The 66,335-nt window shown below is 32.6% G+C and overlaps 3 protein-coding genes and 1 pseudogene across 7 annotated transcripts; all 4 read right to left on the bottom strand.

The window, feature by feature from the left end:
* Window positions 1-6,027: 6,027 nt before the first annotated feature.
* Window positions 6,028-12,030, bottom strand: LOC106769016 (homeobox-leucine zipper protein ATHB-14). Its single transcript, XM_014654455.2, has 18 exons — window positions 11,390-12,030; window positions 10,138-10,297; window positions 9,879-9,991; window positions 9,700-9,790; window positions 9,519-9,614; window positions 9,302-9,415; window positions 9,114-9,197; window positions 8,848-9,003; window positions 8,682-8,756; window positions 8,492-8,598; window positions 8,190-8,379; window positions 7,865-8,053; window positions 7,697-7,777; window positions 7,473-7,607; window positions 6,994-7,319; window positions 6,694-6,805; window positions 6,463-6,612; window positions 6,028-6,358 (listed from the first exon to the last, which is right to left on the bottom strand). Exons 1-18 carry the CDS (start codon window positions 11,602-11,604, stop codon window positions 6,212-6,214), a joined length of 2,541 nt encoding a protein of 846 aa, XP_014509941.1. The 5' UTR covers window positions 11,605-12,030; the 3' UTR covers window positions 6,028-6,211.
* A 5,295-nt stretch (window positions 12,031-17,325) lies between these two features.
* On the bottom strand, window positions 17,326-18,399 carry LOC111241974 (annotated as a pseudogene).
* Window positions 18,400-25,905: 7,506 nt separating this feature from the next.
* Window positions 25,906-30,125, bottom strand: LOC106768337 (translocase of chloroplast 159, chloroplastic). The gene has a single exon (XM_014653430.2). The coding sequence runs from the start codon at window positions 29,958-29,960 to the stop codon at window positions 26,169-26,171; it is 3,792 nt and encodes a 1,263-aa protein (XP_014508916.1). The 5' UTR covers window positions 29,961-30,125; the 3' UTR covers window positions 25,906-26,168.
* Window positions 30,126-49,418: 19,293 nt separating this feature from the next.
* On the bottom strand, window positions 49,419-54,650 carry LOC106769072 (nuclear transcription factor Y subunit A-7). 5 transcript variants are annotated; one of them, XM_022783728.1, is made up of 8 exons: window positions 54,434-54,650; window positions 53,642-53,696; window positions 51,776-51,831; window positions 51,556-51,646; window positions 51,248-51,390; window positions 50,397-50,498; window positions 50,135-50,299; window positions 49,419-50,011 (listed from the first exon to the last, which is right to left on the bottom strand). In XM_022783728.1, the coding sequence occupies exons 2-8, from the start codon at window positions 53,664-53,666 to the stop codon at window positions 49,826-49,828; spliced, it is 768 nt and encodes a 255-aa protein (XP_022639449.1). In that variant the 5' UTR covers window positions 53,667-53,696; window positions 54,434-54,650; the 3' UTR covers window positions 49,419-49,825. The 5 variants fall into 5 exon arrangements, with proteins under 5 accessions (XP_022639449.1, XP_022639451.1, XP_022639450.1 ...); XM_022783730.1 differs by having other exon boundaries at window positions 51,776-51,838; XM_022783729.1 differs by lacking the exon at window positions 54,434-54,650 and adding an exon at window positions 53,839-54,411.
* Window positions 54,651-66,335: the final 11,685 nt, after the last annotated feature.

Raw genomic sequence — 66,335 nt, forward strand, 5'->3', positions numbered from 1 at the left:
CTACTTATGATAGTTTCGTTGATGACGTACATCCCTCTTTTGTTAATCCATGGCTTAACCCTAATTCGGAGCCTTTGCCTAACCCACAATCTGCAAGATTACTCTCTTTTACATCCAACACATCAACCTCCACTACTGACCTATCTACCTCTCTTGCTTCAGATTAGTCTGCCCTGGCTCCGAACCTTACCCCTCCATCATGACCCGCCACTACTACTAAGACCATGGCCACTCGTAACATGAGCGCTACCTACAAATCCAAAAATCACTCTGACCTTTCTATTTCCATTTTCGACCCAACAATATCACCTCTTCCAAAAAATCACACCCTTATTTTATCAGATCCTAATTGAAAATCTGCCATGAAGTATGAATTTGATGTTCCAACTAAAAATAATATATGGGATTTGGTTCCACAATCTTGAGACTGTATGTGGATTTTCAAAAATAAAAAGAAATGTAACAATTGTTTTGAGGATTACAAACTTTGTCTTGTAAGTGATGACATGTCTCAAATCGCAGGTGTGGATTGTGATGAGACATTTAGTCTCGTGGTGAAACCCCTCAACCATTGCATTGTTCTCACCCTTCAAATCTTGACTCGTTGATCAGTTGGATGTTCAAAATGTTTTTCTCCGTGGTGATCTACATGAGACATATATACACCAATCATTTGGTTTTTGTGATCTTCTTCACCGTGATCATATTTGTCATTTGAGGAAATATCTTTATGGTTTGAAGCAAGCATCTCGTGCCTGGTATTAGTACTTTGCTGACTATGTTTCTACCATTAGGTTCCACCATAGTACTTCAGATCATTATCTCTTCATCTACAAGCAATGTCCTGACATGGCATACATACTTCTTTATGTTGATGACATCATTTTCATCACCTCATCCCATGATCTTCGCAAATCTATTACAACACTCACTGCCTCTGAATTTGGAATGAAGGATCTTAATCCTTTGAGTTATTTTCTCAAGATCACAATGACCAGACATGCACATAGCTTGTTTCTTAACCAGAGCACCCATGCTTGTAACATCATTGCACGTGCCGACACGACCTCATGCAAAACCTTATGTTATTCCAGTTGATAACAAGTGAAAACTTAGTACATCATCTTACATACCATTTGAGCATCCTATTAAAGTCTTGTCAACATCCTTCAGTATCTCAAATTCACTTGCCTTGACATTTTATATGATATTCAACATGTTTGTCTTAAATGCATGCCCCTTGTATTGAACACATGCTAGCATTAAAAATCATCCTATGTTATGTTTTGGGTACCCTACAACGTGATTTACACTCATATTCAACATCATTGAGAAACTTCTTGCTTATACTAATGTTGATTGGGTGGATGTCCTGACACTAGACACTCCCATTTGGTTATTGTGTTTTCCTTGATTTCAATCTCATTTCCTAGTCTTCAAAGCGTCAACACACTCTTTCTCGTTTTAGTGTAGAGGCTAAATACTAAATTGTTGCAAATGTTTTTGTTGAATCTTGTTGGATTTGCAATCTCCTATTGGAGCTTCATTTTTCTCTCCCTCGGTATACTTTAGTATATTGTGATATGTTAATTCCTTTTATCTATCTAGTAATTATGTGCAACATCCACAACAAAACATATTGAGATGGATATTTTATTCAAGACAAGACAACATGTGATCAAACACATGTTCTTCATGTCCCTTCCCGCCACCAGATTGTTGACATCTTCACCAAAGACATATCTTGAATTCTTTTTTATGATTTCTAGACCAGTTTAAGCATCCATGAACCTCTTGCTTAAATTGCAAGGGTGTGATATAATCAAATTATTGTTTTCATATTAAAAATAATTAGTAATCAATTTCATGTAATTAAGTTAATCAAATATTTTTAAGTAGATTATAAAAAATCTTGTAACTATGTTGTGTATATATATACTTATCTCTAATGCATAACCAAACGTTGTAGAATTCCAACTTTTGAAATTTCTACAATCACCAATAGAAGTGAAAAATTATCAATCTAGCAAGAGAAAATAACAAGGAAACATAAAAAGAAAAATATTAAAAATATACACATTACCACCCGATGGTAGGAGAGGGACGACCAACACTAAAAACCATTGGAACTCTCTGATCTTGATTTTTATAATGGGTGTTCAGCGCTTACTGTCACCTGTTAAGTACAAACAAAGTTCTACCGCAGATAAAATAAGAGATGAACATGAGTTTATATACACACAAGATACTTTTATTGGTAAAAGACCTTTTGAAGTGGTACCAAAAACAAATTTGTTGATGAGCTTAGCCAAAACAGACAATATCTTACTATTAGCAACTAAAGGAAGAGAGGTAAGAAAAATAATGTGCTTGAACTTATATTGATCAATAAAAAGAAATAAAAGATAAGTTCTATCTTAAAAAAAAAATCTTCTAAAAACTAAATTAATATTTTCGTCTTAAATTCAGATAATAGAAGAAGGATTTATGTCATCTACAATATTATCCACTATAAAATCTAAAATTTTTATTGCAATTTTATTCTTAAAAAAGCGTTTTCAAAATTTTAAAAATATATATTTAAATTACTCTTAGGTTGAATTTATAAACAAATATAAAATTATTTTAAAAATAAATATCAGTAGATATTGGAGCAATAGAATTGACTTCACAAAAGTCTTCAAAACAGTGAAAAGTTGAGAAATGATGAGACAGCACAAGAGAAGCATCCTACTTTCAAAGGAAGATTTTGAAAGTCTCTTTTAAGTTTTTGAAGTTATGTGCTCTTCCATTTCTATAAAAATCATATATTTAAAAGGCAATAGACAAAGCTAAGTAACAAATTTAAGGTAAACTATTTTCTTAAGTAAACAACATTTTCTTAAAATATCATGCTTCTTTTAAATGCGTAGTTAAGAGGAGATTTTAATGTCAATGTATACTCTTTTCATTATGATGAGTACATGCATTAACAAGTTTTAAAACAAATAAAAACTTTCGTAACTTTTTTACTTAGGCTATATTCGATGGTAAGACGATTTTGGGGAGATGATTGGGGAGAGATGATTTGAATGGATTTGAGGATAATTTTTTTGTTGTTGTTTTGGGTGGATTTAAGGGTAAAGTTTGTGAGAATGAGTGTGATATTTGATTGATGTGACAAATTTAAAAAATTAATTTAATTGATAGAAATTAAATATTACCAAAATGCCCCTAGTTATTAAAGTAATATAAAATGATATTTGTTAATGTTATATTTAATTGTAAAAATGTTTATAAAAAATTAAAAATTAAAAATAATTATTAAAATTAATTTTTAAAAAGTAAAAAAATTATAATTTAATAAAATGAATTTATTTTTAAATATAATATTTGTTTGTAATGTAATTTAGCATGAATATGAATTTATTTATTATGAAAGTGAGATTGATTAATTTTGAATTAACAAATAAAAAATGTAAGTACTGAAAATTATTATTATTATTATTATTATTATTATTATTATTATTATTATTAACTAAGTTGTACATCAATAATTTCTACCTCTAAATATTAAAAAAAAAAGCATAAACCCTCTGTTTTTCTTTCATTAAATCCTATTTTTTTTTCTCCTATTTTTGCGGGGTCAGCTCTACCTAAATCACACATCACACAACATTTGTAACACAAAGTAAATGAGTGAAAAACCATTAAAATAGAAAATCGCATACGTCTAAGAAAAGGTTAAAATAAGTTTTTCACAATAAATTATCACAAATCTCTTCTTATCAGCGAAGATGAAATTAGCTTATCATCCCTCAAATCCCTTCTCTTCTTCTCAAATCTCTTCAAACAAACATGAAAAATAACTTCAATCCATCCTCGCAAATCACTTCAAACAGTACCATCGAACATAACATTAATGTTAAGTATCTAAAACTCTACAAACTAACCATGCATATGTTACTACCATTTATCACAAAGTAACATGCTAAACGATGCATTTTTTTTGTTAATGTTTAACTATATATATATATATATATATATATATATATATATATATATATGTGTGTGTATATATATATATATATATATATATATATATATATATATATATATATATNTATATATATATATATATATATATATATATATATATATATATATATATATTCAAGTATATATAAAAAAAATAAATAGTTAAGAAAAAGAGAAGAAAAGCATGAGCATGATGAGTGAGAAATTGGAGTTACCTAAATGTCTATACTCTCTGTATGTAGTGTTGTGTAAAGTTTAGTGCGAAAATGGTAATGCCCATACTGTGTGTAATTATTGAAATAAAGGTAAAATCATGAATTTTGGCGTGAATTGGATATCATATGCTCAGAATTTCACAGTCTTGATTTGACTACATAGATAAGAGTAATAATGATATCTATACACCTTAAATTTCTCCTCCTTTTGTCCATATCAATTAATTAGGTTATGCTGTAATTTTTGTTATCTCATTTAGTTTTTAATTTTAATTTTCAAAATTTTAAGAAAAATATGGTAATTTACAAGATTATGGCAGGATTCTATTGCCTCCACAATTTCATAAGTCAAATTCATCCCAAAGACTATGAAAAGCTATACGAACAATGTGTTATATAAATTGTAGAAATAATACGAGAAAGAAAAAGTGCATGTACATTTTGTAATAAGTTAACCAAAGTGATGAGTTGATTTCTAACTTTTAGATATATAACAAAATTAAACTAAAGATAGATTCTCAAAATATATATGAGGAGTGAAATATATAAAATATATTAAAATAGAAAATTTATTTTATTTATATACTAACTTATATATTAAAAAAAATGGAGAGTCAAGCTCTTCTTAACCACAAAGAAAGAAAAGATGTTTTCTTATTAAGTGTTTATTGTATCTTGAATTAGAAATTCTTTTATAAATTAAAATTAATAAAATGTAATAATATTCTTGATGAATACTCCAAAAACACCCATTAGCTTGATCTTATAAATTTGGTTGAAATAAAAGCGAATTGAATTCAATAGGAACTTTTAATTGGTATTGATTTTAATTGCTTTTTTAAAATCTACCATTACTAGATTACACATATTAATAAGGAGTTGAGGAAAAAGAAAATCCTTAATAATACGATAAATGAAGATTTAATTTCTTTTATTGAGAAATTCATTTATACTTGGTATTTTATTACGTTTCGAACATAACTAATCTTATGCAAAGAGAACAATATTAACGTTTAAAATGATATACAAGAGAATTCAGAAGATTGGTTAACAGATAATAACTTCACAAAAAACAATATTTTGTATTTATTTATTTTAACTGAAACAAATGGATAAATCGCATAAAAAATAAATTGTTTAAAAAATTGAATTGAATTTATTTTAATTTAGTTTTAAAAGTTAAATAAAACTAATTTTAAGAGCAATTGAAATATATGCTTTAAAATAAGATGTCTAGTAATAATAGTTATAAGCAAATCACTTTTACTGTGTAGTTGTGGTGGCTACTTTTATCAAGTTACATTTAGATTTTAATTTAGTTTTACACATTGTTAATTCTAGGGGAAAATATCATAGAAAGAAAAATAATTTAATTTTAATAAATATAGTTGTAGGTCTCTAAAGAATCTTATTCAAGTGGGTTCACATCAATTGTTTAGAGAAAGAATAGTGATAGAGAAAAGTGGATTTAGTGGGATACTACTTATTATAGAAATACAAACCATAAAATGAAGGAAAGTTAGTCATAAAACATTCCTTATAAGACCTCACTCATAACATTGATTTGTGTTGAGTTGAGGCAAAGGCACACTTCACAAACAAGTAAAACACAATCATAACAATGCAATACCTCCCTTTTGGATCTCTTGTCAAACTTTTACTTAAACTACATTAAATTTAGGAAAATTACTAAACATGTATCTTATTACTTTTAAAATCTGTTTAAAAATAAAATATTACCCCACATGTGTGTGTTTGAGAGAGAGATTGTATGAAATGATTCATAGAAGTTGTGTACATAAATCATAATGCCATTGAGTTGAATTAATAACCAAATGCAGACATCAATGGCAGACAAAACCAAGTGTTTGATGAAATCCAGACATTAGATACTACGTTGTTGTGACTATATCTGAGTACAGTAGTTGACATAAATTAGATGTAATAATATAAATATCTGAAATGATAGTTTGTTCACGTTAGACAAAAGACCAGTTCATGAACACAAAGGCAAGGCAGTGATTGGAATCATTATCATCCAAAACTTTGCATGCAATGGCCTGCTCATAGGACACTGGTCGATTCATACTTGATACACATATTCCAGCTGGAAGATATGCAAACCCCTGAAGTGAAAAAATAAAAAAATAAAACAGCATAAGATAAGCAGAAATTATAAGACTAAAAAGGAATATGCATACAAGTAGTATGTATACTAGGGGATTACAACCTGTTGCATTATCTTGGAGAACTCGATGCAGAGAAGCTTCCTGCCAGATTCATCAAGAACTTTATCCAGCATTATGTCTTGAAGAGCAACAAGAGTGGTTTCAAGCATATCAAGTCCAGCTTGGTTGGCAAAGGTGAAAACTGGAGATGCCTGCATGGTTAATGGAGTTTGTTGAGTTCAAGACAAGTACTTGCTGAAGAAAGATATTATATAAAGAGGCAGAGTGATTACATTAGTTTTTACAGAACAGCATAATATTGCATCTGAATGGTGCCAAAGTTGCTTCAAGATTGCATCACCAGATGTGGACTCAACTCTGAAAAGGTCTGTGCAGGTGTGAAGCCTGAAAGAAACAATCTTTATTGCATCAGACCAGTCAAATGAGTTTAATTTATCTCAAAATAAAGCCTTTTTCTGACAATAACAGAACACAGTTAATTCATAAATTTTATCACATTTTTAGATGTACTTTTACTGACCCTGAAGACTAATCAAGACAAGAAAATCAAATGAAGTATAGGAAAATTAGACCTGTAGCTTCTGCAGATCCATCTTGCCAAGGTAAGAGCCTCTGGTGGACCAGTAAGTGACTTTGGCCCTAACTCTGTACTGAGCCGAGAGGGTGCAATTGCCATGGCAACCCTCTGAACTGATCTCACAACATTGCGCACATATTGGCGAGCCATAACAGCCACATTGTCCCGCAAATGGTTCTCAAAAGTAAACTGGAATGCAATTGTGAGGACTGACCTAAGGTTGTAGTTATTCAGATCAGTTTCACCAGCAGGACGAGCATTACCAGATCCTATGTCTAGTGCTGATGCCAAATCCAGTGTCCTAGTTGAAGCTGGACCATCCTGAAATCAACAAATATTCAGAAACTCGTAATCATGTTAGAGAAAACATGTTCGTGTGTAAGACAAAACATGTCCATGTTCATGAGTCCCTTCAAGAATCTACTAAGAAAATAACAAGACCAAGTCATGTAAAAAACAAATGCATCATCATACAGTTTTAGGATCCAATGGTATGATGCGGAAACCAGAAGGCAGTAGCAGAGCATCATCTGCAAAAGACTCATCGATAGGTGCAAACACAAGCTGTGCGCATGCTCCAATTGCATTTTCATCAACTCCACTGCACAGCTGTCACATCAAATTGCATAATAAGTAAAAAACATGGACAGAAACAGTAGCAATTCCTGCTTAAATAAGATAAAAAAAAATGGCTTTACCTGCAATAGATACATATCACACGCCAGAGCTACATCATCAGGGGGAAATGCATTACCCTCAATTCGAACTACCTCCAAGAACTGCATCATTGCAGTGGGTGGCATGAGAATATAAATGGAAAATATAGAAACAAGTTTATCAATCACAGATTCAAAAAAGATCAATACCTCTTCATGCTCAATTGTATGAGCAAGAGGCAAAATGACCTGGCTGCTTGGGAAGCCACTAGGTCTTGCACAAGGAACTGCATAAGGACTAGCTTTGAGACATGCAGCAGAGTATGCATCAACCCCATAATCAGCCCATTCAGAACGATGTTCCCTCAAAAATCGAACAAGCAAAGCAGGAGGAACATTCTGCAAACCATTAATGTAGATTTAGTATAAAGGAGATACATACTCCAAATTCCATAAGAGTTCTTGGAATTGATACAAGGTTTAGTTTAGACAAAAATGATAATTTCGCATGAGTTTATATGGGATTATCATATACCTGCAGGAGCATTGATGCCTTGGCACACAGAACCCCACTTCCAAATGTTGGAAGCATGGATGCATTGTAATGGGAACCAAAAGACTTGTTGGGAGATGAGTTTATGGCTATGGTCACATCTTCCACCCCATCATTACCAATCAGCGACCAACCATCATCCACAAACCCATTGACAGCATCATTAAACCCTCTGAATCAAATTACAAACAGATAATTGGTCAATAAGAATTGATGAAGACGGAGTGACTAATCAAATACCCAACAACACAACGACCTCACACTCCAAATACACGGTGCCTTACTTGCAAAGCCTTTGACTAAATGTTCTCAAGACAGCAGGTTGACGACCTCCACCATAATGAACTTCTCCACTTGATTCTTGTGCAATTTGTCTTACATGTCGCAAGGCCTGTACAATAAATTTAAAATTTTAATTCATAAATGTTTACAGAGTCAAACATATAAATCATTGTTAATTATAAGAAATCTCACAGCAGTAGTCAATTTCTGAGCTAAGAATTTTGAAGATTCATAGAGGGGCCTCAGTACTTCAGGAACACTCCAAACCTACATCAACAAACAAGTTAACATACTAGAAAGATGGAGTTCAAAGATATGGAACATTCAAAACTGATTTGAACCGCATCATTGTCCTTACATCCAGATCAATGTGATCAACAATGTGAATAATAGATCCACCACCTTCACAGGGTCTAATTAGATAACCACTAGGAAGCACTTCAGCTCTTACAAAGTTTGAAGCAGGAGGCCCTGTTGGGCCACCCGTTGAAGAAGTCAAAGACCTCTCACAAATCTGCAAGGCAAATAACAAATAAACAGTTTTGTCAAGACAAGTTTTCCCTATGAAAGAAGTCACGTCCTAAATCAAGAAAAACAAAACCAAGATTCAACTCAGTTTAGTACCACAAGACTTCCATCTTCCAATGTTGAAGTATATCTTAGAGTCCAGAAGTCTCTTGCAGCTGCCAAGGTTGTAGGTGCATATGTCTGATAAAAATCAAATTCAAAATATCAACAGAACAATAGAGGAAGTGATTCAAAAGTACATTAAAATGCAATTCCACTTTTTTTGCATAAAACAACCACTAGACCTGCATGTACATGAGCTCTATTGTGCCCCCATTCCCTGTGGGGACTACGCTTAATACATTGAGGCATCGACAGTCACGATACCATGATGGACGATCTTTGAGAATCTCCGCAACCTGAGATTATTCGGAATGCAATTAGGCCAATGAAGCAATGTTTCATTGTTCAGCAAAGAAAATAAATCTTGAGTAGAAATGGATTATGATTAAAGCTAAATACCTTAGTGGGCTCTAGGCTCACAAGGCCACAGGCTCTTGCTGCTACCCCACTACAGTTGGGGGAAACAGCAACGATTCCAATAGAATCCGGACCAGGCTACAAATGAAAAGCAAAAACATAAGTGTACAAACATACAATTTATGAAAGCTATGGCCATGAAGAGTCATTGAGTAGGTCACACCTTCATCCCAATCATTTGAACCCAGTTGACAGCAGTTCCAGTAGCTTTTGAAAGAAATGCTGCCAGGGTCTCTTGAGCAATTGCAAAAAGACTGGCAGAACACAGAATTAGGAAGTATTCATGAAACAAATGAATGAATGTAAGTTGAACAAATTTGCTTGCATGCATGGAGAACTTACCCAGCTGGGTTGTTGGCATCCCACTGGGGATGCTGAGTTTTTGGGTTTTGCTGTTGGTTCTGACCACTCACTACCACAGACTCACAGCTATTGTCAGTAGTAGTAGCAGATGCCTGTTAAGAAACCACAAAATGAGACTCTCCAGCAACAACGAAACAGTACACTACAAAACACACACTAGTGTGCATAGAATGACACACCAATGAACATTCAGAATGAGAATTTACAAGGGCAATCACCCAAAGGTAAAGTTACTAACAGTGTGTATTTGTTGTTTCATGTATCCATTATCATAAACCAACTGTGAGACCTGCTTCTGCAGACGGTCATTTTCTTCCATTAACAACTTGTTCATCGCCGACAGCTTTCTATTCACTGTCTGAAGACGAGAGGCCTCCTTCCTCTGCTTTTCGCGACATCTAAAGAAGAACATCGACAAGTGTAAGCAAGTAGAGTGGGTCATTTTTCCCATAAAACAACAACATTGCATGATGGTCATTCATCGTATACTCATTCACTCTTTAAAGTTTCCTAATATATATTCCGACAGGTCCCTTACTAAGCTATCATGTCCTCAAATCACAGACATGTAAAATGAGAATAACGAGAAGTGCATCTAAATTAGGATACCAACCAACCATCGGATCAAAACATTTTGCTTAACTTTGTCATAGCACATGACAAGTTGGAAACATGATACATACACTCACATGTGTGTGCATGCGTTTTAATTTTAAAGAATTAATGCAGGGACAAAAAGTAGTTCGAACAAAATTTAGAATGTACAGCAAGACATAAATTTCTCTCTGCCATAAAAACTATTACCTAAATGTAAACAAACAGGAAAATGAAACAAAAAGAAAGTTAATGGTGAAAAATAATTAATCTAGAGGGAAAAGTCATAAGAATCTGCTGTCACTTTCCTTCGCCTTATCCATAACCAATACCAAAACTAAAGCCAAATGATCATTTGAACATTCTGTTAAAGCACCCTCTACAGAAACATCATGAGATGGTCTAAAACAAAAACAATAGAGGTCAGAAGAGAGCGGTTGAGAAAAAATCACCTACAAAAACGAACAAGTAGATGTCGTTATCTCCCATTAACCAGCTCAAAAAAAAAAATAAAGAAACCATTTTTATGAACAAAAGAATGAAAAAAGATCGATCTTCACAACTGGGATATCTACAAGTAGAACGGCAACTTCAAAAGGGATGCTCAAAGCTTTTCGAAACGGCAAGAACGAATATTTCTCTAAAATTGAACCCACGTAGCACATTTGGAAAAACAAAAAGAAAATATGCAAATAACAAAATACCTCTTATCACACCCAAGTTTGCAGAAAGGGCAAAACAAACTCACTGAACAGCAAGTATACCAAGAAAGAAGCTCAAAATCCACCTTTGAGCATTCCCAACAAAAGAAAAAAAAATGAAAAAAAAAAGGGAAGAAGGGAGAATGCCAATCAGAGAAAAAAAAAACACAAACAACGACTGTTTATCTCCTCTACCTTCGATTCTGGAACCATACTTTGATCTGCTTTTGTTCAATGTTGGAAAGGATAGGGCAGTCCCTAATGAGTTGTTGCCTTCTGGAAGAGCTAGGCTTGGGACACTCCGCATACACCCTCTCCAAAGCCTCTACCTGTTCAGGAGTGTACCTCACATACTTGCCACAATCCATGAGCCTGTTCAATACTGAATCTCTCTGCATACAAAGTGCCATAACAACAAAGCCAAAACGTCCTTCGATTCAAAAAGACACCTTTTTGAAGTCCTCTTCTTCTTTGCCCTCTTCCCCCAGAGAGCCTCCACACTCCTTCATCAGATGTTGCTCCCTGAACTCCCCTCAAAATCCAATCTTTGAACAGGGTTTCAAGAGTTTAAAGAAGAGAAGTGATGCTACTGAGAGAGAGAGAGAGAGAGAGAGAGAGAGAAAGCTTTATCTCGCTGCACACACCAATCTCGAGACAGAAAGAGATGGAACGAAAGAGCTTTTTTTCGTGTGGAACAGTGAATGCAAAGACGAAAAACCAAACAGGCACTAGAAAAATGAAAGGGCTGGTTGGAACAGTGGTGGCTCCTTAAATGAATATTAATGTTAAGGGAGGCACTGTTCAACCCCCATACACTTCCCTAACAAACCTGACACCACCAATGATGCTACTCTTATTATTTCATATCAAAAACTACAATTCCTATGTATAAATAATATCTAAAAATATAATATATTTAAACTTATTTCTATTTTTCTCAGCAATTTCTCAATATTTTCTTAGATACTTATTGTTTGCGTTTAACCTAAATCCTCACATCCCCATCTCTTATATCATCTATCAACATCTACCATACATGCATTACATCACATGCATCATAAAACAACATCACCATTCACTTTCTAACCATTTCTTCCATTTTCTTAAAAGTAACAATCATTTATCAAATTGGTTCATAACTAATATTCATCCAAAAATTTGGCATTTACTTTCACTAAAGTCTTTTCCTTTCTAACCAATTTCTTTTTCTCATTTATAGAGTTTGTACTGAAATTTACTATCATGATTTCTAAATTCATATTTTAAATTACTGAATATATTGTACCGACCTTTGCTTTAATTAACCCAAGGACAAAATGTACTTTTCCAATATCTTTGTCTGCTTTATTTAAGAGATAAATTGTTAATTAATTCGCAATCACTTTTTTAATTTATAAGCTGCTTGTAATGGTTTTATATTTTTTTAATCCAAAGAATTAATTATATAAATAAATAAACAAATTATACATTGTTGTTGAAACTAAATTGTATAGAAAAGTTAGAATTAGAATTGGAAGGTGTGATCATTAGTTAAAATATAATAAAAAAACAAAGAAAATGTGGTTTTTGCATCTTCTGCTGTGCTTTTGTTGGCAGGACCTAAAAATGAGCTCCATGTCCTTTCATTTGCCATTCTCTCTCTCTTTCATATAATTTGTTGCTTTTCATTTTGGCATCACACACAGTATCATAGAGAGAAAGAGAAAGCGGTTTTGCAGAAAATCCAACTGAATTTATTCTCATTGATTTGAAAGCGAGTAAGTGTGGGATGTTGGTTTTTGGCTTCTAATTCAATTAACCAAATACACATTTTTCATTTTCCTTCGTGATTTTATAAATAAAATAGGATTAAATATGTTTTTAGTCTCTATATTTTAGATGATTTGGTTTTAGTCCCTCTTTCAAACTAAGGTATAATTTAGTTTTTCAACTTTAAAAAACTCTGGTTTTAGTTTTTTTTATCAAAATTTTTTAACTTTATTTACTATTTGAAACATGTTTTTCAGTCAACATTGAAGCAAAAATGTGTCAAACAGTGTAAACAATCCAAATGCTATAATAAAACTTGCTTGAAAGAGCAAATGAAATTAAAAATTTTTGATAAAAAAATTAAAACCAGAGTTTTCTAAAGTTAAAAGATTAAATTATACCTTAATTTGAAAGAGGGACTAAAACCAACCCAAAAAAATAATGTGTTGTATATTAAGATACATAAACCTCAATTCTATTAAATAAATTCATTTTTAAGGTATAAATATGATGATTTCTACTCCTTTTAAAAGTTTTTCTATTTTTCAGTCCTTTTTAATAATTTAACTCATTTATATATACTGACTAAAATTTGAATTATTTATAATATGATTTCATTTTTCGTATTTGACGATAAATAAAAGAATATGTTTTTTATAATAATTTTTTGTAAAAAATATTTATCTAATATTTGAGTATCTACCTGTCAAGAGAAGTTGAGACACAGATTTAATCCTCACACATGGATTAATATAAGTTTTTTCAGAATTAAAAATTTATTTGATTTTATGAAACTAAAATTCCTGTACATATTCATTGAAGAGTCGTCTAAATTTGAAGCGACAAGTAACGGGCTGAGGTTGGTTGATAATTCGACCACCACCAGTGATTTAATGTACACAGTAATATTTGTGCCAAATATTAAATGCTTAGTTAAAAAATTAAATTAATAGATCTTGATCGATGAAAGAAGTCACATTTAATAATTTATTACTTAATATATATTATTACAGTAAAAATGACAAATAATTACTGAAATTTATTCTTTATTTAATTTGTTTTAATAATTAAATTTAGTAATAAACGTAATAAATAGTTATGATTTATTAAATAGAACTTTCCTATTTATTTTAAACAGCAGATGGTTTATTAAATAGAACTTTCCAATTTTCAACTTCATTATTTTTAACATTCTTATTATTACTTAGTAACTTTATATCAGTCAAGTTCATAACTTAATGTGTAGATTGTTGCAAGAATATATAAATAAATTAAATAAAAAAAAATACGAGACAGATCTTTTGTGGCAGCTTGATCTCAATTCAGCACCAAGATGAATTTTAATTATTTTAATTTTTCTTTGTTACTTAATCCGAATTCGAACTCATCTCATTCTGAGTGGGAACAAAGAGATATTGTCATGTGTATTGATTACTAATGTTTCTATCTAAAAAAAAACTTAGTATGATTTAAGATTTGTCTCTACTGCCACACAAAAATTATCATAAAAGAAACGTATGTTATCAATTTTCATTAATAATAGGGTATGTTGAACAATTGAATATCAGTATAAAAATGGATGACCAGGAATCTATACAATCATTTATAAAATGCTTTCATATGTTTAAATTATATTTATTTTTCAATATATTGTTATTTTAGAGATTTTAGTTACAATTATCTGCAACTTGAGTCATTTTGATTATCAATTCAAGTTCAATTGTTTATAAAACTGAACCCTAGAAAATGAGAATTTAAGAGAAGTGCAATTTAATTTGAAAATAACACCGCATGACGGGTGCAGCAGAAAGCATCATAACATGTATATGTCAACATAAATTGTTATGCACAATAGAGCTTCTGAATGGAAAAAAAAAAGTAAAATCTTAATAAACATAGTGGTTCAGATTATGTGTAATAGGAAAAGTCAAGGCACTAGTAATAAAATATTATGTTTCTCTTCAAATCTTAATAAACATAGTGTTCAGATTAAAGTAAGAGACACTACTAAAAGAAACCAATAACAAATGAACAGGATCTAATTATCTTTTGTGTATTCCGACTATTTGTTACAGGTTTGTTCTCATTGTTGTTTAGTGTGATGTGCCTCAACAAATTGTTAGGAACAACCTTAACAATGTGCCACTTGAGAGGAAAATAACCATTTCACTTGTCTTGTCGCCAATACTTAACAATCTTATTAAAATCAACAGGACCAATCATTTCAGCAAGCCCCACGAATTGACCACTGGTATTAACCTGAATAATAAACACAACAAATTAGATTAAAATTACCATATAAGAAAATAGAACAGACCAACACCATATGGAGATGCTTACCGAGAAGAATAGGAATACAGAGCAGCCACCAGGTTTCTGTTGTGCCTCCTGGTATGCAGCATCAAGCTTTTTATTGCCATTTTGTGTACTGGTCCACACATTGTATTTTATGCTCTTGTGGATATTATCCTCGTTGTATGACTTAATGACAAAAAATTTGGCATCGACATATTTCTCTGGAAAATCAGCTTTGTTGTATTGCTCTCTGTCAAGAACAATACTAGTCTCTGTACTTAGAGTTGCTGGTAAATTTTGTTCTTTCACTACTAGAAAGGCTGGTGAAAAACTGTTAGGATATAGGATGATATAATAGATGGGTTTAGGAGTTAAGGGTGTGGAGTGTCGGTTGTAAAAGGGGAAGGGGTTAGAGTTGATATAAATAGAGTTCTAGTAACTCTGTTGGGAGAATATATCGAGTATTTTGTTGTAAAGACCGGCTCATTGCTTGTAGAGAGGGGTTATGCCCTTAGTCAGGGAGGTTATGCTCCCGACACAGTCATTTTAAAATAGCTCTCTTTTACTGTGAATAATACAGAAAAAACCCATTCTTTCTTTTTGTTTCAATCTTTTTGAGTCAGATCTCGTTAGGTTCCAAATCCAGGAACCTAACAATTGGCCCGACCTGTCGTTTCGAGAAGCTGCCAGAGTGCCATAATCATAATGGGGAAAAGGATCAAGAATTAATCAAGAAACTTATTAAGAAATAATCCATAACTTGTGGGATCCCAAATTGAGCGCGAAATCGAGAATGGAAAGAAGCACAGAGAGAAGATTGGAGGCGTTAGAGGTTACGATGGAGGGGATGAAGGCTGAGTTCGCCGCCGTACGAAGGGAACTGCAGTAATCAATGCGGATGGTGGGGACGCAGACTAACAACCATGACGGAAGCTCTGATGGGAGTCAAAATGCAGTGAATGATATTCCGAGGAGGCACGACGAGGGAATCAGAGCAAGAGTGAGCAGCGAACATCAGGGGATACAAAAGAATGGGAGAAATAAGGTGGCATTACCCACGTTCGAAGGGTTGGATCCATTCCGTTGGATCAATAAGGCAGAACGATTCTTCGACATGCAGAGAGTGGTGGCGGAGGAAGAGAAGATCGAACTCGCGTACGTAAGCATGGAGGGGAGTGTTGACTATTGGATCAAAGTCTGGAAGGAGAAAGCAAAGAATCGTTCTTGGGATGGTTTGAAAGAAGCCCTGGTGATAAGGTTCGGAACCGTCGTTAAGTGGTTGGCGGCATTCAAACGGAAGGAGACGGGGAAAGAGTTTGTATGAGACTGCAAGGTTTTGGAGGGTCGAACGGAGAAGGTGGCGGATGAGCAGCTGTTGGTAGAGAATGGGAGCAGGATAGAAGACGAGTCTTATGAGGGGCGAACGCGAGGAGCGAGTGTCAAACGGTCTGACATGTATTGTTGTAATCCATGCCGATTGAACGATAGCGACCGATCAAAGGATGAAATGGTGGAGACAGAGGAAGCTGAGACCGAAATAGACCGGAAAGAGAGGGAGAGGCCCGCTTTATCGGTGGGAGGCTTCACTCAGCCACAAATGATGAAGTTGAACGGGACGATGGGGGGCCGAACGGGTATGATTTTGACCGACAGTGGAACGCATGACAATTTCATAGACAAGGGACTTGTAGAGAAACGAGGTTTAGCCATGGGGGATACCCAACCGTACCAGGGGAGCTTGGAGGTTGAGCAAAGGAAGAAAACCAACACAGCCCGCATGGTTGAAGATAGCCCGAAGGAACAATTTAGTAGATCCGGTGTTGCCCAACAGTTTGAGGTAAAGCGCAATATCCCAGGTGAGGTCGCCGAGCGGTCCCAGAACCGGAAGCAGACGGAATTTTCCACTCTCAGCTGGAGGCCTTGTTCAGACAAAAAGCGATGAAGCTGCACGGGTGGACCGGACGATTTTCACCACTGTAGGACAATATCGAACGGTGTTGACCATTATAGGAAGAAACCGATCAGTATTCACAAACGTAGGACGAAGCCGAACGATATTGGGTGCGATAGGAAGGGAAGAGGAAGAAGGGAAAGTTAGAGCAGTAATAATAAAATATTTTGTTTCTCTCCCAATCTTAATAAACATAGTGGCTCAGATTAAAGTAAGAGACACTACTAAAAGAAACCAACAACAAATGAGCAGGACCTAATTACCTCTTGGGTATCCCGACTATTTGTGACAGGTTTGTTCTCGTTGTTGCCCAGCGTGATGTGCCTCAACAAATTGTTAGGAACAACCTTAACAATGTGCCTCTTGAGAGGAAAACAACCATTCCACTTGCCTTACCGCCAATACTCATCAATCTTATTAAAATCAACAGGACCAATCATTTCAGCAAGCCCCACGAATTGACCACTGGTATTAACCTGAATAATAAACACAACAAATTAGATTAAAATTACCATATAAGAAAATAGAACAGACCAACACCATATGGAGATGCTTACCGAGAAGAATAGGAATACAGAGCAGCCACCAGGTTTCTGTTGTGCCTCCTGGTATGCAGCATCAAGCTTTTTATTGCCATTTTGTGTACTGGTCCACACATTGTATTTTATGCTCTTGTGGATATTATCCTCGTTGTATGACTTAATGACAAAAAATTTGGCATCGACATATTTCTCTGGAAAATCAGCTTTGTTGTATTGCTCTCTGTCAAGAACAATACTAGTCTCTGTACTTAGAGTTGCTGGTAAATTTTGTTCTTTCACTACTAGAAAGGCTGGTGAAAAACTGTTAGGATATAGGATGATATAATAGATGGGTTTAGGAGTTAAGGGTGTGGAGTGTCGGTTGTAAAAGGGGAAGGGGTTAGAGTTGATATAAATAGAGTTCTAGTAACTCTGTTGGGAGAATATATCGAGTATTTTGTTGTAAAGACCGGCTCATTGCTTGTAGAGAGGGGTTATGCCCTTAGTCAGGGAGGTTATGCTCCCGACACAGTCATTTTAAAATAGCTCTCTTTTACTGTGAATAATACAGAAAAAACCCATTCTTTCTTTTTGTTTCAATCTTTTTGAGTCAGATCTCGTTAGGTTCCAAATCCAGGAACCTAACAATTGGCCCGACCTGTCGTTTCGAGAAGCTGCCAGAGTGCCATAATCATAATGGGGAAAAGGATCAAGAATTAATCAAGAAACTTATTAAGAAATAATCCATAACTTGTGGGATCCCAAATTGAGCGCGAAATCGAGAATGGAAAGAAGCACAGAGAGAAGATTGGAGGCGTTAGAGGTTACGATGGAGGGGATGAAGGCTGAGTTCGCCGCCGTACGAAGGGAACTGCAGTAATCAATGCGGATGGTGGGGACGCAGACTAACAACCATGACGGAAGCTCTGATGGGAGTCAAAATGCAGTGAATGATATTCCGAGGAGGCACGACGAGGGAATCAGAGCAAGAGTGAGCAGCGAACATCAGGGGATACAAAAGAATGGGAGAAATAAGGTGGCATTACCCACGTTCGAAGGGTTGGATCCATTCCGTTGGATCAATAAGGCAGAACGATTCTTCGACATGCAGAGAGTGGTGGCGGAGGAAGAGAAGATCGAACTCGCGTACGTAAGCATGGAGGGGAGTGTTGACTATTGGATCAAAGTCTGGAAGGAGAAAGCCAAGAATCGTTCTTGGGATGGTTTGAAAGAAGCGCTGGTGATAAGGTTCGGAACCGTCGTTAAGTGGTTGGCGGCATTCAAACAGAAGGAGACGGGGAAAGAGTTTGTATGAGACTGCAAGGTTTTGGAGGGTCGAACGGAGAAGGTGAGCAGCTGTTGGTAGAGAAATGGAGCGGGATAGAAGACGAGTCTTATGAGGGATGAACGCGAGGAGCAAGTGTCGAACGTTCCGACACCTATTGCTGTAATCCATGCTTATTGAACGATACCGAGCGGTCAAAGGATGAAGAGGTGGAGACGGAGGAAGTTGAGACCGAAATAGACCGAAAACAGAGGGAGAGGCCCGCTTTATCAGCGGGAGGCTTCACTCAGCCACAAATGATGAAGCCGAACGGGTTGATGGGGGGCGAATGGGTATGATTTTGACCGACAGTGGAAGGCGTCGCAATTTCATAGACAAGGGACTGGTAGAGAAACGAGGTTTAGCCATGGAGGACACCCAACCGTACCAGGGGAGCTTGGGGGTTGAGCAGAGGAAGAAAACCAATACAGCCCGCACGGTTGAAGATAGCCCGAAGGATCGGTACAGTACATCTGGTGTTGCCCAACGGTCTGAGGTAAAGCGCAATATCCCAATTGAGGTTGCCGAGCGGTCCGAGAACCGGAAACAGACAGAGTTGTCCACTCTCTGAGCTGGAGGCCTTGTTCAGACAAAAAGTGATGAAGCTGCACGGGTGGACCGAACGATTTTCACCACTGTAGGACAATATCGAACGGTGTTGACCATTATAGCAAGAAACCGATCAGTACTCACCAAAGTAGGACGAAGTCGAACGATATTGGGTGCGATAGGAAGAGAAGAGGAAGAAAGGAATATAGTGGAGGAGGAGTTGTCACCTCCTAAACCTCCAGACTTGAAGTGGTGGGTAGTCGCTAGTGGATTCTATTCAGATGATAACAAGATGATGAAGAGGAACCAAGACACCAAGATATTTGGTACCAACGTTGAGGACAAGTTTGTTCTGCGGTGAGGTGTAATGTTAGGATATAGGATGATATAATAGATGGGTTTAGGACTTAAGGGTGTGGAGTGTCAGTTGTAAAAGGGGAAGAGGTCAGAGTTGATATAAATAGAGTTCTAGTAAATCTGTTGGGAGAATATATCGAGTATTTTCTTTTAAAGACCAACTCATTGCTTGTAGAGAGGGGTTATGCCCTCAGTCGGGGAGGTTATGCTCCCGACACAGTCATTGTAAAATAGCTCTCTTTTACTGTGAATAATACAGAAAAACTCATTCTTTCTTTTTGTTTCAATCTTTTTGAGTCAGATCTCGTTAGGTTCCAAATCCAGGAACCTATCAAAAACCCTTCTGGTTCTTACCACCTTTAGCCCTAAGTCCTCTGTTTAGTTCATTGCCATAGCCAAAGTAACCACTTCTTCCCCTGTACTTACCGTCAAAAGCTAACCAAGTCCTTCCATTAAGGTTGTCAACAGCTAACCAAGCCCTTCCATTAGTGCGGGTATCATACCCATGTGTTCCATAACCCATTCCAGATCTAACAGTGCGGGTATCATATCCATGGTTCCCTTTCTTCTTCCTCTCTTCCTTTTCTTTTATCTCCTTGCGCGAGTTTTGTGATTTTTCCTTTTTAGGCCAATGTTTAGTCTTCATCTTCTTCGCAGGCACACTAAAGACACGGTTGGACGATTCTATTGCAAGGAGTGGGAGGATCCTATAATTAGTATATTGCGGTCTATGCCCAAGGAGGTGGGAAAACAAAAAACTGAAGAAGAGAAGGCGAAGAAGTATCGGGAAGAGAGGAAGATGCTTAAGGAGTTTGGGTTGATAAAAGAAAAAAAAAAAGGAACTAGAAAATGGAGGTTATTAAAAAGGTGTTCAAAAAAAAAAGAGGGTGACGAAGAAGTTACGAGGATGAGAGATCATTAAGGAGTTTTTTGAATAGTCGATAAAAGAAAAGGAAGAGAGAAAGAAGCTAGAGAAACATATAATGAAGATAATGAGAGGTTGATGGGTTTGGACCACTGTCTGTGTATTCACACAGTGAGTTGAGTCGTTGAGTGAGAGGTTGGGGGGTCTAGATCACTATTTGTTTATTCGCACAACGAGTGGGGTCGCTGAGTGAAAGGATTCTTTGGTCGCCCAATGAGTTTGGCCGCTGAGCGACTAGTTCAAAGTTTGTTTCTATCTTAATTTTTAATATAATTCTTTGATAATTTTGAGTTCTGTTTTGATTGGTTGAATGGTGTAAGAGTACCTGTTGTTTCCTATGATGATGAATTTTCGTGATGTTGTATTTATACACCTTTGAAGTATGATTAGTGGACGTACTTCCATGACTCAGGGAAAGATCTCATGATCGTGCCTTGGTTGTTGTTGTTGTATGAACATATGGAGCTTTGAATTGCTGGTCTATTCTGACACTCTAATGATCATCCATTCTCAAGCAAAGAGGAATGATTCATGTGGTGAGAGTAGCAGGAAGTTATTGTCTATAGCTTTGAACTTATCCTTATGTAATTGAAACGGACTAACCTTGTATGATACTTGGGGTAGGCTAGCTGTTTACCATACAAGTGCATAGACTACCAAGAGTTCGACATTCCAACTGGTCTTTTATATTAAATATGTGATGACTATTATATAGTTTATGCTATATTTTGGGATGTTACATTTTTAGTATTAAAGTAGTTCTTTTCTTAAGAATCATGTAGGTTATGAGTGTACTATGCTTGTGTTGTATATTCATAGTTATGTCAAGCTAATATCCTTGTTTCTTTGAGTTGGACTGGTTTTATAATCACTTTTGAAAATTGTTATAAACTTTAACTCTGTCAAAACTAAATTTACCTTAAATCCATTAAACTTTACTAATCTGTTAATATTTTTCTTAAGCACCCAAAATAAAGAATGCATATTATAATAACATAATCAAAAGTTAAAATGTAATTACAAGATATTTAAAAAAGTAATATAAATAAGAGTGTTATATTAGCTCTAATTATCAACCCTTTCAGTTGTATTATATTATACCAAAATTCAAGTTTAGAGCGCTAATCAATGTAACTCTACAATGATTTAATTGTAATTTAATGATGAAAATTGAAATATGTCATGCAATTTTTAAGCAACATTGATAATGATAACTAAGAAGTTGTGTTTGATCCAACAACTTGTGGTAAATAAGAAAACAAAAAACTTGCATTTTATGTAACAGTAAGCCAAATACTAAATGATTGCTTGGTAGACTCCATGACTTGGCCATGACATATGTACAAGAAACATGACAACACTTCTCTTTTGGATTTTGAGAACCCTAATGTTTCATTGGATGAAGAAACAAATAATTCATAAATGACTATTGTTAAATATATTAAAAATTATACATGGAATTAATCCCTTGTGTTAAATACACATAGGGTTCTCTATTTATAATAGAAAATTATGGGCTAAGTCCAAAATACAAATAAGAAATAATAATAAACTAACTAAAGATAAAAGATAAAGATAAAAGATAAATATAAAATAAAGATAATATATCTAACACTCTCCCTCAAGCTGATGCATACAAATCGTATGTACCAAGCTTGTTACTAAAATAATCCATAAAGACTTGGTGAAAATATCTGCTTATTCACTCGAGAGACACTAAATTGCTAATGGTTTGCAAGACGACATAGAAGACAATATAACAACCCAAAAGACTCCCCTGAGCAACAAATTTGGGAGGTTGCTCCATATAAATCTCTTCTTACAAATCGCCCTTGAAAAATGCCACCAGTGGATAAAGAGGTAATTGTTGGAGAGCCACCACAACTATAAATAAACTAACAAGAAACCATCTTTTCCATGAAAAAAGCATATATGGACGAGTCAAATGCAATGGTGAAAAGAGAGGTCAGAAGAGACAACAACGGAAAAATCCATGGATGAACAAGAGAGAGAAACTATACAATTAAAAATTTCCAATCAAGGCACCTGAAAAAGGAAAAAGAGCAAAAAAGGAAAAAGAGCAATCTCGATGCTCTAAATAACTACCAAACATGCAACAATGCACGATGAAAAAAAAAGGGAGCAAATCCATAACTTTAAAAGGAACTCCGATGAAGGCGTCGTTAACGGCATGACAGTCACTTGGCCGAGACGATCAAAACTGTGTGATCGTCGGTCAAAACTGAAACTCCGGTAATGGCAGCAATAGACAACAGTGGTAGACGACGGCGCCACCGACAATGATAGATAGCCCCGCCGCCGGCAGAGACGAATTTAGTGGTAGAGGCAATTGAAACTTTTCCCTCAGAGGAACCTTAGACTCTAGATACCATGTTAAATATATTAAAAATTATATATAGAATTAATCCCATGTGTTAAATTTCTCTATTTATAATAGAAGAAATATGGGCTAAGCTCAAAATACAAATAAAAAATAATAACAAACTAACTAAAAATAAAAAATAAAGATAAAAGATAAATATAAAATAAAAATAATATATCAAACAATTATCTTCAATAAATTTCATGTTTTTATAAATTTTGGACAAAACCTTATAAAATAAAACAAATTTCTTCAGTTAAAATTAATCTATATAAATTTTTTTAAAAAAAATCTACAATAAACAATTATTATCTTATAGAAAAATTCATATATTTTCTTTTTGCTTTTATAAATAAAAAAAGGGTGTTAATTTTGGAAATTTAGTCTATATATGTTTATATAAACTTCTTCTTAAGCACATTTGAAAAAAAAAAAATATGAAAAACGCCTACATTAAAATTAATTTATACACAAGGTTAAAAATCTGATTTGGGAGTATAAGAGATAAGTTAATTTAACTTGTATGCGAATTTTTTTTTTCTCTCTCTCCTAGTGATGTCCATTCAAATTAGAATGACATAAACTTTATTTATACAGTTTTGGATATAAGATAAAGTTTAAAATAAATTAATTTTTTTAATATTTATTCGAAAAATAATAAAACTTAACAGAGTTAACTGTTTTTTTCCTATTACATTTTGGTAGCAAACATTAAATAGTTGTGGTAGTAGGTCTATTTCTGATGCTTATGAGTAATCAGGGAGATGAAGACAAAATGATATTATTATGAGAAGAGATTGAATAGCTTTAATTAGAATTAAAAAGAAGAATGGTAAAGAAAAGGAGATGATAAAGAGATTTGAGTAAAGAATATAAAGGGAGAACAAAAGAGATGAAGTAAGTTTGTAATAATAATAAGTTTATATGTAGGCTAAAAAAATACTTAATATTTTGGGTTTTTTAATATCATTTTAAGAAAATAAAATAAGATTATGAATTATCAATTTTTTTTTTACTGAGTCGATTTTACAGGTTTGACATCAATTCTATCAGTTTGATACTAAGCTTATGCATCTGCAATTTTATACCACAAGTCAATCTAAGAGCCATAGTATATAGAGACTCAAACTCTATAAATTAATTAAAGAATGAATTCATATTCTATTTAGAGTTTTTATAGTAAAGTTAAACTTTAAAACTAGACTTATATAATATAACTTTACTCTACCTATTTATATCTTCATCTCATGCCTTTGAAAGTAGCATTTTTAATCTTCATACTTTGTAACTTGTGCCATACAAATTTCTATTTATTAGCCTATTAATGGATTGGAACATAATTTAGGAATAAGTTAGATCTTTATAGTGAAATAAGTCTTATATGTAGACTAATAATAAGCTAAGTCAAACTTTCAAAAAGCCTAACCATACTATAAAAAGTCCATAAAAGTAATGAACTTTATTTTTACTTATTTTTAATAAATCAGACCTCTTTAACAAAAGTCTTATTTAGTTTTAAAGTATTTTTAACCTTATTCTTAAAACACTTACAAGATTACGGCAATCTAAACAATATTTAAATGAGTTCATGAGCGACAGACATACTTATGCACATTTGTTGACTTACACCATCCACAGCACTTCATTTAAAAAAGAGTTTCTTTCTTCGACATCAATCTTTTCACACTCTACAAAATGACACATTCTTAGAGAAAGAGAACAAAAGATACCATACAGAGACATAAAAATATTAGTAAGGTTTGGCATTCTCTGTGTAACCCTAGTGGCTGAAAGTTAGATAAAAGGGAAACAATGATCCATATCAACTAAATATAAATGCCTAACTTTTGTGAATTTTCCTTTACTCTCGTATCAAATTAAGATGACAACTCCTCATCATTCTTCCTCCAGAAGCTTCAAATTTACCACTGTTTCATCCCATACTAATATACTTTAATGAATTAAATGAATACAGAAACCTCACATTGCATTTCAGTACATTTGCAGAACTTGGAAAGCTAAATATGCAAAATTAAACGTCAATAGACAAATATTGTTACTATCATATAAGGATATATAAGTTTTCTTTAAGTTTAATAACCATATGTTAACATAAAAAATCAGTCAACTAATAAAGAAGTCTTCAGTATTATCACTTTTCGGATGATTGTTGAAAAGGTCAACAAACTTTTCTTTCACAATGATTTATGATAGAATGATATTGTAAAATTACTGTAAAATATATTCTCTGAAAAAATTAATCGTACACTAAGAGCATTTAAAAATGTTTGCAATGGCTATGGATAAAAAAGTTGACTATAACCTGACTGTAGATCCTACTATGATCAGAGCAACTTACATTTTACAGGCTCATGATAAATGATAGTTGCTACAATATCATTTCTTTTCTTCGAGGAAGCATTACCAAGACATGCCTCCTAATTCACATACAAAAACTTTCCCAAAACTGGAAGGAAATTATGCGTTGCCTATAGAACGCAGCAACATGCTAGAGATTAGGAAAAAACAGAGGAAAAGAAATAAATAAAATGGAGTTGTAAACAACATTCCGGACCAGTCAAGCTAATTAATACATTATTTCAAACAGGTGACAATTTACAACCAATAAATATTAGTTATAGCCACAAAGAAAGAGATTAACAAAAACAGCATAATCTGACATCAACGTTATTCAAAATTTCAATAGATGCTAACAGAACAACTACGAATGATCAATTCCCTGTAGGTTCCATCTCAATTTCAGTACAATTTTCAGGCACATAAAAAGCACTAATAAAGTGGTCTAGACGAATCTAAAATAGCTTATTATTGAAGACAGTTTCATGAAAAGAAGCAGAATGATATCATAAGCTCGTAATCTACTGTTTCTTAACTAGTAACGCAAGCAAAAAGACGTAATCTAATAGATGGAATAATTCTCACTAGCCCCAGGCCAGAAGTTTTTGTAGATAGCCTTGGCAATAGGAAGTATAGCAACAAGGGCAATCTGAAGCTGGTCTGAGCTACTTGTTCTCACACTGATCTGTCCACTGAGCTTGTTGTTCAATCCAGCACGAACAGCCATCTTATAACTACGTCCAAGGGAAAATTGAGACTGAAGATTGGCCCCCAACGCCAGGTCTCCCCTCCACTTCACCAGAGAAAGGCTCAGTGAGGACTGGTCCTGGCCAATTGGAAAATCTGCCTCTCTGAGCCGCACTTCAAGATTGGCACCACAAGCAGAATCAGTTTGTGACTTCACAATCCCTGTGCTACCGACTAATACCAAGCGTTTCCCCACAGCAATCTGGTCCTCAATTTTCAGCCCAGTAGACACGTTTTCGCCCAAAAATGTCACAGACACCCCACCAGAAGTTTTATTTCTTTTGAAATTTTTGAATTTTGTCTCTCCTCGAACAATGTAAGCTAGCTGCTTTCCAATGTTTTGAATGTCAAAGCCTGCCATGGATGATCCATTCTCTCCAAGTTTTGCAGCAACAGAGGAATCCAAGTGGATGCTGAAGTCTTTCTTATCCTTTGTTATCTGAACAGTAACACCAGCTGGGAATTTGTTGATGATGGCTAAGCTATGTTCAATGTTTACACCGTCATAACCACAATCATGGTCCCAGCCATGGTTGTCTAAGACTGGCCTTGTCAGGAGCTGGGAAGTTGGCTCTAAGAAACGGTACCTGTAGGCTGGATTGTCACTGTCAAAGGATGGTGGCAAGGCCATATCCGGCAATGGAACTGGCACTGCAGCTGGAGTTCCATTCTCTTGATCATCTTCTTCTGGGTAATAGTTGTCTACTTTAGCATTACCTCTTTTCTTCATCTCTCTCATCCTCCTCAACTCCTCTCTCCATTGCTTTTTCTGTAGAAGTTTCACCCGATACTCGTACTCCTCCAAATAGGCTTTCTGCTGTTCTTTAGTAAGCTTAGCAACCTGTGATTTCTTCATAGGCTTAAATGGTGGGAGCTGATCATACTCATCCTCATCTTCATCTAGATCAGAATCAGATAAGTCAGCCATTTCAGTATCAGAATCACCATTGTCAGCCCCACCCTGATCAGCAGGAAGTTTTGGGTAGGTACGTGACTGTAATAACCAAGATAACAAGTATGGAAGTGGTGGGGAGCGAGTTCGGAAACCAAATAGCCTCCGGTGGTCAAGTGATTCTTGAGCTTTTGAAGCATTACCAGCTTCAGAGAGAATCTTCATGGAGAAGCATAAGAGCAACAAGAGAGGTCTCCAACTTTGACCATTAGGAAGCACCTTCTGACCATCTCTATTTTTGCGACAAGAAGGATGGTTTTCAACAAGAGAAACTGGATTCATTAAACTTGGACTCATGAGACGTAGGTCCCCGACAGCTTGTCCAATGGTTTGTTGAACTATGTGAGATCTTTGAGCAACAAATACATCATAACTCAAAGGGGCACCTGAAGGCCCATCTGGAGGAGCAGAGGCAGCATGGGTCAGCGTGACTATAACATTTCGCCATATTGACGAACCCAGGACACTAGTAATTGATCTTAACATCGGCAGATCATTCATATCTCTAGTTTGCAGGTCCAGGCGATCCACATAGAGCACAATATCAGGGGGGGATTTTTTAGTCAATTTCTTCACCGCAGACAGGACTTTTGTATTGAAATTTTGTTCAAATGCAGAAGACTTGAGGCCTGGTGTGTCAAAAATCCTTATCTTCACTCCATCAACCACTCCAACAATTTCTGTAACAGCGGTAGTAGCAGGCCCACAAGAATTAATGGAGGTCTTTGTCTCACCGAAAATTGAATTTATTGTAGCACTCTTGCCCACACCTGCTTTCCCAAGAACAAGTATATTTACAGAAAAATCCAAATCATCTCTTCCCTCCGCTTCAAGCCGGGTAGCAGCCTCCTTTGCAGACTCAAGGCTAAACATTTGACCACTCTGCCTCCCTGCAACAAGTGTCATCCGGTACAGCACCTGTGCTGCTATTGATTCTTCTGTAGTAAAACCCAGCCTATGAACAAGTCTCAAGTATTTTATCCTAATCTCCTGCAATTTGTTCAGTTTCTTTTTCTCCTCTTCACTCAAATTGCTATCAGTGACGGCACTAGCTCTACTAATAGAAGGACTAAAAAGATTTGGACGAGTTGGCCTCATGGCAGGTTTACCTGACTGGAGAGATGAGCCCAAACCAGCAGGGCGCTCAACAGAGAATAGCCTCGATCCGTCTTGAGAGGTTATTGTGATACTGCCGCCATCTTGGTCTCCACCAGACGCCGCCTTCAAAAGAGCTGCCAATGTAGCAGTATCAAACAGCTCCTTCCCATCCCCCTCATCATCAGTCTCCTCTTCATCTGACTCAGTAACAATCTGGCCATCAATTCCCTCGTCTCGCGAACTCCCACTGGCCCGTGATTGCTGCTGCAATTCCAAATCCTCCAAGAACTTATTGGCGGCAGCAGCATTGCTTCCATATACCACTTCTTCAACTTCTTCAACTTCCCCATCCGACACCGAACCATTAATCTCTCTTTCATCATCATGGCTACCAACATTCTCCACCTCCTCAACCTTCTCGCCAGAGCTCCCAATTTTCTCATCTGGAACCAACCCATCAATCTCCCTGTCACCATGATGACCACGCTCCACCTCATCGTCACCTTTCTCCTCTACATGGTTCTCAATCTCCCCTTCCACGTCACCCTCCTTCGTTACCTCATTTTGCTCAACAAACTCCGAACCTCCTTCCTCACGAGGTACAACAATGTCACTCTTCAACCCATCTCCACTAACTCCATTTTCTTCAATGTCACTCTTCAACCCATCTCCACTAACTCCATTTTCTTCAATGTCGCTCTTCAACTCATCATCCCCACCAATAACACCATCGGGGCCATCAACATTTTGAACAACAGACTCATCACCCCCACCAACTATAACATCGCCATCATTATCATCATCATCAATCTTATCAATAGCATCAAAACCATTATCCAAACTCACCCCAGCCGCCTCATCCAAACCTTTAATCTGAGACTCCTGAACATCCAGCTCATCCCCAACAACAACAACCCCAGTACTCAACAGATTAACACCCACACCATCAACAACAGCCTCCACACCACCACCATCATCCTTTTCAACAACACCACCCTCATCCTCACCCTTCTCGTCAACAACAGAATCCAAATGATTTGTCCCACCGTCATGAACTTCCTCCACCGCCTTCTCTTCCTCCTCTCTCTCATCCAATTTCACACCATCCCCCTCAAACCCTTTATCAGCATCCACTCCATTCTCAACAGCAGCCTCTTTATCATCACCTCCAGAAGCCTCCACAAACACCTCGTTACTATCGCTAAAATCCCCGTCCTTCACCGCCTCCCCCGATTCCCCCCTCTCACCGCTATTCTGCCAAACGACACCGTCCGCATCACCCTCAGCAACGTCGTCCGCGTCCTCAACGGAACCATCGTCGTCCTCAGTGACCTTAGCAATGGGCCTGTGGGCCTCATGGAGAGGCCCATCAAGCTGAGGCTCCTCAACCGGCGCAGAAGTTTTAACAAGAACGGGCCTGGTGGGCTCCGGCTCGAAATCCCCCTCCTCACCACTGACAAAGCCGTCGTTGTCGGAGTCTGACGCGGTGTCAAGAGACGGCGATTGGTCAGAAAGAAAAGCAGAGGTTTGGGGGAAAGAAGATTCAGAAGAATCCATTGAAATTGAGAGAATGAGATGAATAAGAAAAAGATGAAGAAGAAGAAGAGAAAGAGATAAGGTTTTAGGATTGGGTTGAGGCGCAGCTAAAGGGTTTTAAGCTCTTCTCAGAACTCCTAAGCCACCGTTATATATTCATCTATCTTTCAATTCTATCTATCTATCACCAAATGTTACCCAATCAACAAACATATAACCAACCTTTTTCTTTTGCATAAGGATATTTATTTTGTTTTATTTATTTTTTATTTTTTATTTATTATTTTATTTTATTTTTTGTGGAGTATTCCAAACCGTAGTAATTGTCACCAAACGCTACTGCGCCACCCCCACTTCCCACTCTCTTCACTACACTTAATAATTTGTCACCATCTGACATTCATAATTGTTTATTCAAAATATTACTTAAAATAACTAATTAACAAATTACGTTTTATAATATTTAATTATGTCTCATCCAATTACTAATTAGGCTTAGTTATATATATTTAATCATTGGAATTTTAACGTAAAATTAAAATTTATATTTACACAAATTATTTGTGAAAGTTATGCTCAAAATAATTAGTTGATTACCAAGTTAAAATAATAAAATATTTTAATTACTTCTAAAGTTTTTAATTAAACAAATTATAACTACATCTTAATTAATTTTTTTCTCTATTCATCATAAATATTTATACACAGAAATAATTTCAAATTCAATTGTGTTAAAACTCATTAATGAAAATGTTATTATAGTCGGTCACCCCGACATGACACGTGTCATACAGTAACACGTGCACTTAAAGTTTTTCATCTTTCGATTGATTTTATATGTATATTTTTATCCTTTAAGACTGAGTTTTGTGAGTGCTTAAAGAGTTAATTTTCATATACAAAAACAATTGCTTGTGTGGGTAACATTTTTTTATAAATTTTTACCAAAAAACAAACTAAATTTGTAGAATTAGGAGAGTAGAAAATATAATGAAAACTGTAAAAAATATCAGAGTTCATAATTAAACTCAAAGTATACAGTCTGTGATAAGTTATCACATAAGAAAACAGAAAGCATAATCAAAACTACACATACTCTAATAACTGAAAAATAAAATACATTTTATAATTTTCTTTTACAGAAATACTTTATTCCTGCAACATTTTACTCTTACAAAGTCAATTAAAAATATCTGCAAATCATTAATAAAATTAAAAAGGTATAATATCCACCTAAAACTTAGATTTGACGTTACCATTTAAGTGAAATTTATTGGATAGTAGCTTTACGTATATACATTAGATGACTCACCAAATTAAGATAAGTAGTCTTTTTAAGGCATTTCATTATAAGTGTTCTAACATATATTCTCAAATATTTTATAATGATTTACGGTATATCAATCATGTTGTATTTAAAGTGTTTTTTTTTTCACTTTAAGGTAATATTTAATACAAATAATTAAAATTCATATGGAAAAGTTAACTTTTTTAAATAATATGTTATTATATATATACATACTGATACACATTAATCAAGTCACATCAAATTGATCGAGATGTAATTTGATGCTTATTAAATCCAATTAGTTATTTAATTAAGTTAAGTAGGCTAGTAATAAGATTTAATAGAATTAGACTGTGATTAGATTAATCCTAATCAAAGGTTCATAAAAAAACATGTAAATACAAGTTAAAGATATAGTTGTTAAGACTTTTGCGATGCATTTATTATATCATTAATTGTTAAATCGTTCGAATCAGATTGCTTGAAGTGAACACTCGACCCATATTTCTGAAACATTTTGATGTCCACCATGGGGTTGAGCGAAATCTTTAAAGCCTACATGGTGTCCACGAGAAATATAGCAAACAATCAAGTACAAGAGCAGACCGTCAACAATCAAATGTACTTGATGAAGATAACAAGAAGAATGCAACAATAGATGGACGAGATGCAAAGAAAGCATGAGGAGGAGATAAGGATGTTAAGATGTGAGAATGAGATTATTTTATGGGAGAAGGACAATAAAGGCCTTGTGTCGTCCACCTTGTTGGGAATGCAAGTGTGAGTCCAAGTCCCACATTGGATAAAAATGCGAAAATAGAGCACTATATAAAGATGAAAGACTCATTAACCCATTGCCTTAAGGTTTTGGATAGAGAATGGTGTCAATTCCTTATATGGTTGGGCTCATATCTCATTAGTATTATGTCTCCCTGATGAACCTCCTCCTTGATAGACCTAACAGTGGTATTAAAGCCGATGGTTAGTCTTGGTGGCCGACTCAGACGAGTATAATGATACCTATATCGAAAGTCTTCCTGGCAAAGGGTTCCGGGTAAGCGTGTCCCGTTAATACCACTGTGGTTGGATGGGAATGCTTCCGCTGGAGGGGGAGCGTACCAATGTGGAAGGGACTCACCCTTGAGGGGAAGATTGTTGGGAATGCAAGTGTGAGTCCAAGTCCCACATTGGATAAAAATGAGAAAGTAGAGCAATATATAAAGATGAAAGACCCATTAACCCATTGTCTTAAGGTTTTGGGTAGAGAGTGGTGTCAATTCCTTATATGATTGAGCTCATATCTCATTGGTATTATGTCTCCCTGATGAACCTCCTCCTTGATAGACCCAACACACCTAACCCCCATCAAACCAGTTAAGCAAACCCATGAGGAGTCCGACCAAACAGTCCAAGCTAGCAACTTCGTTGCAAGCAAGGACCATTGTCCTTTCGTTGTAATAGTCAACATGGCTAGTCTGTTGTCGTTCGTTGTCAGAATCACAAAAGCCCTATTATCCAACAATTGAATGATGTCAGTGTTCAACAAGTATGATAGGTCTACAAACTCAAACAAGCACATTCATAACTTTATAAACCAGATGATACAATTCGGGCTTAGTTTACGACGAGCCGACCACATTAATTGACGTTGATTGCCCTCGTCAACGTCAAGCAAGAGAAGGACGAATCTCTCGACACATTCATGGAGAGGTTTAGGAAAATGTTCCTGAACATTCAAAACCTCACCCCAGATGTGGCCATGCACCACTTGATAACGTCGTTGCAACCAAGTTTATTCGCTGATAGCCTGTGTATGAAGTCGGCCAAAAACATAAACGAGTTGAGGTAGAGAGCATCCCACTTCATGCAAGTGGAAGACACGAGGAACTTTTGCAAGCAAATGCGTTGCAAAACGTCCGACATAGAGAAGAAAGTGGTGGAAAAGGAATTATCCAAGAGGAAAGATGATTCAAAAACTACACCCCTCAACATTCCACAAGCTAAGATATTAGAAGAGGCTCTCAACATCGATTTGTTGTCGACACCGAAAAAGAAGCCAACCCCGAACGCTTATAGTAATATCTGGAACGCCTATTTAAAATACTATTGATTTGTATATCTACTTTAGATTCTTGAAGTATGACCCTTATTCTTCATATAAATCATTCTACAACAACATAAAGGTTCCTATAGCCCGAGATACCATTCAAGGTTATAAGAAACTTCAAGCAATTTTAAAAGCCATAATGCTACGTGGTAAAAAAGTGAATTTACTAAATTTTTATTTCTTATGCACCAATTGATAATATATTATACATTATTACCTTTTTCCTTGTGGTATATGTTTTCTATCTCCTTGATAAATTCTCATTAATCTTTGCTTAAGTCTAGTTCTTACTTCTATAATGTTAACTCTAAGTAGGTAGCACTTTTGGTTTGGTTTCTCACATTCACCAGATAAGGGAACTACTTAATCTTGCATCAAACATGTCAGATTTGGAAAATGTCCATAAACTTGTTATAATACTAATTCATTAGATGTCAAGAAAGGTAGCAAGCCCTTATATAGCAAATTAAAGCACTATCTTTTGTAAAATCTTTTTTTCTCTTAACTTGCTCCTTGTAAGGTAGTTATTTGGGCTTATAGTGGGTAGTGCCAATGCAAGACCACACAAGGATTTAATAGAAGACCATAACATAATAATAGACCTGCTAGTTATTTTAAAGAATTTAAAGATCTTACAGTTTCTTAAAAAATTTCAAATCTTTATGTAATTGTGATAATTTAATGGCATAATGTTATTATGATGTAGTTACTACTAAGATTTTCTTAAAAAAATATAAAATTAAACTCAAAGGTAAGTATATCAAATCAGATAAACAACATGGTGTTGTAATAGAAAAAAATAAATAACACATTAAATAATAATAATTGAACAATTAACCTAAAAATAAAGAAATAAATAACATTGCAATAAAATAAGTCTTGTAACTTGAATCAATTTTCATTGACGATAAAAGCATAATTTGAAGAGCAACAAGATAACAAAGATAACCTCATGTTTTTATAATCCGGACATATGGTATTATGATAAAGAGAGACATATTAGACAATTGTAAGAAGTCATATTGCATTTCAATTTACAACTTATTTCACATTCAAAATTGAATGAACATGGCATGAGTAACAAGGAGATTTTAGAATGTGATATTGAAAGAGTTACAAGCTTTCTACTTGAAATTTCATGGTAAGCAGTATAAATTTTTGCCCTTTTTTACTATAGACACAACAAGATGCAAGTTCATACACATTTTATTACTTCCGTAATTTTGAATGGAAAATAAACTTTCAAATAAGGGGTTTCGGTTCTGCCATGGATCTCAATCAGATTTGAATTTTTATTTGTTTATGCAAAATGTTTTGGTAGTGGACTTAGGTGCTATGTTACTACACTGTCTTGGGAACAAAATCCATGAAAATTACTACAGTTCAAACATTATCCACGAAAACTCATACCCACCCACTAAATTACCATTCGGGGAAGAAAAAAAATAAAAAAGAAATTAGGGATAACAGAAAGAGGTAGTTGGAAGAGAACTTAGAGTACCGTTCTTGGTCGACAAAGTGTGCATCCGACATTTAACACCAATGGTGGTACAACGTGCGTCCTCTAGTTCGTAAATCTAACACTGATGGTGGCACAAAGCTCGTTTTGGTTCATAAATCCAACACAATATATGTCCTTTGGTTCGTCAATCAGATATAACACGATTGTTGTACAACTACAAAAACAGGCAAAATAATAAAACATAATTTAAATCTAAGGATAAAAATGTAATTTTAATATTTTAGCGAGTAGCAGGTACGTATAATATAATACTCGAACCCAACTCATTAATGAGTGGATATTAAATTATCCGCTACCCGTAACGCGGGTAACAACTATCCACAACTGGTTTTATAAGTGTGAATGCCCGCAAATGCGACTGTTTTTGCCATCCCTAGACAAGTTTGAGGAGCTTGTGCAAGTCGGCTACTAGAAACAGTTTTTCAAGAAGGATTAGATGAAGAGAAGTGTGCCTAGGCAGATGAGTCTTACGCAAAGCCCCAAGCATGAACATAAAACAGAAAGCAGGAAAGAATCTTCCCAACAGAAAAGCAGAAGTAGAAGTCGTAACAAAGATCGTCTGTTGAGAGGTTAGATCAACACGACCTTTGAAGGATTTATAGGCAGAGGATCCTCCACATCAACGCACAAACGACACATAAAGTGCTTAAGTCGATATATTCGGTAGAGCTTCGTTGAGGGAGACTTAGTGTGAAGAAAGACAAATGATACCAAGAAGAAGTCTTCACAAAGGAAGCGCCAAACTGGGAGTGATCATTAAAGATGATAAAGACATGAAGAGTAGCGCCTATTGGCTCGAGTACCTGAGTGACAAAGTTGTTCCTAACACCTGAAACACATTCAACCTCAAGTTTTATTTTAGCTAACTCAAATGTAATTATCAAGCAACATGATTATCAATAAAGTGAGGAATTTCAAGTCATGGCTTTTCATTTGTTTATTTTTACCAAAGTGAACCTATATTTCACATTTTAACCCATCGGTCAAGGAAAAGTTCCATCTGAACCCCTACCAATGGAGCACTCAAACGGTTAAGGAGGAGTTCTACGCAAACCCCTATCGTCTAACAAGTGATCGATTAAGGAAGAATTCTTAAAAGAAACCCTACAAAACCATTTATCATAAAAATGGTTGAAGTTTGTTTGATCAACATACAAAATCGCACGTTAACGACTAAGGAAAGGTTCACCAAAGTGAACCCCCAGTGAACATTCATTCTTAAGTGGCCTAAAAATAACTAAGAAAATTTTCAAATTGATGTTAATTTGAAATGCTTTGTTAAGAACGAGTTTTGAAAATAACCCTTATTAAACGTTCATTAACAAATTGCATTAAGATAGAATGATAAGTTGCTATATAAAAAGACCAATCGAAAGGAAGGAAAACACACACAAATGAGTATGATTATGGAAAATAAGACTTTGTATCGCTTTGGTTAAAAATGAGGAACTACAATATAACAAAGCCTATATGGTAGCGATCGGTTTATAAAAAAAAGCTTATCTTTACTGATCACATCATATCGATCCTCAAAATGTTAATAAAAAATACAAGTTAAATTCAACACCCAAGAGGAATGGGGATGTCTTTGGCGACCTTTGTCCGGTCAGCGAGGTTGAGAGACTTCGTCTTTAGTTGTATCTTTGACTACTTCCTTGTCTGATATATCCTAAATGTCCAACATCTAACCGTTTTAAAGGGCTATTTGAATGTCAAACCAACCCTTTATGAATGGGTCTGCCATAAAGGAAAGTCACTTGATCCAAGTCCCTCTGAAAGCCATCCTCACATTGGACTATCACCTCCCCCTTTACTTTTTTCCAAATGAGCAACCAAAGACGTGCACCTTTTTTCCAAGTCCCCCAACTTCTTGCAATCAGCCTATTGAACGAGGTGAAGGTTGTCATTCTTACGTTGGAGGCGTTAGACCTCGACGAAAAAACCTTTCTCTTTTTTCGCTAAGACAGTAATCCTAACGGCATACTCGTCCATCGTTTGCCTACATAGAGCATGGGCAACTTTCAATTCGTCCACCTTGGCTGTCAGAGCCTTGTTTGCTTGATGGGCAGTGGCAAAGACTTTTATGGATCTTCTTCAATTCTTTATGGACCTTCGCTAGCTCCTTTTCCAATCGCACCACCTACAACTAATCCAATCCAAACGATACTTTTTGATATAATAAAGCTGCATGGATGCTCAAATCGTTCTTCGTGACTAATGTCCCAACCTTAGATAACCCCTTAAAAACATTATTCTCTTTAGAGCTAAGCGAAATGAGACTCTTCCTCCCATCTGAAGCCCATTCTAAAGACTTCCTAATAAGAAGGGTCAGACTCTCCCCACCTCGGCGAGTGCGCTTGGGGGAGCGGGTTGCTTGTTGTGTCTTCCCTTCCCTTTCCTCCTCCTTGCCTCATTTTCCTGATCGATTAGAACCACGTGCACAATGGTGATGAGAGTAACAAGCAGAACTAGCATAGGAGAGACCTATGTTGCGTCGGTAAGGCTAACCGATCCTTCCACCCTAGTCGAAAGGCCCTCGTTAGTGGCAATCCTCACACCATCCAATTTTATTGGACGTTTTTTCATCAAATTCTTGAAATAATTGAGATTGTGCGGGTTTATGCAGGCCATGATTTTTTTAACAGGAAAGAAAACTTAGCTAGATTAAAACAGATCAAGAAAGGGACTGAACAAAGAAAGACAAGTTACCATAAAATGTACCGATTGAGTTGTCGGGAGTGAGAACATTTCATAATTATCTGTCAGTAGCTTATGGGGTAATTAGTCTAAAGACCTCAAGAGCATGAACTCCTCGCAAGTCACCCTCGAAGTCTCCCAAGGGTCAATTCACGCAAGATCTTGAGTCCAGTAAAGAGGAAACTTTGGTCCATCGTTCCCATAAAAAATATCTTGTGGTCGTTATTGGTGATAGTGACCTTAAAGAACTCATCCTTGAAACCTTTGTTGGAGGTTGCAAAAAGTTGAAATAGGTTCTAGTCATTTTCAATTATCAACAACACTTACCTTTTTTGAATGTTCGAACGAGTGTGGTAGTAATGGAGGAACAAAGTAGGAGTTGGGTTGATAACTAGCATCTGGCACTAGACATCGAACACATGCATAATAACCCAAGCATTTGGGTGGAGCTGCATAAAAGCAACATTCAGCTCCTGTAAAACTCTAACTTAAAAATCATCGAATGATATTCGCACTTGCAAGTGGATGAAAAAACATGAGTAAATAAAAAAAAAATTCCAACTTTGAGATACCCTTGCCATGACATACTTGATCCTTCCTCTAATATATAGGAAGCCATGCAAATTCATTTTTCACATTGCCCTGTAAAATATTGGACTAACCAACAAGCTCCACTAGATTGTTGCCCCATTTGAAGTGTGTGGAGCATCTAATGTGACATACCTCGGGACTTCAGGTAGGTTTCTCCATCCCCCTCGGTAGCAACGTCCAATGGGATTACTCCAAGAGTATCAATGTGTGCCTCCCCCGCAGCCTCCCTTTACGGACCTTGTTCCCTGACTGGTCCTTCTTCTTCGGTTAGACCTTTATTAATAGGTTGAGTTGGTGTCTTAACACTATTTACAAATGCCAGATCTGTCTCAAATGACCTTCGATCACTTGACGATGACCTGAGCGACGATGAAGACATTGATATGTCATTAACGTACCCCTTACCCTCTTTACAAAAGGAGCCTCCAGAAGAGATGTCGATGGCAGACATTTTATTATCTTGAATAAAAGTATTTGATTGGTGAACAATGCAAAGATGAGCGACAAAGCGAAAATGGGAAAATGACGGGACCATCTGACCCCTATTTATAGAAATTATTGAGGACACGTGGCACTTTCATAACCATTAGATTTGGAACCATCCAACGGAAAAGGGCGATACAACGCTTCACATTTGGTATCAAATCTGATAATGCGTGTAACGAGATGACACGACTCTCCATCACTAACAATAAAGTCCCTGATCTAACAACCATATTTTCAAAAGTTAAATCGAACGAATGCAACGATTAAAGAGGCATTAATGTGATTCACAAGGCAACATAACACTTCATCTGGAACTTTCATATCAACAAACCCTTTTCGCTTGTTGGCTTAAGTCCAAGATCAAGGGTTGAGGGCCTATGTATTATATATGTATCAATCAATACGCATCGATCAAGTCACACTAAACCAATCGTTCAAGCTAAGATGCAATCTATCAGTGCCAATCAGATCTAGTTAGCCATCCGGTTAAGCTAAACAAGTTAGTAATCAGGTTTAATAGAATTGAGTCGTGATTAAGTCAACCCTAATCAAAAGCCCATGAAGAAATTTATAAATACAAGTCAAAAATATGGTTTTCAGGACTTTTTCGATACATTAATTATTAAAAAGTATCTAAGTATCTTTAACAAGTACATCTAATCGACTATAACACACAAATAACAAAAAAGTTAAGAAGTGGAGATTACTTGAAATAAATACTCGACACATACACTTGAAACAAGTATAAATATTTAAAAAATAAAAATTAAATAAATTTATAATAACTTCAAAATAAATTCATACCTAAAAAAATTTCAATATTTTTAACTTTAATGGTAAATAATTTATTCTTTCTCGTTATTATGAATTTTTTTTTCATTTTGTTTTATTATTTTGAACTTCTATAATTTGATTATTTATTTTAAAAACAAATTAATATAAAAGTGATAACAAAATTATTTCTTATAATTACAATATGATAGGTATGTGATAATTTTGGTTGATGACGTGAGATATCATTGTTTTTAGAGTGAGTTTTTCAACAAGTCATTAGATCCAACTCATGGAAAACTCATTTGTACATTTTATCACTTTTATTTTTTTTTTCAATTTCTACATGGTTACAATTTTTTTTTAATCTCATAAATAACAAGTTTTTTTTCTTTTTATCTTAAATCTTAAATTCTAAGTTAACAAGTTAATGAATTAAAAAAATATTACTGAGAAAAAATATCTCACTAAATATATTTACTTTGTTAGATTCCTTATCATAGATGATGAACTATAGTAGGTGTAACCTAAATATTTATTGTGTAACTTAAATATTTATTAAGTTTATAATATCCACTTTATATAATACTAGCATCGATGTCTTAGATTATTATATTGTTCACTCTATATATTAAATGAATCAAGAATTATTAATATAAGTTTCACCGTTTAAGATATGCATGCATAATCATATAAGTTTCACCATTTAAAATATGCATGCATAATCAAATAAAATAAAATATGTACATATATTGAATTTAGAATCTTCCAAGTAGTTCAAAAACCAATTATTTACAAATGTTCTTTAAAATATAACATTTAAAAGAAAAAAAACGAGTATCTCAAAACAAACATATATACTAAATAACACTATATTGTCACATTTTTTTCTAGAACTTCACCGTTACCCATCACTCATTTCTATAACATCATCTACTTATGTAAAACAAAGTATACTTAAATTATTTTCTTTCAAATCAGTCATCAAATATCATGCCAATCATAAATCAAAAGTCCATATAGCATGTCTACAATGACTTACACAATACTAACATTTCACTTTACTTCTAAAAGACAAGTATATTGAGTAGACTCAAAGGCCATGCATTTGTCGTCTCATCCCTATCTCACACGGGCTATAGCTATATATCAAGGTCGGCCAACCTCCCATCCATAAAGCATGAACATGACAAGGTAAATTCTATATTTGCATGTTTGATCAACCACTAAAACTACAAATAGAAACCTACTTCAACTCTCATAACTAGATATTTTTCTCTACATAAGTAAGATTCTAGTAGAGTCAGGATAATCTCTTTATAGAATCAACATTCAATACACTCCTAACATAAGATCAATGTAGCATTTCCTCCTTTTGAAATCTATACATTATCCTCATCCATACAATAAAAAAAATACATTTCATGTTAAAATCATCCATCATTCATAAAATATCCATATATACACTTAAAATAAAGTTTGGAAACTTGATTTTAGCACAAATAGATAATGGCGCCCACTGTAGAAAAAAGAAAAAAATGTCCAGTGCGAGGCCTATAACACCCAATGCCAAGTCCTAATGCCCAATGCCAAAATCTCTAAAGCCTCCTCACTTCAAAGAGCTCAATGATATCAAGGGTGGCACCTGACGCCCTTAGATCATTGTAAATCACTAACTTATGAGCACCCAATGGTACTAGGATTATGCTCGGTGCTCTAGACCACTGGAGCTCACTATCTTGATTTTTGTGAATGATGTTGAGCGGTTTTATGATATCGTACAATGCTTTATCAAAGTGTTAATTCCTAATTTGACTTGAATAAGTTGTGCAACTTGATTATCTATGCAAATTTATTTCTTTCTTGGTTTAAAATACATTTTTTTAGTTCAAAATAACTATTAGATATATCAAATTGGACAGTCCTAACCAAGTCAAATAAGCTCCACAAACAACAATACCAATTAAAACAGAAACAATAGTTTACATCAATAATATACCGTTAAAATTAATCATCTTACTTAATCTATCAATTTAAAACAAAGAAATCATTAGATTAAATTAGTTTCACTTATCTTAAATGAAGAACCCTTATTCTTAGAAACTCTACATAGACCAAAATTCTCAAGTAGCTCTAAAACACATAGATAGCCAAGGTTAATAATCTGAACACATTCTCATAACTACAAAATAATAGAGAATCAAATAGAGTTTCCTAAAGCCAAATGAAACCTCTTCAAAGGTCACATGCAACAAAATTTAAAATTGATTCAAGAAAAGAGTAAAAAGGAAACTTAATCTATTAACTAGTCTAAAGAGACAAATTTGTTGCCTTTAACAATCGAAGTCCTAAGATGATATTAAAAAAAATGAGAAGAAAGGTTAAATTTTAGAAGGAAGGTAAAATAGATTTATAGAAAAAAGTTTTAAAGAAATGAATATTTTTATAAAATGATGCTCGTTTAAATGAATTCTATTTATAGTTTTGAACTTTTATAATAAAATATATAAGTATCATTTATAAAACTCTATTTTCATCTTAATCAATTTTCTTATACCTATAGTCTTTAAATAGGTAAAGTAGTAAAAATTTAATCCCAATAAACAATAAAATATTTTATATAATAAAAATTGGTCATAACACTAGAAAAAAATATCTATATTATTACTAATTTTACTGACAAAAAATAATTAGTCACCATAGTGACCAATTTAGATATTAATTTACAATTGATTACTAAAATTGTTACCATTATGAACAAAAAGTTATAATTAGTTTGTAAATTAGTCCTTAAAACTAGCTACCAAGATTTTATTAAAGGAAATGTTTTTAAATTTAGAGACCAATAATTAGAAACTAATTCTTTTGGTAATCAAAACCTGTGATAGTTAATTTTAGAGACTAATTTAAAAATTTAATTATAATTTTTTATTCATAATAATGAGTATTTTAGTAACCAATAATTTGTAGTTTTATAAATTAGTATATAAATTGATCATTGAACTAACTAATTATATTTTCTTCGCTACATTTTGTTGCAATATAAAATTGTTATGTAGTGTGCAAGTTCATTTAGTTAAATTTCGTGGACCTATTTTGTTATTAAGTTGTAATATTTTAAGAAATATTTTGATATTAACCTATATTTTCTTATGAATATACTTGTTCTTCATTACACATTTGGGAACTAGAGGAGATATTTTGTTATGTCAACAACTAAATTACCATATATTTATACTTTTAAAATTAAATCGTCTTTTTCTTTCAAATGAATTTGAAATTAATTATTCTTAAAAGAATTAAATATATTTTTAATCTTTCAACTTTAACACAAAATTAGAATTAAACTTATATATATTTTAACTTAATTATCTTAATTTTTTTTATATGTCAAATGTGTTTTATATTAGTATTTGAGACATGTTTTCACTTAATATCAATTGTAAACGTGTTTGATATGTTAAAATAATTTAATATAAGTAGGTTAAAAAAACTAAATTTATTATTTTTAATATCAGTGAATTAAAAGCGAGATTAGATATAACGATTTAACTTAATTTTTACAAAATTTAACAATTTTAATACACGTAAATCTATACTATTAAATGAGACTATGAAATATTTACGGTGTATTCTAATTAAATTCTTAAACAAAATATAGTAGGATAAAATAAATTTGCCATTTCCAATTTTGTTAGAGAATGCACACATTAACCCACATGTTTCATCTGTTAATCCACATTCACTTTTTTTTTTATGTTAAAAACATTCTAAAAATTTATATACTTATGATAAACACAGTATAGGGTTTTGCTATTCGCACCGCTCTTTTCTCAGTTGCACCACTTAATAAATAAAAACACGACCGAGAATATATTTCAAAATACAATATTAAGCATAGGATTGATGGAATACACACATACACACCATTATATTAGTAATGTAATGTAAGGTCAATACATACTTTACATTTTTTTATAAAATTAATTTCAATTTAAGATCTTGGTTGAATCATTATTTCAATAAATTTATTTATTTAAGATTTTTTATTGATTTTTTGATAAATTTATTAAAAAAACATAACACTAGTTAGACATTATAAATATAAAATATTCGTATCATTTCCTATTCAAAATTTTAATAGGTATTTTTTTATATGCTACTCAACTAACTTAGACTTTTAGTGAAATTTCTGATAATATTTTTTTCAAAACACGTTTGTTTGAATTTGTTATTACTAATAAAATATGAACTCAATCTAAATAAAAAAATTGATAGTATTTTTTATTCAAAATTTAAAATCATTGAATTTGTAAATCTTATTATTCTATGTAACTTTAATGGAAAGGTTAAAGTTAGACATCAAACAAACTTTTAAAGGACAATCTCAATCAAGTGCCCCAAAAATGGAAGTGGTGGGGTCTCTTTTTCATCATCTGAAATGCTTCCAAGGCACAATAACATAGTACATTTGGTTTTAATTAATTTAAATATTAATAGTTTCATATCTACTATTTATTATAATTTATTGTCTATTGTCTAATATCTATTATTTATTATAATATAAAAAATAAAAATACTAAAATATTTATTTTATTTTTTTATATTTATTTTGTTGATAAATATTTCAAAAAATAATTTTTTAATTATTTGATATTGTTAATTTTCTTTTTTATTTATATTTATTTTGGTATCACATATGCATAAAATATATCTTATTGTTCATTAGATAAGAATGTTCGTTACAGTAATTATACAAATATTGTCCTACACATTAAATAAGTATGTTCGTATGTTGATTAGATAAGTATAATAAAAAAATTAAATAAATTTAATGATTAGACGAATTTGTTGAAAATAAAACTAAACTCCCTAAACAATTTGAACTGTCACAGTTACTCTTGTACCCAGTGTACATATATACCCCATTTTTTATTAATGAAAATAATACTTATTCTTCTCTCATTCTCATGTTACCTACTCTATGTTGATCTCTCTCCGTTGCATTCTCTCAAACATCACACTGCGCCAACAAAATTTATCCATATATTAAGTAGACAAGTTTGTCTAAATAATTGTATGTTTTGACAACCAGAATTTCTATCATGATTTTATCCTTAAATTATTTTTTAGTATTTTGTATGACTAAAGATTTATGTCATTTATAATTTTAAGAATTAGTGGTAACTTATTATTTAATTTTGTAAAAAAGTTTCTATAAAATATTTATTTATTTTTAAATTAAGTAGGTTAACCTATTTAATATACCAACATGTGGTTGGCTAGTTCCAACCAACATTTTTAAAACTTACAAAAGGATCTAGTTTACTAAGTGGGTTTAGTCTAATAAGTAGAAATATTTTGAGAATTCTAATATAAATTATATCGAGATTTATGATAAATGCTTTATATTATGAGAAAATTGTTTTTAATTATTGACAAAAATAAAAATATAATTTTTTGAAATTTCCTCTCTCTAGATAAATCAGAATATAGCTATATCGAATGTAGAAAAGTTTTTTAGAAACTACTGTTCTTCAAGCACATTTATGAGTTTTTATTCCGTGAGAGCATTTAAGCGATTCTTTAACTTTTTATTTCTTTTACTCTATTCTAATTCTATTCCTAAATATAATTTTTGTGCGCTTAAATTAGAATAATATTGTATTATAATCATAACTTTAAGATAATTTAATTATTATATAGAATAAAATAATGATCTTACATTCTAAAATAAATATTATTTAGAAAATATTGAAGGAGACAAGTGATCAAGAAAAACTCTAAAAAAAATATTTTTGGTATGAAAACTCCCATCTAAGGATATTCTTTTATAAATAATCTCATTATCTTAGAGTTGAAGAATTCTTTTATTAGAAACATTATATGAAAAGAACAAAAGTCTATATAGTTAAGATTTAAAGAAGTTTGTGATTAGCTAGAAATGAAGAACATGTTTTGTAGTGTGGAAAGGATAACGTAATGGATGAGAATTCTTAAGAAATGAGTTTTGTTTGTGTTGTTGTTTTCTGGTTGGTACGTGTTTCTACTTTCTTCCTCTTATTCCTCATCTTAATTGAAAGGTCAAAATTCCACACTTGTTTCATCAACCCAATATTCTAATTATCTTTTACTTTCTTTAAAAAATAAAATTGAAAATTGATAAAATATAGATATATTAATCTGTGTTGTTTAATATAATAAAAACTTTACAAATTGGGATTTTTTTTTCACATAGATAATTATATTTTTAGTGTTTATAGTTCAGAGCTCGAGTTTTGAAGAATCAAATTCTAAATATGTTTTTGATATATTTTGTATTAATTTCTATAATGTACAGAAAAAACATTTGTATGTGAAAAATTCACGAATTGGTAAGAAAACAGTGAAATAAAAAAGCAGATTGTGAAATATTAGAAAGCCTAATGCTAGCTTTGGAGATGCATCTTCGACTGTAATGAAAAGTGATGGAGAGAGAGAAAAAGTATAAAGATGTGAGATAAGGAATATTTTAACTCGTGAATAACTTTTTTATTAACATTTAAAAAAATATATCAAATATAAAATATTATATACCTCGAAATTTAAATAAAACTATTGAAATGAAAAGGAGATTAAATAATATATTAATTATACGAGTTTAATACAACAATTTTGTAGAACTGTTATTTTTTTATAATATGACCATCGTTGAATCGTTGCAAAATTAAGGACTTTTCAAATTTAAAAATAAATATGTTATGTAGCTATTGTGGTTAAAAACATCAAATCCCCGATCTTAAGAAGGAAAAAACAAAATTGGATAACGTCATGACAACTTACTTTAATTATTCTTGAGTGCTTTTCTTTATTATAATTGATGACGTCTACGCTATATATGCATGCGGTATATTATTAGTATGTCACAATTTGAACTTCAAATTTATATATATAAAATAAGTGTAAGTATAAATCAAAAGTATTGTCAAAAAACTTTATGATTTTAGTGATAACATATAATATCATGTTTAGGTGTATTAACAAAGCTACTTAGTGTGCAATAAATCACATAAGTCTTTGTTAAATATAGTATTATATGCAATTTAAATGAAGATTAAACATACAAAAATTAAACATTTAAATAAGTCTAACGAAGAGTTAAGCAAATAAGGATCAAAGACTTCAAACAAACATTATAAAGAATAGATAATAGTATCACGTAGTAGAAAAAATTCTTATATGGAAAGTCAAGACACGAAATCAAATTTCAGAATGTCAATCTTTGAAGAATGTTGAATCATAATTTTTAAGGATGATTATAACAAAGCAAACAAACCCTATGATCTTATATGCTCAATATAATGTTGTCAAAAGTATAGAAAAATATGTAAAATAATAGGTGTCATTCCCTATGTACATTCATTGCAATAGAGTGGATTACAAATGTGTATACAATGGATAAAAAAACATACATAATCTATAACGGTCCTTTTTAAGAAGTTTATAAATAGAAACCAAGTCATGCAAAAGAAAAGAAAAAGTGAATGAATGAAACGTCTGATTTATGTGAGACTTATATGCAAAAATATTGTCCAGTAGACTTTATAGTGAATATTTTATTTATAAGTAAGAGTTGTTGCTTTGGTGGTTACATTCTTAAGTAGAGATAGTTTCACTCTCGCTAAGAATTATAAATTTTTATCCAATGATAAGTATTTGATCCAATAATTGATATTAGATCCAAGGTCACCAGTTCATTTCCTAATGAAACAGTTCTTGAGAGTAGATTGTTTCAATCTGCATAAGTTATTTTGGGATATAAGCTAGGCGAGTCAAGTCATAATTGAAGAGTTTGATTCCTCATAGAACAAATTCCAATTATGAGATTGTTGTAGTGTACATGAATGATCTCGTAGTGTATGTTTGATAGGTCAAATTACAATTGAATCGTGGTACTTGGATTGTTACGTTGTTAAGTAGAAGGAATTGTATCTTAACTTAGTATTATAACTTTTAGTCTAATAGTAAATGTTTGATCCAAAAAGACTATTTTTTTCATCTTGAACAATAATAGAAGGTCAAACATAACAAATTTAGTTGAAATATTAGTAATAGTTTCAATACTAATTTTATTAATGAATGATTTGCACACTTTTTTTCAATATAAAAAACATCCTAACAACTAGAAAAGGAGTGACCATGATTGTGAGTGTCACTTGGAGTGATTGAAGTTATTCTAACATTACTTATAACAAAGAAGTTAGATATAAATTAAAACAAACAATGTACCTAAAAGATGTTCATTGGTGTGTTTGTTTTTTTATATGGATTTAGAGGAGTGGATTTGAGAAGGAAGAGAGGTGAATGTGTGGTTGTTTTGATTAAGAGAAAGATGGTGAGAAATGAATGAATTTGAGATAAAAGTTTATGAAAGTTAGTGAATGATTTAATGAGTTTGATAAATTAGAAAAATGTTTTAATTGATAAAAATAAGATATTATCATTTTGCCCTTGATCATAAAAATAATTTAAAATAAAATAAAATAAGTGTTAATTTCGTTAAAATGAAATGTGAATTATTATCTAATATAAAAATATTAAAATTGATGAGATTATATCAAATTAAAATTGATTAAATTATTATTATTATTATTGTTGGAAGTCCCGCATCAACTAGATAAGGCCAAATTATAATATATAAGTGAGGTGCAAACCTCACCTTACAAGCCGATTTTGTGAGGTTGAGTTAGGCCTAACACTTCTAACATGATATCAGAGCTATGGTTAGAGTCTATCTTAACAATATTGTTGGGCATATTGTTCCACCCGCTATTGGACAGTTATCGGACCATCCATTAATATCTAATCTCACGCTCGATATGTATATACCTCAGCGTGAGGGGGTGTGTTGGAAGTCTCACATTCACTAGAAATAGGGTCAAATTAATATATAAGTGAGGTAAAATGTGTTGGCTTGTAGATTCTTCCTAATGGAGAAGAGAGGAGAATCAATTCTCCTCCATTCAATTTTTTCAAAATTAACGCATATAAGAATCCATTTTTCAAAATTAACTCATGTGATAAATGAGAATATATTCAAAGACAAAAAAAAGAAAAACTATAATGAATAGAAAGTTGAAAGACTAAATGCAATCCTTCAAAGAAAAAAAAAAAGTGCAAAAATAATGGAAGAAGAGCAAAATGCTCTTCTCTTCAAATAATACTCTTACTCAAAAAGAAGACATTAATTAGTGAATTGAGTTCCTAGTCAATCAAAAGGTTCTTTGGAGAGCTATATTAAACATTCCCAAAGAAATTTTCTTACGTGGGAAAGTGGACATGATATTTTAGAACAACTCTTGAAAAACGAAACATTAATAATTTCATGATATCGTAATCAGAATCATGAAGTTGTCTCACAAATTACTATTATGAGCCCCAACATTCACTCTAAATAATTTGACATGATAATAACTAACATTAGCTTAATATGATATACATAATAAATAACATTGAAGTAAGTTATTTTAACATTTAGCATGGTATGAAGTCATAAAGAGAAATTAATTACTTGGATTCAAAACTCTTTCCTCTTGGTTAAAAGTATTCAAGTTACTTTCTATTTATATTGTTAAATCATGACCTTATGCACCCATCCTTATCCAATATATCTAAAACATTCTTGAATATTCTATAAATTAATCATTATTCACATTCTTGAATATTCTATAAACTAATCATTATTCACATTCAGTTTATAGTATATCATTTAGGAAAAACAAGACAAATATGTAGACATATTTCTTGTCTATTTTCAATATAATTTATGTTGACTAAAAAAATTATAGAACACTCGCAATAAAAATAATCACTTCAGAAACCTCTAGTCAGTCTTATTAATGTCTACAGATAGAGATTAGAAATTTCCCCATTTTATGATCTAACACAGAGATATATAATTTTCTATGAGAATTATAATTTTCTTTTAACCCTTTTAAAAATAAACATTGATATAAACTTCAATACCAGTAAGAAATGTTGACCTTATTTATGTTTCTATCAATAATTACTGAACAGAAAGAACTAAAAATATCCATCAGCAATCATGGTTGAAACTTGAAACTCCTTCAACTGCCTCCAGCAAGGTAAATAAACATGATCCATCCAAACATGGCTTCGGACAATCTATAATCTCTCTACAGTACCAAATACAAAAGAAATGCTCACCATAAAAATCTCACCTACCAAGGCCAATATTTGATAAATCAGTTCAATTTACATTTTACCTGCATCATGCCACATCCTAACGTACCTACCACACAAAACCTAGAGTGTTTTTACAAAGCCAGAATGAAGCAATAGTGGGTTATCCAAGGCAGGTATTATTGATCCTCTCACATACAATCGATCCCCCCACTGTCTAAGATATTGTCATTTCTGTAGTTTCAGGATGTCCTATCTGATGACGTTTGATCATTTTTATCAGAATTGAGATTGATATTGGATTGTGATTTGTCTGCTGATGCTACATCATTATGCTGGTTCTCTTCTTTCTTTGAATTCAGAAACCGACCACCACATCCTCTCGGTCTTCTCAGTGCGTGCATGTGTCGAGATTCATGCAAGTATGGCTGCAACATTCATTACAGGACAGGAGCAAGTAAGTACCTCTACAGGAAGTGAAGTAAGAAGCTTGCAATAATAGAACATTGGTGTCATTAGAACGAAATATACAGAAGCAGAGAATGATATACCTTCCTATTTCTTATAGCTTTATTTTCTGATTCAGCTTTAGCACGGGATTGTCTACGTCTCAATATACCGTGATATTGTTTTGCATTGACAAACACAGGCTCCTCAACTGCATCTGTTGGCAGAGGAACACCAGCTTGCTGAATTCCCATTAACTGAAGATGGACCTGGAACAGGACATGATTCAATAATTGGAGGATAAAAAAAGGATACAAGGAGACACCAGAATATTAACAGAATCAACATTAAAAGATTAGAGCAAACCATTGGCTGTCCACCATAGGCTTGTGGGGGATAAGGTTGAGTATCATAGGGAGCAAAGATGCTTCTATAATAAGGGTCTGGATATGGATACACAGGTGGCACCTTCAATTATATAACAAAGTAAAATAAATCAGTGACACGTATAGAACATTTTCATTCTAAAATAAAATACCAAGAACAGTACTAGCGCAAACGGTGATTTGGGGCATACTTTAATATCATGTCCAAATAAAAAGTGACACCAGCATTCGCTTGGGAAATCATTCATTTACCTCAACAGCTATGACAAAGAAGACATGGTTCCTTTAAAATCAACCTTAATAACCCAAAAACAACCACTGAAGAAAACTAATGTGAAAGAAAAACTTCAGATTGCATAATTATTTGCTAGTCCAGAAGCCTGGAGTCTTCTGTTAACTAAGACAAGATCAATAAATCGGCATACAGAAATCTTTTCATATAATTGCTGCTTTGAAATCAGCTTGTTGTAGCACATGGGGAACTCGCCTTCATGGATAAAACATAATGTAAAAATGCTAATTTATTCATGAATTACAGGAAGAATAAGCCTGGGCAAAATTTTCATCATGATTTCATAATATTCAGATTCAATTTGCTTCAATTACAAAACAACGGCAACGTGTGTCTATCTTATACTTACAACAGGCAAGACACATTGGATGGTATCTAATGGTTATGGCCCATACAAAAAACAAACCATTCCTTAGTAACTCTGGAATAATCAAATTTTAGGATGAGATTCAATGAGGACTGATGGCATCAAATAATTGAAGAAACGTATCTCTTTTAAGATAATCAGAATGAAACCCATAGAGAGACGAAGTTCATACCATTGCATGCCCAGCTCCAAGCTGGCCAGGTGTTGCGTACTGTACATTGACATTCTGGGTTCTAATAGCGGAATCAGAAATTCCATTTGCAGACGGGGACTGCACTTGGGATTCTGACTGGTGCTGCCCTTCATCTTCATTATCTGCATAAACATTTTGTTACATAAGTTCATACAGTAAATATGTTCTCCTAATAGAGTGAGGGAACAAGTAAAATGCTTCAATTAAAGAAAAACATCAAAATACCAATAGGATTAATAGCTAAGATGCTAAATCCAAAACAAAACAAAATTATCTTAAAAACGAACCTAGTAAAGTATTTTCTAATGCATGTGAAACAATCAGAATGCAAAAAACAGCTATCATAAATGGAACACAAACTCCAGATCTCAGTTGAGTCTGTAAACACAGAAGAAACAGAGATTGTCAAAAACATTAATTGAAGTGAAATTTTCTACCCAAATTTATCACCTGCTAAACATGTGACAACTTATAATTTCACTCTTTTCATCTCAAATTAATGCGCACTTTTTTGGTGGAGGACAATTTCCTCTGTGATGTAACGGGGATCATGCTACAAACTCCTGCACACTAATTGCCTTTATAAATCTCTAAAAAATTAGCTTGAATGTTGTAAAATTGAATATATCACTCAAGAAACAGATAATTATAAACAAAGTGGAAAAGGATATACAAAGGAGACCCCATACCAGGGAAATGAATAAACCATAAATAAAAAAAGGTGAGTAATTACAATGTGTGGATGGATATGAATAATATTAATAGCTAACATAGTCTAAACCCCTTCACAATCCACACGCTACAGTGAGGCGGAGTGAGGGAAAACATCAAATAGACATTTAGGCTTTGCTTGTTACGGGTATCAGTATTAGAGTATAGCACTATACATGAATAAATTCATAGTTCCTACAATTTACCATTTTCACATAATAAAGTTTTAATCTAGAATGCACACCGGAGTTGCTGAGGGAAGGTTCTACACTAATGAACAACAAAGCAATAATGTTAACAGTTTAAATGCTTTTAGCCCCTAAAATTTGGAGTAGGTGTTTTTGACTTCCAAATTTAAAATGGATCATTTTATACCCTGCAATTTGAAAAATGTTTCTTTTAGTCCATCTGCCAAAAATATCATTAAATATTAAATTTATAAAATTAACAATTTGCTAATGGCAATCTGTTTTGATTTTGCATTCTTATCTCATCATTAAATACTTAAGAACATGTTTATTTTCCTTCCAAAATACTCCTTTTGACAACATGTATGCATAAGACAATTGGGCCAAGGGACTAAACAAGCTTTTTTCAAATTACAAGGACTAAAAAAAATAATTTTAAATTTGAAGAACAAAAGATAAACTTAACTCAAATTTGAGGAATTAAAAATATATTTAAGCCGTTTATTAACATATTTTGTAGGACAGAAAGGTGGCCAGTGCAGGAGTTAGTTAAAAACAAAGTTAAAGTATTTGAGGATTACAGGACTTACTATTAACATATTTTGTAGGATTACAGGACTTACTAAAATTTAAAGAAGTTTAGAAGTTCAAATTTTTATAAAAATAACAAAATGAGATACTATGAAAGCTAAAATAAGATATTTATAAATGCTTAACGATAGCATGAAACCAGATGTAAAAACTAAAAATATAATAGCTAGGAAATGTTGATTGCAGTCCCTAGGCATGACATCAAAACAAAGATGCTTCTCAGAAAAACAGCAAACACACACCATAATGGCAAAAGACGAATATAAGAAATAAGTCATATTATGCAGCTTCAGTGCAAGAGTGTGAATTCAATGACTTGCGTGATTAAAAGATAGGCAACCTCAAAAGACAGCGAGTTGTAGATCTGTGATACTGAGAGGTCAATATCATTTAACGCAAACTAATAATTTTCAAGAGGCAATTACCACAAAAAGGGTAACATCCAGTTTAGTTGGCTGTATGAATTGTAGCCAAGGATTAAAAGTTACTAGACAGTAAGTAAGAAACATAAGCTTTTATGAAAAGATCCTAACTTTCTGTTTCTGAAAATTATCATTTTTTCTTTATGGTATTCCCCTTTACCCCTTTTTGTTATTTTCACAAAAGGAATAACTCCATGACACAACAATATTAAATGCAAATTTGCTGCACTCAAAACAGTAGCTATTCATCTTTCCCAATTTCAACTTAATGTTTAGTAGAAACTTCTCCATTAACAATTCCTTAGACAGAGATGAGCTATTGTTGCTGTAGCGATTTCATTAGACAGAAAAACACCAATTATATTGCTCCATATGTCGTTAACTTGGGACATGCAGTTAATCTACTCGTCATAAATGGGAAAGTTACAAATAATAAACTGCACCAAGTTCATGTAAAATACCAGTAAGGTTGTGAGCAGAGGTCATGTTTCGAGTAGGGCTTAACACTGTCCAAACCTGGAACCAGAATAGAATTTGTAGACAGAAGTTAGGAGTATTACAGCCACAAGCTACATAGATAAAACAGAGTAAACGAAGCTGAAACGAAAACTAAAACAGCAACAGTATATGCGATTTATAGTTCTTCAACTGAACTTACATATTGAATATACCATAAAGGCAGAACAAAGACAGACAAAAGCACATATCAGAGATGGATGTACTGTAGAGATCAGATCACAAATAAGCGACAATAAAAATAGTTTGCAACTATTTGTTACAGTTGTTCACTGGCCCCTTGTAGCATGAGTAGAAGGAATAAAAATATAAAGAAAACTCAACCATGAAATATAAAATTTCAAATAAAGCGACAACAGAACATTTGAATAAGAGAATTTCCCCAAACCAATCGAACAAAGAATTCCAAAAAATTGCAAGCAAAACCGGGTAGAGCGAGAAAATAACAGTTGGGGTAGTTACAGAGCACCCACAAGCTCAAGATAAAAAATTGCAAACACAAACAACCCTCAAAGCATGTCAACCCCAACAAATTCACGCCTTTCTTGTGATTACACATTCGCTTGGAGTGATATCCGCGAAAATTGAAAAGCAAGAAACAGTAAAGGAAGAAAAGACAGAGAAAATAAAAATTGTTGGGAGAATTAAATCGAAAAGCGGAAAACGGGAATTTGGTTGGTGATTGATTGAAGTGAATTGGAGGGAAGAAAATTAGGGTTTAGGAAATGGAAATTAACCTTGAAGAAGTTGAATTATTGTGGTTGAGAGAAAGTGGTTGCGGTGGTGTGTAAGAAGAATGTGTTGTGTTGCGTAGCGTTTGTGGGTACACAGCTACTACGCTGGACCCTCCCTATCCACACACCAAATCCTGCTGCATCTTTCTTTTGCTTCTGTTTCCCCACAGATACTTCCTTTCTCTTTCCTTTTTCTTTCTCTTCTCTATGTGTGGTTGGATCTTCCCCTACCAATATTCTTTTCAAACTTCTCAACTTTTTACTTTTATTTTTATTTTTATTATTATTATTATTATTATATAAAAAATTCATCTCATAATAAAAAATATACAAATATGTAAATTTAAATGTAATTTTTCTATTCTTATTTTTTCCCTTTTAGGAACTCAATTAATAACAAATGATTCATAATAACTTCAATATTTTGGTCAAATAATTAAAGAAGACTTCATTTACTTGATTTATAAAGCTCCGTTTAGTCCAAAACTGACGTTTAGATTGTATTTTATCTGCTTTGACTTGACTTCATCAATTGAAAATTCACTCACCTAATTGATTTAGTCCAGATCTTTTAGTTTATATAAATATGCTTATATATGTTAAAGAATATTTCAAATATTAATTAATATTTGGTAATAATGTTTTGAAGTTTAAAATTATAATCATACTTTTAAATTTTATTTATTATTTTATATATTAGAACTTCGATGTAAAAATATATAATGTTTTTATTCGCTTAATGTAAAGTATTTAGTAATTCAACCATTTGATGTGTAGCAAATGCAGATTTGAGACACAATGACAAAATTGTAGGATAATATTTTTTTAAAACGGACTTGAAGAGAGTGAGTAGAAATTTGAGTGGATTTAAGAGAATGAATTTTAGTTTTTTATTTTAAGGAATTCGAAAGTAAATTGAGTGGATTTAATAACGAAGTTTGTGAAAATTTGTGAATAATTTGACTGTAGAAAAAAAATATTTTCAATAATAATATTATTATTTAATATAATTATAATTATTGTTTATTATAATAGTAATTATAATTACTTTTTAATATAATTATTATTATTTTTATTATTTGTTGTAATCACTATCGTGATGAAACGACAAACAGAATATAAATGGATTTAAAAAGAAAATTTGGAAACTCGTCACCATAATTTATTCTAAAAAAAATTATAAAATAAAATATGGTCTATAAAAACTATATTTTGAATTCGAAAATCGATTACATATAAAAAAATGTTAGCATCCTAACGTATTTGTCCAAAAGGAGAATCTTTAATTAATTGAAAAAGTCGATATAGTTTTCCTAAATATTTAATTTCCCTAAAAATAATACTACAAATAAATATTTTATTTGATGGACTATTGACCTTGCTCTTCAGAATAAGAAATGAAAATTACTTAGTTCTTTAAAGAAAATTTATTTAATAATGTTGATATTTTGGTTTTAAAGATTTTTGTACTTTTTTTTTTATTTTTAGGAACTATAGGAAAAAGGAAAGACATAAATAATATAATGATGCAGATAGTCACTTCGTCACATAAGTACTTATATACCTTTTAAAATGTAAAAATATCTTTATCTTTTATTTTATGATTTATTATTATTTTTTAAATAGAAAAATATGTAATAAGAAAATATTCTTTATATTTTGGAATTATTTATTTAATATTCTTTTAAAAGAAAATTTGAAAATATATATCATGTGATGTCAGGATAAAAGAAATACCAAAAGAGACGAGTAAAGATTTTCCTTTTATGATTTAAAATAAGTTAAGTTATTTGTAAACAGTAAAAAAAAATGACTTAAAAGAAAATGTCAAAGTTAAGTGTAAGAGAAAAAGCACTTACAATACAATATAATATAATATCCTAAATTTAAAGAAAAAAAAATGTGGAGGAAACGTACCTTTTCATTATTTCCGTAATTCTTCTTTGATAGTTGTAGTTGACAGAATCCCTTTTATGGAATAACTTATTCTCCTTTATATTCTCTTCCTTTCTTTATATGTTTCTATATCTCTATTATTTTTGCATATCTCTCTTTTTTTTTGTTCTTTTTTTTATGAAAGATGCTTACTTATATACACATATTATAATATTTTGGTAATTTTGCCTTAATTGTGAATTAAATCACAATTAACAAAATAGGAAAAGAAGTGGTCTTGATTGTAATATATTTAAAAAACCAAATAAGATAATATTTAAGACTTTGTCAAAAACTTTGTCAATTTTTAGGATCATATATTTCTCTCTCTTGTTTTTAAGAAAGAAACTAACGCAACAAATTATACCAATATATGATTTCTAATTATTATTAGGAATATTACTTATAATTATTAGCAGAATATTGATTCAAATTATTACTATATTAGAAAATATTCTTTTATTTAGAAACTAATATTTTAGAAATATTTTTTAGTGATGTGTCTTGTGAGGGATATGAAAAGCAAAGAGGGGGTGAAGCTATGCATAAAACTCTTCTTGGGCTAAATTAAAGTTTGAAAGGAAATTATTATTATTTTTTTTATTTTTTGACTTATTCGAACAAAATTAGGTGTTGACATTATTATTATTATTGTTGTTTACTATATATGATTTTTTTATCTTAAACACAAAAGAATCGGTTCCATTCCAATCCAAAACAAATTTTCATTTTACCATAATCAACTTCATATTTAACACAAGAAATCGTTTACGTGCTTTATATGACAAAATACTCTCCGACTTTATCAACATTAATCTCTTCCAATGACAACTTAATACAAAACACACCTTGGATATTGAAGGTTGAGGGTTTCCTACTAAATATCGAGTGCTACTTGCCAAAGGTTATGTGTTGGATACAGGGAGCTGAGAACTACCTTCTGAAGGCTACGTGCTAAATACTGAAGATTGAGGGCTCCCTACCAAAGATTAAGCACTACCTGTTCATAGTTGTGTGCCTCTTAGTGAAAGTTATATGCCACCTGCCAAAATTAGATGGCATCTACTAATACCACTTGTCGAGAGTTGCATGCCTTCTATTATCATGTGTGCCACCAATTGTAGATAATGGTGAATCACTTACTAAGCTGCCTAGCCGAGTACGTGTCGGACTGCCATATCTAATGATGTATCGCTTACTGTGTAACTTAGCAGAATTTAGCTAATTATTGTCTTATTCAAGGTAAATGGTTTATTGGGTAATTAGTGTCTTAGCAGAATTTAGCTAATTAGTGTCTTATTCTGATGATGTATCGCTTACGTTGATTACCATTTTGACTTTTCTTTGATTCTGAAAGCTAACTTGAGCATTAAAGGATCTTTTATAGGTACAACATTCATCTATCTTGTGGAGGAGGAGTATGGAGAGAAGGAAAGAATAGTACTTGACCAAGGGAAGATTGAATAACTTTGTGGAGTTAAAGTCTCTTTAGAGAGTATCTTTTCAGCTGTGTAAGAACAATTGACATTCACCGTTGAATCGGAAAGTATTATGTGAAGAAAAGTTTGGTTTCAAAGAAGAAAGCAAGTATAATGTCCACCAGAAACATAATGGTTGGGTGAGAAGGAAGCAAGGCTCTCTTCAAGTGATATAACTGTCATCCTATAAGCTTAGGCTAAAACTCCTTACCAATAAACCCTTAAATTAAGGATAAGAATTAAAAGAAATATTATATAGATAATTTTATTCACATAATATTTAGAACCTTAAACTCAAATACTTTCATCTTAACTTAATCATCAATTTATATTTCGGTTGATGCGATAAGAAATTTAACTTATATTATGAATGTTCAATATAAAGTAATTAAAAAAATATATAGAGTTAAGGTTTATTTCTTAAACTTTAGTATAAATTATAATTATTATTTTTATATATAGTTTAATCCTAAACTTAAAAAGTTAAATAAATATAATTATATTTATTTATTATAAAAATTTAAAGATAAACTATATCAAATTGATATAAAATCAAATTCTAATTGAACAACATTAGAAACTATATAGATATTTAATTTAAATAATTTTTGTTATTTTATTTGTATTATTTTATTGATTTTTTTTTTAATTTTATTATCATATTAAATACTTTAACAAGAGTAACATTATATATATATATATATATATATATATATATATATATATATATGTAATTTTAATTTCATGTTGGAAAAGTTAGATTCTGATATTCCTTCGTGAATCTCCGTGAAAATCTTTTCCTGGAAAACTTGATTAAAAATAATTTCTGAAAAAAATTATTTCCTCTGAATTTAATTTTTAAAATGAAAAAAATGTAAATATTATAATTCTGCAATTTGAGATTATTGAAAACAAAAATTTCTCTACTACCAAACATCTTGTGTAGTAATACTAAATATAAGGTTAAAGAGACATTTACTTAAAAATAGAGATGTGACATATATGGTCATCCAGGGATTTAAGTAAATCTAACTCATCGGATAATTTTCATTTTATGACAAATTAAGAATGAATATTAATTATATTTTTAATAATCATAATAATAACTATTTAACTTTAAATTTTACATATATTTTATTTTTCAATCATCTTAAACATGTTTTATTATTTGTTTAATAAACTTTCAGGTGTTCTATTTTTTGTATTTGTTTTTAGATTTTCTATTTTTTTTTTCAATAGAATAACCAGCCCATTAGTTTAGCAATGTCAAAGAACATTAGTTTAGCAAGTCAACGTAGGCCTTTGCTTTATGCACCGAACAAATTACTCTCTGCACCTAAAAGATTTCAATATACTCCACTATACGCAGTTGCATAATAAAAGTTATTCGGAATGAGCATTCCAAGAAGGTAACATAAATAATTCTGGAATGTCTTTTTAATATTTTTAATTATTTATTTTAGAACTTTCGACGATGAAATTTATCAATATATTTTTAATAATTTAAAGTTTATTCAAGAATATTATTTGCATAACGATCCTTATGAAATAACTTTCAGAAATCAACGACTCTTAAATATTCTTACCAGTACCAAATAATTTTTCTATAAGGAACTCAGATAACTTTCCTCTCTACACAAATGTCATCTCAACCATTCAAATAAATAATTTCATTTTCCTTTTATTATTTTTATTATTTCTCAATAATTAGGAGGTGTGGTAAGAAATTGTGAAGATATAAAAAATAATTATAGTCTATTTACAATAGTATATTTAAATGGTGTTTTATGAATTAAACCAAAGGATCTATTGAAATAAATTGTTCAAATTAAGTTGTGTAATATTAATTATTGTTAAATTTGCTAATATTATTTTTTACAAGTATAACTTGTGATAATTTAGAAAAAAATCTAAGAATATACAGTAATGGTTTTTAAAAAGATAATATTATAATATTTTAATGAGAAAAGGTCAAGGTTATAAATAGGTTTTTTTATTAAGAAAAGTTTATTTTATAAAAATCATTATTTCTCTATATTTTTTTCATTAAATTTCCTCTACCTTCTTTCTATATTTATAATCTCAATCTTCATTCTTTTGAAGATGAAGGACCCTAAGATTTCTCTGTGTAAAATTTCACACATTCACTTGATGAAATTAAAAAACAAAGTCAACTTACTTTTTATCTTTTTTGAATGGTTTTGGCTCTTTGAGTTTGCATGTGTGTTATATCTCATGCATGTGGTTCAAAAATGCTAAAGTAATTTTTTTTCCTTTGTGATAATAATGATATATATATATATATATATATATATATATATATATATATATATATATATATATATATATATATATATATATATATATATAGATTTTTAATGGAAGTTTTCTTTGTCTAGTTAGTACATCTTATGATAGATAGAGCTATAAGAAGCATTTAAGCAAAAATGTTAGTTTAATTAAGGTAAGATAAGTTAATTTTAATCTTTGCACGTCTGACTTTAATTGTTTGACTTGGTTGTTGATTATTTTCTATGGGTTGAGGTTGAATTAATATATTAGTTTTAATTGATCTTGATTGAATCGGTTGAAAAAAATGTATAATTGTGTTAATTAATGAAATGACATACGATGTTGTGAAATTTGGGATGCATTTGTCGTAGGGTATCCTTAGTTCAAATGGGTCATTTTTATCAAATTGGTGTTGTTTATGAGTTGTTTATAGAAGGAAAACTCTCATTTAAGCTAAAAGTACCCTCTTTTATGCAATTTTTGGTGTTTGGGTTATGTAGACTCATTAGGTTGCTCACTGAACAAGTGCTAAAATTGAGTCTGGCATAGAGGTAAGAGAGGCCTTCTCGTTAGGCCAGTGTCAAATATAAGTTTTGGCAGATATGTAGGGGAGGTGTAACACCCCTAACAAGATGCTACGTGTAGAATATGATAATACTTCCATATGTAATTTAATATCAACTCTTTCTTTTGGATATTCAAATAACTTTATTCATATAGTATCGTGGATGCAAAAATCACAAATCACAAACGTTGTATTTACAAAACACAAAAAAATTCAAAATACAACCTTTACCGAAACATCAAGTTTGAAAAGAAAATCTAAATAACAAAATCAATAAAATCCCAGAAGAACTAATTTCCCTTCTCTCGTCACACTATTGCACTCCAGCATCATCTGCAACACCATCTGCTCCGTACAAATACGATCATTGTAGGTGGAAACCACAACCACAAACACACAAGGGTGATCAATCAGAAATAACATCATAAACTTATAACACACTAATACAACGTTAAAGACAAACTTAACGAGTCATAACAACGTCACTCATAAGTAATATTACAGCCGATTCATTCATAAACTATTGTCGTTTCCTTGTACTTTGTCGTCCCAACCTGTTACGCAAAACAATGTGATTCGAGTCGTCTTCCATCACAACTTCTGACCTATCTCCCTGACCTATCGAAAAGCCTTTTGGGCTAGACATTCACCTCCTTGCGCAAAAGGAGGTGACACTCGAATATCTGTCTTTACACGAGACTCCACAACCTTAACTCACACATGATCGACCACAATACAAGGAAATAACATGTATAGTTTCATCTCTACATCACCAATCAATACATATTTTTTTAATAAATGCATTACTCACCAATCATAAAATTTATAACACATTTCTCAACATCAAGCGTGATCTCAATAATATATACTAACTCACCAATTACATATTCATAAAAAATATATAATTTAGCTAGATAATACCAATCACAAATTCACGTGAACCGACATCATAAAAAAAACTTTGACCTCACGAGACAGTGAATAAATTAATAAAACATATAATAGCGAGATTCATTTTGCTGCCTCCAAGAATTCTCACACCTACTACCTCTACACGTGAATTGTTTTTTTTTTCATTCCATGGACTTAAACCTTAACGTAAACTACCATCATATATAAAATATAATATATTAAGTAGCATACATAAAATATAACATAATATTATGCTAACTTTTCTACTGCAACGTATAGCCTCAATTTCTTTTTATTTTATACCTAGAAAGAAATTCAATCTACCTTTGTATTCATTTTTCTTCATTTTCTTATAAACTAAAAAAATGGACCCCACCTAAACAAAATCTACCCATTTCTTTCCAGAAGTCAAATCAAGAATAAAAAGATAAAGAATTGTAGTATTTGGAATTCTAGGTCACGCACAACTATTATTTAAAATAAATCACCTTTTAAGAATTTTGGAGTGAGACCTCGCTATTTCTAAATTGCATTAAAAGTAAAAGGAAGGCATCCACATTATTTCGCTCACCAGTTCCCACCATCGAAAGCGTGAAAATTTTTCTCATGTAGAAACTCTTTCTTGTTCTCATTTATTTTCCTCTTTCCCTTAAGCAATCATCAATCTTATAATTATGTGTCTCGATATTTTGACATCACAATTTTGACACTCTTTTGACGTACACCAAAGACATTGGACAATTTTATTACAAGAAGGAGTCAGAGTATCTATAATTAGTATATTGCGGTCTATGTCCAAAGAGATGGAAAATAAGAAACCCAAGAAGAGAGGACGACGAAGTACCGGAAAGAGAAGAACATGCTTAAGGAGTCTAGGTTGATGCATACATACGTACGTACCTATATACATACTACGTACGTACGTACCTACGTACATACACACATACACACACATAAAGATTTTTTCTTTTTACGATTTTTCATCTTCCTTTTCTTCTTCGCAGGTACACTAAGGACACAATTGGACGATTTTATTGCAAGAAGGAGTCGGAGGATCCTATAATTAGTATATTGCGATCTATGTCGAAAGAGATGGGAAAACAAGAAACCGAAAAAGAGAAGACGAAGAAGTATCAGGAAGAGAGGAAGATGCTTAAGGAGTCTGGATTGATGCATACATACATGCATAGATACCTACGTACATACGTACCTACGTATATATATATATATATATATATATATATATATATATATATATATATAATTTGAAGTTCTAAAAAATTGAGTTTACTACAACCTTTTTTTCCCTTCATTATCTATCTTTTTTCGTACTTTCCTGATAGAAAGCAATAGAACAAAGCTGATTTTCTAGAGGAATATGCCGATGCCAAATTTTTTTTATCATTAAGTCATACAATGAAGATAATATCCACAAGAGCATGAAATAAAAAGTTTGGGCCAGTACACAAAATGACAATAAGAAGCTTGATGGGAGGCACAACAAAAAGCTTTCCGATATTTTGACACCACAATTTTGACACTCTTTTGACACTGTCACGTGTCATATTTTGATTGGCTGGTTTTTATATTTTGTTTTGAATTAAAATTTGACGTCATGTTTAAAGGAGGTTTTAGAAATGTGTGCTTCCAAAAATGCCCTTGTCCTGTTCCATTTGAAATGAACATCTTTCTCGTGTTTCAGAAGTCTGGGTTTCGTTCTTCCGTTCACTCTCGCTCTTTCTCGCTCTTCGTTTTGGTTGACCTTCTCACTATCTGTGTGGGTGTTGCTCTAGCTATCGGTGTTTGTTGCACCTGTTCCTTTTGAGCAACATCGTCGTCTTTCTTTAGTTTATTGTGCGAAATGGCAAGTTCCGATAAGCATGGTTCTTCGAGCATCAAGGTAAAAGAGTTTTTCCTCCATTTCTGTTTGGACTTTGGGTTTTATTTGTTGTGTTATATTTTATGTTGTTTTCTTTTTAGGGCTTTCATGTTTTTTTTTTGTCGTTGATGTAAGAAAATGTAATTGCAGAACTTAAAAAGAGAGTTGTTATGTTGGAGGCAGAGTTGGCTGAAGAGAAAGCTAGGAAAAGAACACTAGAGGATGGTGGACAAAGTGGCCACGTGCAGAACCGTGCATGAACAATGGATTTGATACCCTGGGAGGCATGTCTACCAATCCACCTCCATTGAAGAAGTATGTCAGAATAGGGTCACGAAGACGTTACAGGAACAGAGCGCTTAGGACTCGATGCACTGGATTTAGACTTACTTAAAAATGAGTTATATTTGTATAGATTTCTTAAGAGAATGTAATACAAAATTGTACTTAGATGAACAAATGTTTGTAATTTGGAATATATTTTGTTCAATGATATAAAAGATGTGTATTTGCTTGCGTTACATATGTTACTGTTAATTGAATTTCCTTTGTCATTGTCATTGTGAAATGACCTTTCGTTTGAATGGCTAATGAATAAAATTGACCACATTGATTTATTATTGATGTATTTAATGGACAAATGAAACAATGCTTGTGACATGATGATCTTAGCAAAAATGGTGAAGGATCTGGCCAGAAAACCCCTCTTGTAATCGTTTACAAGTCCTTGGTAAACGATTACACGAGAAAAAATTGGGATTTGTTTAGAAAGTTGTACTGCAGGAGCCAGTTCTAGTTACCTAGAGGACCATAGTCAATATTTTTTAATTTTTGCCTTAAATCCCATGGTTTTTGTGTGATTTAGTTGTTTTAGTGTAATTTTAGTGTGTGTAATCATGTTTGGGCACCCCATGTTAGATATAAGAAACAATTTCGACGAGTTGGAAAATTTAGTTGAAGTCCTGTAAGTTATGCGCCAAAAACCACTCTTGTAATCGTTTACAAGTCCTTTGGTAAATGATTACACAAGCAAAATTTGGGATTTGTATAGAAATTTGTACTATAGGAGCCAGTTCTGGTTACCCTCCTCTGATTAATTGAATATTGATTTTTTTTTTCAAATTGAGCCAATGGACAATCGCCACGTGGCGGTGTCAAAATTTTGGTGTCAAAGAAGCGTTTTCCTATAATTATCTTCTTTCACTGCTTGGTTTCTTCCTCCATTTTGTTTTCCCTTATTTCCTTTCATCTAAGCCCAACCCATCACACTTTCTCTATCTCACGCTATTCTGTTTCATAATAGGTTTCCCATTCTATTTCTTTAATTTTTTTTCTGCTTCACACTACTCTTATCTGCATCTACACTCAACCACCCACAACTAAATATTTTCCTTCCCTTCTCAAAACATCCTGATGCACCTCACAGATCACTGATGTCCTTTAATTCTACCTCATGCACCATTCCACTCATCTTGGAAAACCCCAATGCCAATCCTCTTTTAATCTTTCAACTATTTAAGTTATGTTCTATATAAACTATAACCTCTCACCCTGAACGACAGAAAGCAAACTCACTCTCATCGCACTACTGTCTGTCCAGGTATGTTTAATAGTGTTGCTAGACTCCATAATTTCAACGAGAGTTTCGCAAGAACTCTTTAAACCTAATCTATAATTTTTTAAACATAGGTAAGTCATCATTTGAAACAATAAAACTCATAGCACAACGATCCAAGGAGAACCCAAACAACCCAGAAAAGTTTCCCTCATGCATTATATCACATTTAATTTTCACCATGGTCATACCCCAAATCACAATATCAAACAGACAACAAAGACATCATTCAACCCATGAAACCTCACGTAGTACCCTCATCAAACTACAACATTCTTAGTTTGCTCCCCTTACATTACTCATAATTTACTCCTTTCTTCTTGATTTCATGCAGAAGGTAGAACAACCCTAATATGCCCCTGTAAAAGAAATCTTCTGTGTGCACCCACTTCCTTGTTTGAACTCTTCTCCATCATCAACCTTATTTGTTTTCCTTCCCGCAACCATTTATTAGTAACCTGCCTCTACCCCAAGACCATCCTAACGTACTATATAACATCCGACTATTCATGAGATACACCAAACCTGAATTTTACGTGATCCATCACACAACCATATACTTAAAGCATAAAACAAAACTAAGCATATATAATATAGGAACATGGATTCATCACCAAACACATTCACAAGAGATAAATATGATCACTCCCCTTACCTGGTTTTTTCCAACGAATTTCTAAAGGTCCTTTGCTTCCCAACGGTTCCAAACGTTTTCCTCCCACAAGATCGGTCTTCACGCCTTCTGCTCCTACTTACACCACGTTCACGCAGAAAAGATTTTATCTCACCCTCTCTCACAAACACTCACTCTGGATGTTGCTTAAAAAATTTAGGATTTTCTCTTTTACTCAAACGATCACGAAGCCTATTTTTTTTTTCAGCCTAAGCTTAACCTAAAGGAATTTAAGCTTTCTCATAACCTTATGGCCTAAAGATTTCTTCGTAATTTACTCAAAGTATCGCAACTAAAGTGGACTCACCACTTCCACTCTTAATCTTCTTTTCCTAAAAGAAGAAAATTTCAACTTAACGGTATGTTAACACTCAATTTCGTCCGGGTGTTTGTAATAATTGTTTTACTCTTTATTTGATTCTTTAGTTTTATTGACTTATTTTTTTTTCTTTTTTTTCTTTTTCTTTTCTTATTCTTTTCGTTGTTAACTTTGGTTTTACTTTCTGTTTTATTTTAATAACTAGTATAATTAATTAAATGTTAAAAATTAAAAAAT

Source organism: Vigna radiata, chromosome 7, assembly GCF_000741045.1.
Source record: "Vigna radiata var. radiata cultivar VC1973A chromosome 7, Vradiata_ver6, whole genome shotgun sequence".
Classification (NCBI taxonomy): Eukaryota; Viridiplantae; Streptophyta; class Magnoliopsida; order Fabales; family Fabaceae; genus Vigna; species Vigna radiata.

Bases quoted from the DNA above. Each gene is read 5' to 3' on its own strand.
- LOC106769016 (XM_014654455.2), bottom strand. From the start codon at position 11,604: ATGGCACTTTGTATGCAGAGAGATTCAGTATTGAACAGGCTCATGGAT. The intron at 9,416-9,518 runs GTATTTAGCTTT...GAATAATCTCAG, and splicing joins TGAGCCTAGAGCCCACTAAG to GTTGCGGAGATTCTCAAAGA. The intron at 6,806-6,993 runs GTCTAATTTTCC...TGTTTCTTTCAG, and splicing joins TGGATCTGCAGAAGCTACAG to GCTTCACACCTGCACAGACC.
- LOC106768337 (XM_014653430.2), bottom strand. From the start codon at position 29,960: ATGGATTCTTCTGAATCTTCTTTCCCCCAAACCTCTGCTTTTCTTTCT.
- LOC106769072 (XM_022783728.1), bottom strand. From the start codon at position 53,666: ATGACCTCTGCTCACAACCTTACTG. The intron at 51,391-51,555 runs GTTCGTTTTTAA...ATGTTTATGCAG, and splicing joins ATTAGAAAATACTTTACTAG to ATAATGAAGATGAAGGGCAG. The intron at 50,300-50,396 runs GTTTGCTCTAAT...GTCCTGTTCCAG, and splicing joins CCTATGGTGGACAGCCAATG to GTCCATCTTCAGTTAATGGG.